This window comes from Esox lucius, chromosome 6, assembly GCF_011004845.1.
Source record: "Esox lucius isolate fEsoLuc1 chromosome 6, fEsoLuc1.pri, whole genome shotgun sequence".
Taxonomy (NCBI): domain Eukaryota; kingdom Metazoa; phylum Chordata; class Actinopteri; order Esociformes; family Esocidae; genus Esox; species Esox lucius.
The window spans coordinates 8,463,996-8,529,543 of record NC_047574.1 but is presented as its reverse complement, the minus strand read 5'-3'; the positions used below and the strand labels follow the sequence as shown (position 1 = coordinate 8,529,543).

At 42.6% G+C, this 65,548-nt stretch overlaps 4 protein-coding genes and 1 non-coding gene across 9 annotated transcripts; 2 read left to right on the top strand and 3 right to left on the bottom strand.

Moving 5' to 3' along the window:
- The first annotated feature begins 12,334 nt into the window (after positions 1 to 12,334).
- Positions 12,335 to 19,139, top strand: timp2a (TIMP metallopeptidase inhibitor 2a). Its single transcript, XM_010897644.5, has 5 exons — positions 12,335 to 12,798; positions 15,534 to 15,634; positions 15,716 to 15,824; positions 16,478 to 16,602; positions 16,691 to 19,139. Exons 1-5 carry the CDS (start codon positions 12,672 to 12,674, stop codon positions 16,886 to 16,888), a joined length of 660 nt encoding a protein of 219 aa, XP_010895946.1. The 5' UTR covers positions 12,335 to 12,671; the 3' UTR covers positions 16,889 to 19,139.
- Positions 19,140 to 23,260: 4,121 nt separating this feature from the next.
- sfxn2 (sideroflexin 2) lies at positions 23,261 to 30,354 on the bottom strand. 5 transcript variants are annotated; one of them, XM_020047689.3, is made up of 12 exons: positions 30,150 to 30,354; positions 28,692 to 28,986; positions 28,092 to 28,262; positions 27,615 to 27,713; positions 26,002 to 26,077; positions 25,563 to 25,648; positions 25,355 to 25,415; positions 25,164 to 25,230; positions 24,938 to 24,987; positions 24,702 to 24,751; positions 24,462 to 24,509; positions 24,145 to 24,244 (listed from the first exon to the last, which is right to left on the bottom strand). In XM_020047689.3, the coding sequence occupies exons 2-12, from the start codon at positions 28,844 to 28,846 to the stop codon at positions 24,145 to 24,147; spliced, it is 963 nt and encodes a 320-aa protein (XP_019903248.2). In that variant the 5' UTR covers positions 28,847 to 28,986; positions 30,150 to 30,354. The 5 variants fall into 5 exon arrangements, with proteins under 5 accessions (XP_028976405.1, XP_019903248.2, XP_028976402.1 ...); XM_029120569.2 differs by having other exon boundaries at positions 28,692 to 28,982; XM_029120570.2 differs by lacking the exon at positions 30,150 to 30,354 and adding an exon at positions 29,241 to 30,126.
- arl3b (ADP ribosylation factor like GTPase 3b) lies at positions 30,277 to 34,082 on the top strand. Its single transcript, XM_010897647.5, has 6 exons — positions 30,277 to 30,690; positions 31,184 to 31,327; positions 31,480 to 31,596; positions 32,808 to 32,858; positions 32,968 to 33,153; positions 33,257 to 34,082. Exons 1-6 carry the CDS (start codon positions 30,688 to 30,690, stop codon positions 33,302 to 33,304), a joined length of 549 nt encoding a protein of 182 aa, XP_010895949.1. The 5' UTR covers positions 30,277 to 30,687; the 3' UTR covers positions 33,305 to 34,082.
- Positions 34,083 to 40,212: 6,130 nt separating this feature from the next.
- Positions 40,213 to 52,442, bottom strand: trim8b (tripartite motif containing 8b). Its single transcript, XM_010897648.5, has 5 exons — positions 49,551 to 52,442; positions 46,564 to 46,659; positions 46,174 to 46,439; positions 42,599 to 42,714; positions 40,213 to 42,378 (listed from the first exon to the last, which is right to left on the bottom strand). Exons 1-5 carry the CDS (start codon positions 50,169 to 50,171, stop codon positions 41,693 to 41,695), a joined length of 1,785 nt encoding a protein of 594 aa, XP_010895950.2. The 5' UTR covers positions 50,172 to 52,442; the 3' UTR covers positions 40,213 to 41,692.
- A 5,807-nt stretch (positions 52,443 to 58,249) lies between these two features.
- On the bottom strand, positions 58,250 to 58,365 carry LOC114839448. Its single transcript, XR_003781901.1, has one exon. It is a non-coding gene; the product is annotated as a U5 spliceosomal RNA (small nuclear RNA).
- Between the last annotated feature and the right edge of the window lie 7,183 nt (positions 58,366 to 65,548).

The window sequence follows — 65,548 nt, the reverse complement described above, 5'->3', positions numbered from 1 at the left end:
GCATATATTTAAATACATTTCGGCTTTATTTAAATATTTTTCATTTATATTTTTTGGAAATATGGGAATGGGTTCCCATCTTCATTCTTGATCTGGGGCCACTTCAAAGCTTTCTCCATGTAGCACTGCCTATATTCAGATAATCCCCAGAATGCATCAGAAGTAACTTCCTAGCTTCTATAAATTTAGTATACAGATGTATTCGCTTGGTGATTAGCAGGTCAAACGGATAACGGAAAGTACTGTATAATATTGTGTAAATATTTCAGTGCCATAACAACAATGGTCACCTTAACCTTTTTCTTTCCAATTGCAGTTTTCAAGACTTGTCGTTAACGGAGCATTAATGAACTGTGTAAACCCTTCAAACTTGAAATAACCTTTAATCAATATACTTCATTAATGTGATCCAGTGTTGCAGTTTGGCAAACATTTATTTTTTCAACACATACAAAACTATTATCAACATTGAAACCAGGCCTGTGCAACACAGCTCAGCCTAGCTTAGTTTTGCTTTGCTCAGGAGTGTAAAAATAGTACATTTAAGCTGTTCTTAAGTAGAGGCAACAAACACAGAGAAGAGAGACCTGTGAACAGGATGTAAGGAGAGAGGAGGATTTAACAGCTGTTTGCATGAATTATAACTTTATGAACTGAGTTTTGCTTTTGAGAGAGGGGAACGAAAAACAGAGACATTTAAAAATAATGGGTTATTATAACGCAGACAAAAATTACGTCAAGATGTTTATATATATATGTGTTTACATACACACCAATCAGCCATAACATTATGACCACCTGCCTAATATTGTGTAGGTCCCACTTTTGCCGCCAAAACAGCACTGACCCGTCGAGGCATGGACTCCACTAGACCTCTGAAGGTGTGCTGTAGTATCTGGCACCAAGACGTTAGCAGCAGATCCTTTAAGTCCTGTAAGTTGCGAGATGGGGCCTCCGTGGATTGGACTTGTTTGTCCAGAACATCCCACAGAAGTCGTTGTTGTGTCCCTCAAGCCATTCCTGAACCATTTTTGATTTGTGGCAGGGCGCATTATCCTGCTGAAAGAGGCCAATGCCATCAGGGAATACCGTGGTACATTAAAGTAACATCCACATGAATGGCAGGACCCAAGGTTTCCCAGTTGAACACTGCCCAAAGCATCACATTGCCTCTGCCGTCTTGCCTTCTTCCGATAGTGCATCCTGGTGCCATGTGTTCTCCAGGTAAGTTAGGCACACCCACCCGGCCATCCACGTGATGTAAAAGAAAACGTGATTCATCAGACCAGGCCATCTTCTTTCATTGCTCCATTGTCCAGTTTTGATGCTCACGTGCCCATTGTAAGCACTTTCGGCAGTCGACAGGGGTCAGCATGGGCACCCTGACTGGTCTGCGGCTACGCAGCCCCATACGCAACAAACTGCGATGCACTGTGTGTTCTGACACCTTTCTATGAGTACCTCAGATCCTTACGCTTGCTCATTTTTCCTGCTTCTAACACATCAACTTTGAGGACAGAATGTTGTCTAATATATCCCACCCACTGACAGGTGCCATGATAACGAGATTATCTGTGTTATTCACTTCACCTGTCAGTGGTCATAATGTTATGGCTGATCGGTGTGTGTGTATAAATATATATAAAATTAAATATGTGCTCAGCCGTTGAAAGGAATCCTTATAAATAGTAAATCCGTTTTTCAGCTTAAGTTTATCAGTAAAATTATTCCAACCAATGTGAATGGGAAATTGACCTAAATGACTGGAGGAAACAAAAAGAGGAAAGTAAAAGAAGAAAGAAAGACGGAGAAGTAGAGAGGAAGAGCATGACACTGGACTGAGAGGGGGAAAAATGCCATTTATAAGCGAATGAAAGCTGAAGAAAATCATGAGACAAGAGGCTGAAAACATATCCACTCACCTCACACCCACAAACTATCTTTCACTCTGGACATGTCGCCACACCACATGTGCCTGCACTCACTTACCGAGACACACATTTGTTTTTCTATCCTTGTGTGGAGCAGTGAACAGATTATCCATATTCCCTATCCCCTAAACCTATCCCTAATCTCAACCCTTACCCTAACCATAATCTAACCCTAATCTCAACCCTTACCCTAACCATAACCTAACCCTAATCTCAACCCTTACCCTAACCATAATCTAACCCTAATCTCAACCCTTACCCTAACCATAATCTAACCCTAATCTCAACCCCTTACCCTATCCATAATCTAACCCTAATCTCAACCCTTACCCTAACCATAATCTAACCCTAATGGCAAACCCAAAACCTAACCATTAATGCCTTAACAAAGAAAAAAGTAACCCTGTTTGGACTTCTGAGTTAGGACCTCTGTTCTCCACATGTATTGTTTGACACATACACACACACACAGAGGCACTGAACACATCAGGATTTTCGGTTTACGTGGTTGATTTGATAATTCACCTCATGGATACATTAATAATAACACCAGTAACATAATAACATTATACCACCTGCTATACTAGTTTAATCTGGTCAGGAGCAGATAAGTTAAACGTTTTTGTGTTATAATCAATAATCAGAGGTGAGAGGTAACCTACCTTTAGTTGCTGCAGGTCTGACTGTTGGACAAAGAAATGCCTGGAAACTGGAAGCACACAGCTCACTGACCGTCGCCATTATTAGAACAAGTGTGTTTTGTGAGTGTGAGTTGAACCAGGGATTAAAGTAGTGTCCTAAACGCGTCTCCTCTTCCCAGTCTCTCACTCTAGTGTCTCTGTTTGTCTCTCGAGACAGCCACCCTCCACCCACATGTTTATGAATCCCACCTCTGATGCACCATCACTGGGTACAACTCACAAAACCCTCCCAGAATGAGCCAACCTCCAGTGTGCTCACCCTTGCTCTGTCACACAGACTGACTCCTTTGAGTGCGCTCTTCTTTTCGCTTTCACATCCCCTGCTCTTCCTCTCTTTTTCCACTTCACTCTCATTCAATCACTTGACCTCCCTCCTCTATTTTTCACTTTGCTGCCTACTCACTTTCTATCTCCAACCCCCCGCTGCCATGTCTGTAGCAGTTGCTGAGATATTCTTAGAACTGATGACATTTTACACACATTAACGTGTGCGCATGCATACGCAAACATGCTCTCACACCTGCCCCCCAACACACGCACACGCTCGCACATACACACAGACTCCAAAAACAGACTTCAAACACACCCGCACTTAGTCACAACAGTCAAACATGCTGGTCATCAAAGTCATGCAGTCACACAGTAGCTACGGCACAGACAGACAGAAGCTTTAAATACAATTGTACATCACCAAGGGCATGAGGACAGAACACACACAATTTCTCATTCGTCCTGTTGTTACAACCAACATCATTCCTTCTGCTTTCATACTATTTTCTCATCAATCTATTGCTAGCCTGGTACCATTCCTGACAGCATCACCTTTAAGTCAAGGACCTGTTAGAGTCCCGGTTCAGTTGCCGAAAGGAGAGCAGTCTCCTCCACCCACAGTTGAGAGTAAACCTAAGTGAGTTAGAGTTAAGTGGCTTAGTGGACACTATCACAGCGTCCAAAGTAATAACGTGTCAACAAAACGACAAGAGCCTTCAAAAGTGTTTTGAAGCGGTAGGCAAAAGTACTAGTAGTGGGTCCAATGCCGCGTATGGTTTTGAGAACGGACTGTTGCTAAGAAAATGGACAGAATGCTCTTGGACAAGGATTTGTAAATTGCTCAGATACATTAACAAGACCGAAACAGCCTGTCAGTCTGTTGGAGTTCATTGACCTCAAGGCAATAGAGGTCAGCATCTTTAATACCATTGCAGAACCTCAACGACCTCAGGGCAGTGTGTTTGGAGCCTATTCAGAACTCCAACAACCTTGGAGGGTTTGTACTACATCATATCCTGTGTTTGGACTGCACTCATAGTTAACTTTGAAAGGCCTAACCCCCAACCCTAACCCCTAAACCCTTAACCCTAACCGTATGATTTGAGTATTATTTTGGAGATATTAGCTGTGTGTATTTGAAGACATTAGCTGTAGTTTGAGCTGTAGTTGGAAATGAGTTGCAGCTGTGTGTATTTGGAGACCTCAAGAAAGGACGTCGCTCTACATATTAAGTTGAAGCATTGAGTGCGCATTCGTAGAGCACGCATATGTAATTAACAGAAGGATCCTTTAACAGTTCTGATCAACCATGAACAGGATTATCAGCACAATGTTGGATGAGCGGAGAGAGAAGGACAGCAACACAGACGGCTGTGGAGTAAAGGGAGGAGAACTGGAGGAAGTGAGTGCGCATTCGTAGAGCTGGCACACTATCAAGGCGCCCTACCCAAACTTACAGTAGGTGGCCCAGCCAGGTGTAACTAGTGTGCCTAGACAGGGGAGTTACCCTACGTGCAGGAACGTAGACTCCGGAGCAGGGCTAAACTACTCCTCACTCCCTGTAGAAACAAGAAGTCAATCCTTGACTTTTTTTAGTCTTTTGCTCAGTTTTTCTCTCCCGTTTATTGTCCCCTCTTACTTATTCTCTCCTGCTTTCCACTTTTCTCTATATTCCCTATTCTAATCTCATTCTCTAATGTCATTTCCTCTCTGTTTTCTCCACTCTATCATTTCCTAAACTATTCTAATTAGTTCTGAACTCTTTAGTTCAGTTCCTCTGTGACCTCCCCTCCGCCAACCTTGACTGCCCCTGACCTCAACGAAAGAGCACTCTCCTTGGTCTCTTCAGGCCTAAGGCTCTTGGTCTCATCTCCAGAGGCATGTCCTGAAATTGAGTCGTTTGAAATAGGGAGAGGAAAGGCCAGGAGAACACATTAACCTAACTAAAATCTTCTGACAGGCTAATGTCACAGGTGTGACTAATTGCTCTTGTCACCCAGGAGCTTTTGTGTTCACGTCTACTCCGCACAGGAAGTGTAGCCACAGGAAATGTAGCCGGAGTCAGGATCTTTTTACCCAGAGAAACATGTCATGACTGTTTGATGACATCATAAGGCCGAGTTTGTGCCTGATTAAACAATTAAATAATATGGAGGCCTGTCTCTTGATTTCAGTGAGCATTGTTGTGAAAGTAGAAGACTAATGTATAGAAGTGACTAAACTTGCTGACTAGAATTAGCCAGCTGGAATGAGATGGCAATTTTTACAAATTACTCAGTTTTCTATTCTACACCTGACTTAAATAGTTTTTTATCTGTTAACTGACATTTTCAATTACAAAGTGACACTTCAAATAACTACAGCTGAAGTATAGGGTACACACAACTGATCTCTAGCTGAGATTATGGTTCAGGAATTAAAAAGTTTACTAATTCTTCCCATACACATTTCGGCATCCATGTTGGTTCTAGTGCTTTAAAACGCTGAACAGATAAAATCTCTCCTGAACCATAGATTTTTCAGATTTTCTAATGAAAATACATATTGAAAATACAAATAAGTGACATTTTGGTTCCTTAGCTCCTTGGTGCACATGCTTGAGCATATGCTTTGCGATTCAGTAACCAACAGAAGGAATCTACAGAAACAACACGAGGCCTTCGCAGAGACCAAACTATGCACATCATTCAAGAAATGCAACTTAATAGGAAATTACATTTACATTTCAACTTCAATATTACACTCATCTACCACTTATTGGTCTGAATCACAGCCTCTGTGGTGTTCTTTGTGGAATGTATGGTTACAATTGGCTATGACTACCCCTTTTCATGCTTTCCTTTTCAGTCCCTTTTTTCACATTCTAGAAAGGGGAATTGGGGGGGGGGTCATTGTGAGGGTCTACTGTGTGTGTGTGTGTGTGTGTGTGTGGAGGGAACTTAGAGTATTACAGTTCTGATGACATAAACCAGGTAATGTATTGGGGTCATTGCAGCAGACTTGGGCTGTGTGTGATGGAGCTGGTATCAGTGCAACGATGAATCAAATATTAAAGCTAACAGCCAGACAAAACTATAGAAACATTAAACTAATCCTGACATTAACTTCTTGTTTGACACATGAATTGCATTTTCTAGGTATATAGGTAATCAGGAGTTCTTAAGTCATTGAGCTCCTGGTAATATTGTATTCAAGTTCGACTTGGGAAACCCAGATCACCCTGTCCTCACATAAGAAACTTCTGAGTGAGCATGTTCTAGATAAGGGGAGAGGTGAGGTTGAGTGAGCGCGCACTGGGCAGTACGCAAGCCTAAAGGAGTGGATCGTTGAAAGAACCATTTCAACGATCCACTCGCCAGCTGACTAATCTGACTGTCCAGAAGTCATTTTACGTGGTTGCATACATATTACTCCTTCAATACTTTAACTTATCTTATTTTCTACCGTTATGTCCAGGCATTGTATGTACAATTACAAAAAGGAAATGTGTATTTATCCTATCATTGACACATTTTCCAAGCATTTTCAGACTTAGAGAGTCTGTTATTAAAATATAGGCAAAAGATAACTTTTGTATGATTGAATTTATGATTGCATTTACATTTGTTGAAATAAGAAGCATCATCAGAAGCACATTTTTTAAATGTTATTTATGCCAGGTTACCCTGGTACAGAAATGCTGAAACATTGGCATCACCTCATTGTGGCATATGAATACCCTCCATTGGTATCCGACAATAATTTTCTTATGTTTTTATGATTAGCTATGTGTGGTGGCTTACGGAAAAGCCTTAGCAGCAGACTCAATTACAAGTGTTTCTGGACCACCGATCCCCCCCCCCCCCCCATGAATCCCTTCATCTTTCTCTTTTTGATTATTCACAAGGGATTGCCATTATGTGTCATTGTTATACTTTGCAGTGTAACCCCACAGCTGTCAGATCTGTTTTAACTAAGTATTTTCTTCTGCACACCCTCCTCTGCCACACAGGGGCGCTAATGCACAACATCCATTTTAAAACATCCCATTTTCATACCTCTCATGCAGTTCTGTCACTCCTAAAATGTCAAAACAAGCAGTTGGATTCCACCACTGGCTGAGCATACCAACATGATGTTTTATGTGTGGTTATTTGTGTGTTTGGAAGCTATTTACGTGAGCAGGATTAGCATAGAAACACATCCATCTTATGGATCCTATAGGATGGTTCCAAATCATGGTAAAGCATCATCAATTATTTTTTGAGTAGGGTTTGGGTGTGTTTTCCATGCATCTTGGGACCACAGCATATGGTTCACCACAAACACGGCAGATATTAGCATATTTTAATAATTTTCTCGCAAATGAGACAATTTGGTGAGCATTTGTAACTCAGCCCAATAAGCAAGGCATTTATGTGGGGTGATGTGTTGCGATTTACACTGAAGTTTCAACCCTTAAAAAACTAATTTATTAAGGTTGGGGTGAAACCTACATTTGGGAATAATGTTAGAATTGGAGTAAGTTTTAGGTTTAGGCGTTATGCGTCATTATGGGTTAAGATGCTTGTATTTTTATGTATGTGTGCTATGCTGTCAGTTTCACAACAGTCTTCATGCTCTTTTATTGCCACACATCTCTAGGCACAGCTGTCTGTGCAATATCGGTCTGTAACATTTGTCCTTCCTCACCCACTGCCAAGTCCAGGAAGATGAATTGATCAATAGTATTGCAGCACGATGAGGAAACATTTCTGAACAGAAGATGTCCTTGACTCACTCATGCAAGGGCACGCACAGACACGCATATGATAATTGTCATGGTTAATTGTCTGATGCTGACGGTTTGTGTTCACACACATGGACTCTGATCAGCCGTCTTGTTTTGGGTTCATTTCAAAGCGACAGGAGTACAGAGGAGATGATGGAGCCATGAGTTCTGGGCACACACTAAACATTTTCAGCATAGTTTCCCAGTTGAGTCGATTACCACAATCATTCAACTGCATGTGTCCACCCCTCTTCATCTCTCCCTTTACACAGAAACAAACACTCAACTGATACACATGCATAAACACACCATACACACACAAACATCCACTTCACCAACAGCAACATTCAGATAGTCAAGACACCATAGTGCATTGCTATACTTCAGCACTCGTGAACATTCAAGGACACAAGATGCACAGAGATCTGCGTTTATATGTTTGAAATAGGGGTGGATATGGAAGTAGACAGCTGTCATAAAGATTATATTTGAATATGTAACGATTCATTTGGTGTTAGTTGCTCAAGCCCTGGATACAGTTTTAAAAACGTACTAAACAAGTGAGTGAGTGAGTGTGAGCGAGCCAAAGACTGAGAGAGATGGTAAGAAAACCCTTGCCCTTCTTTACAGGTCAAAACTCTGGGGCTTTGACCCCACTGTAACCTGTCCTTGACCTCTAACCTTATGCAGAGTAAGGTTGGCATCAGGCATTTTACACAGTGGTCACCATACTGATAATTCTGTGACTGAAAGTTGACCTTGAACTCAGCATACATTTGACGTACATTCATGACAATGGTTGCTCATATGGGGCCGCTTCTGCAAGTGACACACAAGACAGAGATGGCATTAGAGTTAAGAAATAAAAATGTGTGTCAGTGTACATCACTGTAACTATAGAAACCACAAATAAGGGTCAGTAGGTCAACCCAACCCAGATACACCTAGATTTTCCAACTGGAACTTCCACCAATGGAGGTTGAAAAGCAGCCATAAAGACTGGATTAGAATTCCAAATGTTCATATTTGTAATAAAAAATGTTGTAATTAATTAATTGAACTTGTATTATTATCCTTTCAGCCAATCACAAAGTACAATATAATAAGCAATGTTAGCTGGCTGGAGTGCAGCTACAAGAAATATTATTTGATATTAAACCTTTATAAATACATTGTTGTGCAATAAGACTGTATCACTGTTAAGGTTAGGTTTGAACTATCTGTTATACTTTTTTCACTTGCCAATTAGTGGGATGCTGAATAAAGGGTTGCTAGCTAGCAAGAATAGTTTTCAAAAAACAAACAGGTTGAAATATTTTTATTAGCTGTTAGTCAATTGCAGTGTAACTTCTTGGGATGACTAAAAGTAAAAGGACAGGTTGGTTTCTTAATCAGGAGTACCAGAAAGAAACACACATTTATCAAGTTTTAAAAAATCCAGCAAGCATCATGCTGTCCGTGCTTCACGGACAACTGTTTTCCCCATTGGGGAAGACCACAGTCCTTGTGATGATTCTGTGTAACATACAGTTTTACTCTACAAATGCATAAAGGACTGTTACTTGCAGTGTGGCTCTCTAGATTCAAACTTCAGTATCTTGTTGTTTCTCTCCAGCTCAGCATTCATTTTTACCACAATCATTTAACTGCATGTGTCCACCCCTCTTCACCTCTCCCTTTACACAGAAACAAACACTCATGTGATACACATGCATAAACACACCATACACACACAAACATCCACTTCACCAACAGCAACCTTCAGATAGTCAAGACACCATAGTGCATTGCTATACTTCAGCACTCGTGAACATTCAAGGACACAAGATGCACAGAGATCTGCGTTTATATGTTTGAAATAGGGGTGGATATGGAAGTAGACAGCTGTCATAAAGATTATATTTGAATATGTAACGATTCATTTGGTGTTAGTTGCTCAAGCCCTGGATACAGTTTTAAAAACGTACTAAACAAGTGAGTGAGTGAGTGAGTGTGAGCGAGCCAAAGACTGAGAGAGATGGTAAGAAAACCCTTGCCCTTCTTTACAGGGCAAAACTCTGGGGCTTTGACCCCACTGTAACCTGTCCTTGACCTCTAACCTTATGCAAAGTAAGATTGGCATCAGGCATTTTACAGTGGTCACCATACTGATAATTCTGTGACTGAAAGTTGACCTTGAACTCAGCATACATTTGACGTACATTCATGACAATGGTTGCTCGGATGGGGCCACCTCTGGAAGTGACACACAAGACAGAGATGGCATTAGAGTTAAGAAATAAAAATGTGTGTCAATGTACATCACTGTAACTATAGAAACCACAAATAAGGGTCAGTAGGTCAACCCAACCCAGATACACCTAGATTTTCCAACTGGAACTTCCACCAATGGAGGTTGAAAAGCAGCCATAAAGACTGGATTAGAATTCCAAATGTTCATATTTGTATTAAAAAATGTTGTAATTAATTAATTGAACTTGTATTATTATCCTTTCAGCCAATCACAAAGTACAATATAATAAGCAATGTTAGCTGGCTGGAGTGCAGCTACAAGAAATATTATTTGATATTAAACCTTTATAAATACATTGTTGTGCAATAAGACTGTATCACTGTTAAGGTTAGGTTTTTACTATCTGTTATACTTTTTTCACTTGCCAATTAGTGGGATGCTGAATAAAGGGTTGCTAGCTAGCAAGAATAGTTTTTAAAAAACTAACAGGTTGAAATATTTTTATTAGCTGTTAGTCAATTGCAGTGTAACTTCTTGGGATGACTAAAAGTAAAAGGACAGGTTGGTTTCTTAATCAGGAGTACCAGAAAGAAACACACATTTATCAAGTTTAAAAAAATCCAGCAAGCATCATGCTGTCCGTGCTTCACGGACAACTGGTTTCACCATTGGGGAAGACCACAGTCCTTGCGATGATTCTGTGTAACATACAGTTTTACTCTACAAATGCATAAAGGACTATTACTTGCAGTGTGGCTCTCTAGATTCAAACTTCAGTATCTTGTTGTTTCTCTCCAGCTCAGCATTCATTTTTACCACAATCATTTAACTGCATGTGTCCACCCCTCTTCACCTCTCCCTTTACACAGAAACAAACACTCATGTGATACACATGCATAAACACACCATACACACACAAACATCCACTTCACCAACAGCAACCTTCAGATAGTCAAGACACCATAGTGCATTGCTATACTTCAGCACTCGTGAACATTCAAGGACACAAGATGCACAGAAATCTGCGTTTATATGTTTGAAATAGGGGTGGATATGGAAGTAGACAGCTGTCATAAAGATTATATTTGAATATGTAACGATTCATTTGGTGTTAGTTGCCCAAGCCCTGGATACAGTTTTAAAAACTTACTAAACAAGTGAGTGAGTGAGTGAGTGTAAGCTGGCAAAAGACTGAGAGAGATGGTAAGAAAACCCTTGCCCTTCTTTACAGGTCAAAACTCTGGGGCTTTGACCCCACTGTAACCTGTCCTTGACCTCTAACCTTATGCAGAGTAAGGTTGGCACCAGGCATTTTACACAGTGGTCACCATACTGATAATTCTGTGACTGAAAGTTGACCTTGAACTCAGCATACATTTGACGTACATTCATGACAATGGTTGCTCGGATGGGGCCACTTCTGCAAGTGACACACAAGACAGAGACGGCATTAGAGTTAAGAAATAAAAATGTGTGTCAATGTACATCACTGTAACTATAGAAACCACAAATAAGGGTCAGTAGGTCAACCCAACCCAGATACACCTAGATTTTCCAACTGGAACTTCCACCAATGGAGGTTGAAAAGCAGCCATAAAGACTGGATTAGAATTCCAAATGTTCATATTTGTATTAAAAAATGTTGTAATTAATTAATTGAACTTGTATTATTATCCTTTCAGCCAATCACAAAGTACAATATAATAAGCAATGTTAGCTGGCTGGAGTGCAGCTACAAGAAATATTATTTGATATTAAACCTTTATAAATACAATGTTGTGCAATAAGACTGTATCACTGTTAAGGTTAGGTCTGTTATACTTTTTTCACTTGCCAATTAGTGGGATGCTGAATAAAGGGTCGCTAGCTAGCATGAATAGTTAAAAAAAAACTGACAGGTTGCAATCTTTTTATTAGTTGATAGTCAATTGCAATGTAACTTCTTGGGATGACTAAAAGTAAAAGGACAAAAATCAGGAGTACCAGACTAAAACAAGTTTTTCAAGTTTAAAAAAATAAATAAATTATTCAATATGTGCATTAAAATTTACAAAAATATAGGTATTTAACTCCATAGGTGAACAAATTGAGTTAGATTGTAAGGTCATGTGTATTGAGTGTGTTGGTATGATTGCCTGACCCATTTGGGGTTTCCATGGTGACATTGGCGCACATGTTTTTTATTTGGACTGTAATGCCTAATCTATGTCGTCTGACTAATAACAGGGCTTTCCCCATTGATGCAATTATTGTTATAAATGTACGTAAAACATAGGCTGATTTCAAGGTCAACTGTCGGTCGTAAAATCCCATCTCCGGTGAAAAACAGTCACAATGTAACGTTGGAAAATGTTTTGCAACTGAACGTGGCCCGCGACTCGAGCGCCTACCACTAGACGAATCGTTGGAGAGGGAGGAGTCCAACTTGCATAAAAGCAGCCGGATCCCGGAGAAACGCACGAAAAAAAAAGAAAAGAGCAATAGACTCCTATGAACAGTCACACTGTTAGACAGTGCTACAACGTTTTCTTCACGACTTTCTAGAGGGGGATTTTTTTCTTTTTTTCCTTCTAGGGTCTGGTCAACTGCCTCAGGCACAGGACTTGCAGTTTCCTTCGTTAATTATAGCTGTATTGTTATTGTCATTGGTTTAGGTTAACGCAGCATCCGAAGCAACACACTTATTGTTTTTGCGCTAACACATAGACTACGCACACACCGACGCGTACATCCCGCTTAGTGGATTTTATTTCTGAGGATAAAATACTACGTCACAGCGAGAGAAAATGCTGTCAATTAAAGGAGTCCTCTACACGCTGACGGTGCTGATTCTATGGCGGGCGGACCAGCTCGTGGACGCCTGCAGCTGTGCCCCCGTGCACCCGCAACAGGCGTTCTGTAACGCGGACATAGGTGAGTATAGACAGACTGGCTACGCCCTCACGTGCACCATTGCCACCTTCTGGTTGTTGTTGTTATTGTTGTTGTTGTCGTCGTCGTCTCTTCATCTTATTTCAAGTGATCCTTTATGGCAGGCAGTGTTGTTAGCTGGTCACTTCTGCATTCTCTCAGGCCTCAGACGATTACTAGTGACGTGTGGTTTGTGTTCAGTAATGGGGTACCATTAGGTACACACTCATAATGTATTTATATATTTGACACTTTCGCTATTTCCTATTGTATTGTGAGAATGAACCGATCAACATCTACAGTAACTCCTCAAACGTAAACAGGAAACGTGTAACTGCACTGGCTCGTGGCTCATGATGATTAGTAACTCTATACCAAAGACATGGGGTGTATTCATTCAATTTGATTCTACTAACGTTTTGCAACTGAAACAATAGTTTCTAGTGTACAAATTCAGAAGTCTTTTCCATGTTTGCTACATTTTTTTGTTTGTTTCTTTTTACCATAAAATATTAAACCGAATCACTGGCATGAACCCCTAATGAGTGCCAATCCGTCCACCTGACGATGCTGCAGTCATGATAGGACTGTGTAGGACAGTAACGTAGAGGTCACATAGATTACACACACTCGCACACCCCTATGAGTTTATGCATCGGCTGTGGGGCTAGTACTGTCGCCTTGCTTGTGGACGTGGCACAGCAGAGAGACAGGAAGAGAAAATGAAGGACAGAGACAGGGAGAGGGGGAGAGAGCACAGGGTAAACTAAGATGGAGAGAGCACAGGGTAAACTAAGATGGAGTGAGCGCAATAGAATACATTCTGCTCTACAATCCTTGAAAGAACCAAACCACAGTGTTACACCAGCCCTGTGTATCTCATTTTCTCTCTCTCTTCTCTGTTTCTCTTTCCATCCTCCCATCTTTCTCCTTCCTCTGAGGGGTGTAGCTGAGGTATGACAGGAATGTTTCTGGGGTTTTCCCGCGCCACACTGCCCTAATGCAGCGCGACAGCAACACCCACCACTTCAAAGAGACATGGGTGCACACAAGACTGCACAGACAGAACGTACACACACACACACACACATTCACATCCATCTGCCAGTCAGACGCAGACTAAAGCGAAGCGTAAGGTACTAAGAGGTAGAGATAAAAACTATGTGCACACCATCAGAGCGATGAACAACTAACCTGTCTGACCACCTACACAGACTCTGCTCAGCTGGGCACCAGGGCCGTCGACAGGAATCCTGGGTCCTCTGAAAAGGCATATCCCTGGGCCCCCTCACTATATTAGATGACACTGACATTATTACTATCAGGGGCCCTGCCACACCATGGTCCCTGTGAATCATACCCACCGTTCCCTATATTAGCCATGGCCTTGCACAGCCCGGCACGCTCAGTCAATGGAAATCCTCGGGTGTATACAACGATGCATTTGACCATCGGAACCTGAAACTCTGTTGAGATGGCGAGATGCTCAGAACTGTTCCGTGTACTTGTCACATTAATATCCTGGGAGCGGACTATGGCGTTCTCCATATGCCCCTGTGTCACACACGACTCGGACATCAGAATGTTCTGTGTTGCCATGGAGACTGAGCATTATCAGAACTGTCGTAGCTGTTGGAATTGTGATACTGTAACAATCCAATGGAAATGCTAACTTGTTAACTTAGCAAGATCTAGCCCTTCACAGTGACTTAAGCGAATGTTCTGAAATTCATTTGTAGGTTCCTTTTCTCCCAAAGGAACACTTGCATCAGGTGCCAATTGAGGGGGTGTCTTCACGGACAAACACAATTCCTAATTCCTGCAAATTCAGGAAAAGCCATTAAGCGAGCAGTCATCGCTGCTTGCCTGAGCTGAGCGTTCTGTCAGCCTTGTTGTACTATTCCCAGAGTTATTTGCGCTCATTAGCCTCTGGGACTGAATGAGGTCAGGAAACGAGAGGAAAAACTCCATGGAATGCGGGACAGAGAGACAGCCAGGTGGAGCTGCTTTGTGTGTGTGATTAGTGTTTCCATCAGCCTTCGTCAGCTCACGATATGATTTTGGGAAGTGGTTACATGTGCAGAAAAGCATGCATATGTTGGGGGGATTAACGTTGTTAAGGAGCAGTGAACCTTATTTGCGTCTGTTCCAAGCCATAAAGAGGACCCAAGGGTGCAGAACAATGGCAGTCATCACTATGCAGTGTTTTCTCTCCTGTGATTTTTACGTTACTGTGTATTGCTCATATTTTCCATTGCCTTCCCATAACTAAAGCATGATGTCGTTTTGGAGGCCTATAACACACACCCCAGAAACTACGGCTAGCTCTAGCTCATACTTTCACATACTGTACCCCCTATCTTATCTTCAGTGTCACAACATCTTGTTTTCCCACACTTGCTCCATCTCTCCTCTGCCTGAATCACTCCCTTGGTTCTGTAGTTAAGAGCACACACAATCTTGTTGTGAAAGGCTGGAACGGTGCTAGCAGCAAGTTGACATCCTGAAACAGTCAAAACAAAGCCTGTTTGGACCTACTTTGCGGTGGGTTGTGTATTACTGTGAAGTACGAACCCAAGTCTGCAGTATAAAGGTTGGTCAGACTGCCTGGACTGCATCTGCAGGTGGTTAAGCTAGCTGTGCTGGGTTTGTGGTGGAACAAAGAATTTAAACAGAAGCACTGTTTTTTTTTTTTTGTTGTGTGAGAATGTTCCCTGAACCTTTCTTTCTCCCTGCAGTGATCCGAGCCAAGGTGGTGGGGGAGAAGGAAGTGGATACTGGGAATGATATCTATGGGAACCCTATCAAGAGGATCCAATATGATGTCAAACAGATCAAGGTGACAATAAATTCAGGACCTTTGTCCTCTGACATCTAACCCCTCATGACCCCTAACACTTGACCTATGATTATTTCCTAGATGTTTAAGGGTCCTGACCAGGACATCCAGACTATCTTCACTGCGCCAGTCTCCGCTGTGTGTGGCGTTACCTTGGATACCAGCGGCAAGAAGGAGTACCTGATCTCAGGTGAGGCTACAGCCTGACACGACCACGCAGACTGTGTGACATGGTCATCGCCCGTCTGCTGTGAGCTAGAAGTAGCCTGACCCCCAAAACTGTTTGTGTGGGCTTCTCGACACTTACTGCGCTTGGCGAGACCACTTGAGGATCTCTGGGCCCAGGCTGCGCTAGGAGGTGCTGAGTGAGCACAACTGGAGCAGACAGGATTGACACCGACGAGACACAGAGGGGCATTAGATCATGCACGCTCTGGTTTCCACACACATACCCACATACACACACACACACACACACACACACAGCCTAATTACAGGGAAGACCAGACCAGGAACTGCTGAGGCTAATGTTTCCTTCTTCAGGATCCTTTAGGACTCCGGACAGACCTCAGCATGGTGAACCAGTTTGTGTTAGGCTAGCCTTTTATTGACTCACCCCTTCTCCCAACTCTTCTGCTCTTCTTCCTTACTGGCCCAAACCAAAGAGGTCCGATTACTCTTTCAGTGACACACTAAATCACAGTTTTGTTTTGTTTTGGAGGCACAGTTCAGTTTTTGCTGTTTTAAAGAAAGTCCTGTTCATTCTCCCCCCCTTACTACCCTCTCTCTTTCCCTCTCATCCTCCCCCTCGTCTCCTCCCCCTCTCTGTGGTGCCCCCTGCAGGCAAGGCAGAGGCGGATGGAAAGATGCACGTGACACTGTGTGATTACATCACTCCCTGGGAGTCCATGAGCTCCACTCAAAAGAAGAGCCTGACTCAGCGCTATCAGATGGGCTGTGAATGCAAGGTAGCTGGAGAGGGAGGTGGGGCGGGGAGCGGTAGACTGGGAGGAGCCCAGCCCTGTGACATCACTTAACATACGTGTGTGTTTATAGATTGTGCGCTGTCCCTCCCTGCCCTGTGCCATCTCTGCTCCAGAGGAGTGTCTGTGGACAGACCTGATGATGGAGAAGCAAGTGTATGGCAGCCAAGCCAATGAATACGCCTGCGTCAAGAGGGGCGATGGCTCCTGTTCCTGGTACCGTGGCGTGGCTCCGCCCAAGAAGGAGTTCTTGGACATTGAGGACCCCTAGTCATTTCCTGCCACCGCCAACTTCCAGCTGTCCACAGCACAGCCTGAAAAAAATAGATCATTTTGAAACATTTCATTAAATACTAGGGGAAAACATTAATTCTGTATGATAGGGCAAGATGAATATGATACACATAAAATAAATACAACTGATGGGTCTGAGAGCGATTAGTAATAGTTACACAAAAAAAGAAAATGTTGGCCACTACTCCTTCTTGTGTTGGAAGATCTAAAGGGACTGAATGGCTGTGTTTGAAAGGATCAAAACTGAAATGTATTGTGGGTGCTAGCTGATCTACAAATAATATTGACTCATTATTTATGATAAGTTGATTTGTAGGTCGGTCAGTCCGCAGTAGCCTGCAGTTGTTTTGATCCTCTCGAACACAGCCAATATGTTAATAGCATAGGCTCCACTTATCCCCCATAAAATGGCTTTTGTCAAATTGCTTACACCTACCAGTTCCTTCCGGTCTACAAACATATGTGTTAGAGGCTAGTGAAAGGTGCAAGACAGGTGCTCAGGACGTTTGGGATTTAGGGTCACGAGACCCATAGACTGGTCGACTGATGATAATGTCACATTCCCCTGAGGCTGGCGTCAGGAGGACTGATCCTTTAAACTACGGACGTGTCCCAAATGGCACCCAATTCCTTATATAGTGCACTACTATAACAAGAGCCCAGGCCAGAATTAGTGCACTCTGTAATGAACAGGGTGCCATTTGGGACAGGCTCCTTAGAGATAAAGGTGGTGCACTTGATTTAGCTCCCTGGTGTGTGTGCTGGGAAGGAGAATTCCCCTTTGGACCTGTGGAGTGGTTGCAAAAGGGGGAAACGGTCAGGACGGAGGAGCTATATCAAGTGTACAGCTAGCCCTGAACGACCCCTTATCCAACCATGGTTGGACATTATGTGTTTCATCATTCTATGTTCGATTCCAAAGTCATATTCCAGGTTGCCTTTTTATTTTTTATTTGTATTTAGTCAACCGCTATTTGATGATGCTTCTCAAAACCATGCTGTTAGGACCAATCAGATTTATGGCGAGGCGGGACTTCCCAGATTGTTCTAATAGACATTTGATGAGAAGAAGAGTTTAGTTTGTATAAATGGTTGTATTCATTTTGTCTGAATAACCAAAGCGTCCTAGTCAGACACAAGCATGGGAATAACGTTTGAGAACAACCCTCTAGAATGTCACACTAGACCAGTCTATGATGTGTATGATGAAGATAGTGTTGTGGCTTCACATTAACCTGTCACCCCTTTGTCTCCACTCATTCCCCTTAGACAACTTTACATGTCCTATACATTTATAATTATGGCTATTTACATCATAAGAAGTAGATTTGCACTTTTCATCCAAATTCCGTTCAACAAAAAACCATGTGTTTTCTCTGTACTGTTTTTATCATCATACCCCAGGCAGGCAGTGTATGTTTCTGTTCTAAATGGCACCCCGTTCCATGTAGGGCACTGTATGGGCCCTGGTCAAAATGAGTGCGCTACATAGGGAATAGTGTGCCTTATGGGAGCCTACTGGGCCACGTTCCAGGTCGTCTTAGCAGCAGTCTGGCGAGTGGTGCAGGTGATCTGATTTTACAATGTCTGGAGAAGAATTTAACTTATCAGGAAACCACATCAATATGATAGAGCATTTTCTGATGATGAACACAGAGTCCTCCAATGCTACATAATATTAATTGGGAGTTAAATTGTCATAGCGTATCAGAAGCATAATTTAAAAGTTTACATTTGTATGACTTTTTGTTCCACAATTTGTTTCACTATCAAGTCTGTTTATCTTTTTAAAAGAGTGATTTAGTAAATGTTATCTCGCACTGGTGGCAGTAGCACGTTAAAGAATGACAGTCTGTCCCTTAGCCCAGGAAAGATGTCATAAACGTAGTAAGTATTCTGTCTTTTATAGGAATAACACCCGCTTATTATCGTCAACTCTATTGAATGCTTTATGTATGTATGTACATCTGCCAGGTGGATAGGATGGGGTTGATGGGGGGGTGTGTGTGTGTGTGTGTGTGTGTGTGTGTGTGTGTGTGTGTGTGTGTGTGTGTGTGAGAGAGAAAATAGAGTGGTAGAGAGTAAGATGAGGAGGCAGATTGACAAGACAACCAAACTATGCATGTGTTTAATGCTTTGTGTAAAGTCACTTGTGGACATTCTGTAGATGGGGGAAAAAAAAATATTCAACAGTATTATCAAATAAAACCAAACCTTTGAAAGAATAACTCTGTGTACGTGTGTGTGTGTGTGGGGTGAGGGTCTGTACCCTTCATTTGAATTAAAGGGGTTCACATGGCGTACAACTAAAGGGTGCTGACTAAACAGAGAATGGAATACATTGCCTGATGGAAGTACAGGGAGAGCAATTTGGACTTGGAGCAGGCTGGTGTGGTTACATTTAAAATAATAAAGGGTACCACATTTTTCAATCTTTACTGCCTTGGGGACATAATTGTTAGTTTGCAGCGGTTAACGACGTGACCTCATGAATTGTCCTGCATATTGGAAAAGCGATTTCTAAATGAGTCAGAAGGTGAGAATGGTGGTCCAGGGGACTAAGCCAGTGCTTCACAAGCCTCTCTTGGAGCCCTGAACTAGCTCATCTGCATTAACTTGCACCGGTTCTGGAGAACACTGAGTTGCTGGGGGGGGGGGGGGGGGGTGCCCGGGGGGGGGTGCCCAGGGGGTGTTTGAGAAACGTATTGCTGCAACACAGGTTTAAATCTGACTCACTGCTCTTACGAAACTTATTTTACGTTTCAACACTTTCCTGTGCAGTGGAGCACACAGAAATATATATTTAAATGCATCTGAATGGTTGAAGGTGCAGACACAAAATAAGTAGGTCTTCTGCTTTTTCTGCGAAATGAAATCACATTATGGTGTGTCAATACATTCTAGAAATGTTGTGTCCAGTGATTTTTCATCATCCACAATCGCTACGGATATTTGAAAATGTACATTTGAAAATATAATTCTGTTTTCACAACAACGTTGTCTGTAGAGAGTAATTTTCATTTTAAACCTTCTCACATTTTGATGTGCCTTAGTTATGTTTTTTTGCACCTACACACTTAACTCTACAATTGTATTCTCAACTGAATAAGTCTTTACTCTAGTTACAGCTGTATGTCTGTTGGGCAATTTGATAATTACTCAAAATTATTATCAACTTCCTCGGGGAGTGTCATTGGACAGTAATAAGTCATGTCACTTTTTTTATTAGATCTAACTCTGGCTGGTAATTGAAGGTGTGAAACTGGTAAATTACTTTAAAGACAGAGAATAGTCAGCATTTAAGGTGATAAAACGTTATTCATAAAAAAAACCTGCATTAACAAAATATTCGATCGGTAATTTGTTAACAAACGCTAATAGCAGTACTTTTAGGTTTCCGTTGATGGTTGGCCATTTACCAACTTCAGTTTTTCAACAACTTCAAAGCACTAATACATTCAGCTGGTGTCGCTGATTACACAAGTGGTATATTTCACCTATAGTATGGACCCACACTTTGTGGGCAAAACATTTCAATGCAACCCCCCTGTAGGCGCTGGATAAATGTTCGGCAGTGTTAAAATTAATCACCTGCGTTTCTACACATTTCTCCATGGGGTGTAGAGAAATTGGCCAGGTTTCAGCCTGGTATAACCATTGACTCATAAACATGCTATTTTTGTACAGAAAACCAATCTCCGTTGCATTACAACTGCCAAAAGAATTCTGCGTCTGCTTTAGCATGAGTGGGTATAAGGCTCATATAACTGCATATAGCAAATGGCATTCTAAGTGTATAAGGTTTGAAGATGTTGTGCCTTTTCTGCTTAAGGAAGTGACATTGCCAATGTGACAATATATTAAAAAAAACATGTTGTGCCTTTTCTGCTTAAGGAACTGACATTGCCAATGTGACAATATATTTAAAAAAATATGATTGTTCATTGTGCATATTGTTTTATCTTCATCCGCAATGCAACCGGGTACTCCAAAGGCACTTGTACAGTGACATTTCTTTTTTTGGGGGGACTCTAAAGTGCCCTCCAGAATTATTGGCATCCAAGTTAAATCTAAAATAATGTAATTGTTGCTTGTCAGCTTGATCTTAAACTTAAATCACATGAAGCTGAACTTAAATTGAGTGAAAATTGTTTATAGAAAACAAATGGTCAACAAGAAAATAATTTCATCTAAGAACATATGGGCCACTATTATTCAATTTAACCTGACTTAAAAGGTTGGAGATATGACATTGAGTGGTAGACCAAGCTAGTGAACATAATTACCTAGTCTACCAATAATTCTGGAGGGAACTGTACGTTCCAGCCCTTCAGATTTGAAATGATACAATGGTGATGGGATTAAAGTGCAGACTGACAGCTTGATTAACAGTCAAGCAACCATTTTAAATTACAAACGATTTTGACGATTGGTCCCAAAGCATTTGGACGATTGGCTTCCTAGGTGTTTCTTATTAGACAGGTGTGTTTGCTCCATGAGAGACACGTCTATGTCCAGTATTGACACTAGGCTTTGCATTTCTCTCTTGCTAGTCAAAATAGGATAAGGGCCGAAGCAATGTCAACACGCGTCAAGCAGGAATTATGATGCAAATCAATCAGAATAAATCGATCAGCGACATGGTCAAAATATTAAGCGTGCCATAATCAACTGTTTGGTACATTAAAAGCCTGAAAGAAGGCACCGGTGAGCTCAGCAATGACAAACAACCTACTAGACCAAGGAAGACCCCTAAAGCAGATGACTACTTTCACTGGTGAAGACAGATCAAGAACACTCTTCAGGTTGTAGACGTGCCAAAGACAACCACATGCAGAACTTCTTCAGGGCCCAAAAGTGTAAACTTCTTGACTGGTCAAGTCAATCACACGATCACGAATTAAAATGAGCACAGCTTTCACATGCTGAAGACAAGATTGAGGGCAAAAAGGCCCACAAACAAACAGGAACTGTTCATGTAGATGCCTCACGCACCTGAGGAAAATACTTTGATAACTGGATTTTAGCAGTTAAATGCAACAAAACATGTTCGATTCAATTGCGTGGCATCCATAAACAATCTGACCGAACTACTTCAAATTTCCCACAGCACACAATGTTGATAGGTAACATGTTATGTTTGTGCAGAAAACTTCATTTTATCACAACCACTAAAAGCACTTCTAATATGAATGCGTACAAGGCTTGGTGCTTGAACCCTATATAGTATTCTGGTCAAAACTAGTGCGCTGAATAGGGTGCGGTGCGCTGAATAGGGTGCGGTGCGCTGAATAGGGTGCGGTGCGCTGAATAGGGTGCGGTGCTGCTTGGGAGGCAACCTGTTTCAATCACTGCTGCTGTAGCTGTCTGTATATAAGGAGACATTGCCCCCTGGTGGTACTTGTGTCTGTACAAAATACAATACATTTTGTCTACGGTATTCAGCTAATTCGTTTTTTTGTGTTAATGTTCATTTGTTTGATTACTTTTGGTCATCTAAAATGGTGGGACTCTGTATGAAAAGGGCTGTTCATGATTTATGATGCAAATACCCCTAAACTTCGAGGATGACACAACCCTCCCGGGTCTCATCTCCAACTAGCCCATGCCCCCATAAACATCGATGGAGCTGAAGCGGAGAGGATCTCCGAATTCAAGTTTCTCGGTGTGTACATCAAAGATGACCTCACTTGGTCTAAACAAGCAAACTCAGCAGTGAAAACAGCCCAAAAGCGACTATACTTCCTGATTAGCATGAAAATTGGCATGTCGGAGAAAACTCTCACCAACCTCTACAGGTGCACCATTGACAGCATCCTCTCAGGCTGCATTACTGCCTGGTACGGTCCCTCCAGGGGGTGGCGAAATCTGCGGAGCGCGTCATCGGCTGCCATCTCCCCCCTCCATGCAAGGCGTCTACCATACACGATGCCTTAGGAAAGCATGGAACGCCATCACCCACCCAGGCACTGCTGCCGTCTGGTAGACGCTACCGGAGCATCGGGACACGCACTTCCAGACTCACAACCAGCAACACTGATCTATGATGATATTGATCACACATGAACACTCCAAATGCTGCGATGTCTTTTTCCATACATTCAATGTACATTAGAATATCCTTCTGTATGTACCGTTCATAGGCATGTTACACTCATATTATATTCATAATATTGAATACTTCTACCCATATTGTTCAAATTTCCCATTCTACATGCTTTGAAACTGCTGCTAGTTTACATTATTATGTATATTTTTGCTATATTTTGCTTTTTTATATTTCTTAAATTTTTACTGCGTAGATGTCCTGTGCCATGTCACAAGAATATAATTGTTTAGAATGACACGGTGTTATTCAGCGCATTTGATAAATAGAACTAAATTAAGGCTGAGAGTCTACACTTCAACCTGCAAGTAATGGTTTAATTTCAAATTAAATGTGTACAGAGCCAAAGATTTGCTGTTCAGAGCATTCTAGCTACACCTTCTATAAGCATTCAGGAAACCACACTGCACAGAACATGGGTGTATAATTGCTGTGGTAAAGAGGTGCTGGGTGTTGGCCCGGGTTTATGCATGCATCGGTGAGGGAGGAGGGGTGATTTTGGTGGGGTTCTGGTGCAGCGGGTAGAACATCTCGTTGACACGATGTTGACGGCAAGAAAACTGCTGAAGCTCACCTGGGCAGTTAGTCTACAACTCGTCAAAAAAAAAAAAAAAAAAAAGCATGTGGCAAATAAAACTATTTCATTGGGGCTCCAAGAGTGACTTAAGGACCCTTGTCATGTGTAACGTTGGGCAACAGTGGGGCGCTACACAGGTGTTTGGTAATAGCGTGTTATTTGGGATCCACACACAATGCATAAAGAGGCCAATCCAATAGAGGTTGAAATGTGTAATTTGAGGCTTTCAGACAGTACAAACGGTAGCGTCACCGGAATCATACACTGTTTGCAAAGGAACCCTGTGAGACAGCGGTGAACCCCCCCCCCCCGCCACCACCACCACCATGCATACAGTTCATCAGTTTCCAAAAACATCTCCCCTGCAATCCCAATGATTCGTAGGACATCCAGGTGAAGACACACAACGATCAAGTTATTAACCTACAAGCCCTTCTACTATATGAAACATTGTCCTGACGTGGATCTTGATTGGTCAATTTAGTAAAAAGAAAACAAAAAGAATCTCCCTGATTGGCGGGCGATTAAGAAGGCAGGTGTGTGCGCATGTTCAGAGGCCCTTGTTAAAGTATACGTATGGTACTCTGTCCCCGTAGCGAGACACTATGGACTCCCTTAGCTCTGGCTCCAGCTTAGACACGGCCATGGAGCTGCAAGTGAGAAGAAAAGACAGTGACATTCCGGAAAAGACAGTGACATTCCGGAAAAGACAGTGACATTCCGGCACCAGGGAGAGTCCAACACGCCACTGTAGGTGGGATCATGAGCACAGTACTGCACCACCAATTTCCTGATCATAAACATGACATGCCTAAAACGCCTTCTGCACCTTCTGCACTAAATGCTGCTTTTCTGCAAGCTACTTACCATTGCTGAGGGAACAGGGAACAGGCAGCAGGGACCATGAAGACCAAGCTGAAAAACACACATGGGGGGTTGGATTACAGTGCAATTATTATTCATTGTTCCCAGAGCCAGTCTATGGACCCTGGTCAAACATAACTAATATTTATGGAGTAGTGAGCTATTTGGGACACCCAGACATGTTGAAGAATCCCCCCGAACAAAAGGAATATTTGTACAGCATTCTCTCACAGTTCTACTTACAACACTCCCACCATCATGACTTGCAAAGGTCCATGGAGGAAGGTGATCCTCTGTAAACAGAAGGCCAGGGTGTGTTAATTCCCTAAACAGAAACTCACTGCAACTCAGTCGCATGTTCAGTCAAAAAAATGGAATGGGTGGATATTTAGTCATGAGTACTGCGACTACGCATGTTTACACAGTAACACTCTAGCTAGTGCCTGTCTGGAAGCATTGGTTTTTGATAAGAGCCCCACCTGCATAAACTTGTACTTCTCCAGCCTCTGCATGATGATGGGGAGAATGACTAGGAGAAGAGAGGGGGGAGACAGTTGGAGACAAGAGGAGTGATTCAAAGCCTGGAATAATATTATCACACACCAACACAACCAACCAAAGCTCCCCTTTCCATTGTCTGCAGGTTAGGACTCAAATTCTCCAACCCCTCCCTCCCTCCCTCCCTCCTAAACCTCTGACACGTACTCATGCCCGGTGCTGCCATGGTAACCCGGGAAACGACCACCTGGGTGATGCCCTTCACCGCCGCTTTCTGCAGAAAGGTCGAGAGAATCAGGACAGGGGAGTAAGAGCCATGTCACTGCTCTGCTACCGTCTAATAGTCAGAAACAGGGTGTTCGGGAAGACATTTCCCAAACAGTCCCAGCGCCGCTTACCTTGGAATGACCCAGTTTGTTTCCATTCTCATCTGTTACAGCTATGCCATTCAAGAGCTCCCTGAGAGGAAGAGGGGCCAGAGAGTGAACAAGTCCATGTTGTGTGTGTGTGTGTGTGTGTGTGTGGGGGGGGGGGGGGGGGAGGGGTGTTGATACACTTGTAGCGACTCGCTAACCCGCCTATGACCTAACCGAATGATGAACTCACTGTTGCCTCATCATTGGGATGTTGACGCAGTTAGCTGACGCTACGGCTGCAAACGGAACCCAGCGCGCCACCAGGGGAGGGGCTTTCTGACAGAACGCACAGAGACAAGACAAGAAGTGAGAAGAGTAATCCTACAACCACTCAAGAGTCACGTTTAGGCACAAAGATTAAGTTATGAAGATTAATGTTAGGTTAAGGTTTGGGGATAGGCAACATGAATTTCTGGTTTTGTAGTCCACACAAGGATCAGAAGAGGGTGTGTGTGCCAGTTAAACAATAATCGTGAGTAAGAAAAATCCTTGCCAGGTTAGTAAAACAAGCAAAAGTGGTTTAGGAGTTTTGGGATAAGGAAAGGGAAAAAGGATTTTGAATGGAAATAACCTTTTGGTTCCCTTCAATGTCAGTAAAATGTAAAGTGTGTGTGCATTTCAAACTGTACCTTCGTGTAGAGGTTGAGTCCCACAGCAGTAGCTAGAGCTGTGCTAGTTGCTGTTAAATAGGCTACTCCTATCTGACTGAAAAGGGAGAGAGGTGATATCAGTTGAAGACATTTAAATAGTTCTTGATATTCCTCATGCAAATTACATTGACTGTAACTGTGGCAGTTTATGTATGCGTGTGGTCAACAGCCCAGTATTCTCCACGTGTACATTACATTACGCAGTGGTGCGTGTGGTCAACAGCCCAGTATTCTCCATGTGTACATTGCATTATGCAGTGGTGCGTATGGTCAACATCCCAGTATTCTCCACGTGTACATTACATTATGCAGTGGTGCGTGTGGTCAACAGCCCAGTATTCTCCATGTGTACATAACATTACGCAGTGGTGCATATGGTCAACAGCCCAGTATTCTCCACGTGTACATTACATTATGCAGTGGTGTGTATGGTCAACAGCCCAGTATTCTCCATGTGTACATTACATTATGCAGTGGTGCGTATGGTCAACAGCCCAGTATTCTCCATGTGTACATTACATTATGCAGTGGTGCGTATGGTCAACAGCCCAGTATTCTCCACGTGTACATTGCATTATGCAGTGGTGTGTGTGGTCAACAGCCCAGTATTCTCCACGTGTACATTGCATTATGCAGTGGTGCGTGTGGTCAACAGCCCAGTATTATCCACGTGTACATTACATTACGCAGTGGTGCGTGTGGTCAACAGCCCAGTATTCTCCACGTGTACATTACATTACGCAGTGGTGCGTGTGGTCAACAGCCCAGTATTCTCCATGTGTACATTGCATTATGCAGTGGTGCGTATGGTCAACATCCCAGTATTCTCCATGTGTACATTACATTATGCAGTGGTGCGTGTGGTCAACAGCCCAGTATTCTCCATGTGTACATAACATTACGCAGTGGTGCGTATGGTCAACAGCCCAGTATTCTCCACGTGTACATTACATTATCCAGTGGTGTGTATGGTCTACAGCCCAGTATTCTCCATGTGTACATAACATTACGCAGTGGTGCGTATGGTCAACAGCCCAGTATTCTCCATGTGTACATTACATTATGCAGTGGTGTGTATGGTCAACAGCCCAGTATTCTCCATGTGTACATTACATTATGCAGTGGTGCGTATGGTCAACAGCCCCAGTATTCTTCACGTGTACATTACATTATGCAGTGGTGCGTATGGTCAACAGCCCAGTATTCTCCATGTGTACATTACATTATGCAGTGGTGCGTGTGGTCAACAGCCCAGTATTCTCCATGTGTACATAACATTACGCAGTGGTGCGTATGGTCAACAGCCCAGTATTCTCCACGTGTACATTGCATTATGCAGTGGTGTGTATGGTCAACAGCCCAGTATTCTCCATGTGTACATTACATTATGCAGTGGTGCGTATGGTCAACAGCCCAGTATTCTCCACGTGTACATTGCATTATGCAGTGGTGTGTGTGTGGTCAACAGCCCAGTATTATCCACGTGTACATTACATTATGCAGTGGTGTGTGTGGTCAACAGCCCAGTATTCTCCATGTGTACATTACATTATGCAGTGGTGTGTGTGTGTGTGTTTCCTGCATGGTCTTACGTGGTGGTGATGGGGGAAGCAGCGTTTCTATTGGTGTAGTTGACCAGAGCGTTAAATGATTGATTCACCCACTGCCAGAACACTACAGCAGGGACGGTCCTAGAGAGGAGAGGAGGAGGGAAAGAAAGAGGGGGAAAGAAGTGTGTAAAGAGGTACAGTTCCAAACACTACTGTGGTTGCCTCATTCTGGGGTATTAGAAGTCATTACTCCAGACTCATCTACAGATGGCCAACCTATAGAACATCATTTTGATTATGTTACTCTTTCAGACATCAATCCTCCTACTACGAAGCACATATATTAGCAAGCTCATCACATTTCTCTAGCAAGACCTACTTATCGTAATTAATGATGTCAGCAAAACGCCTGTAATAAGTGTTCAGTATGGTAGGTGTTCAGTATGGTCGGCATCACTAATGTTCTGATTTTCATGTAAGCTTTAGTGTGTGTTTGAGAGTGTGCGTGTGTGCACGCACCTGTAAAACTGTAGCATACAACCCGTTATGGCCATCCCTCCAGGCACCTGAAAGGACATTCGACCAATCAGGTTCATACGCTCGCCGGTGTCAGGATGGAAGGCAGAGTCATACAGCTTCTTGGCATAGTGCAGCTGTTCCTCTGTGGTGCCGGGGGGAACAGAACCCACTCTAAAACAGGAGAACCAATAGAACCCAATATCTCATCATGAAGAACAACTGTAGATATAGCACTGGGCATTACTACTTTTTCATTACTACTAATAATAATAACCACATTAAAAGTAGGAATAATAGCCATCATAACATTAACAATAATAATAATGACCAGCTGGATTATATTTGCCCTATTCGAAATATGGAATGTTTCTCTTGCAAATCCTCAACACTGGGGGGAGGTTATGGTCCGAGGCAGGGTCTGCCATGTCACCAGCATTACTGAAGAAAACAGGTCTGTGTACTTGGCTACGATGCACGACTACATACGGTATATTTCAAATTATCAGCACTGGGATTGGAACTAGCGACCCTTTGGTTCCTGGTCTAGCGCCCTAACCTGGATCTGTGCATGTTCACTTCACAGTGGCATATGAGTGATACCTGCAGGTCTCCACCAGTGTTTTAGCCTCATCCAGTCGAGAATCTGGCAGTAAAGCTGTCCTCCAGTCTGTGATGTTGGCAAAGTGCTTCAGTCGGCCTATAAACGTGGACTGATCCCATCTTGGTGAGTCTATGTCAAACCCGCTCAGAGCCATTGCAACCCCCCCGCCTAACAATCCAAGTCTGAAATCTGAAACGCTATCTCCGAAACAACCTCAGGCGTCCCTAAACAGGTAAAGTTGACAGTCACTGTTCGGCTCCTTGGTCCTTAACCAACTGGGTCCCTCTGGTCTGTCTTTGGGAGAATAAAAACAGAGAAAGACATTTTTGAGTTTGCTATCAGTTGTTAGAATAAACTAGCCAGACAAAATCCAAATAAAATGTCAATCTAATGTTAAAACGAACTGAAGGTCATAAAGTAAAGATAGCCCTTGAGTAAATGAGTGCTACATATTGAAAGCAGGGACAAATTGTCCAGATGGGTGTACAATTTACATGCCATCATGCTTAGGGTCATGCAGTATACACACACAAAAAAAGTTGCATAACCTCTGGTGTTTTCAGAATCGAGCAAAGCAGCTAAGAAGACGAGGTTATGAGGAGGAGCGGAGGCAGCCAGGCTAGATATTCCAGGTGCAGCCAGGCCCAAAGCAGCTAGGCTAGCAGCAGGCTGGAGCCAGAACTGGTCAGAGCTGTTTGTTTGAACAGTAGGGTCATGCACTCTCTCTGCTGCAGCTGCACATTGATTAGTAACGAATCAAGACCAGAGCTCCAAAGCCAAAGAATTCCAATACAACACTATATAATTAAATCACTGACTAAACCGGAATGGATTTATACATTTGGTTTTTTAATTCATTAATTAATGAACAAACCTTTGGTATGAAAATAATTAAAGAGTAAGGAGAGGCACGAGGGCCCAGAGAGGAATATGCAAATAAATAAAAAGGGGTCAGAGTGTAAGAAGTCTATAAGCGTTTGATTTGATTATGTCTCAAGTATAGTAAGTATGATCAAGCAGAGAGATTTATTGGCACAGGGCAGATTCATTTAACTGAATGTCATATATCGACGGCTACTTCTCAATATTCTACATTAGTTCCTCTCCAGTCTAGCCTCAATCTGAAGCACTGATCTAAAACAGAGTGAAACTTTTTTGGTAGAACAGGAGCAAAAAAAAAACTATTAACTCTCTACATTTGAATGTCAATACCAGCTGTCACTGCTTTTGTTAATTTGGCCATCATATCCACAGGGACATTCTTATAATGACAGTAAACTATCATTCAACAGACTGATGCAACTTGCCTGTTAAATTACTCGCATTTTGCAAAGCATGCATGCTAGCAGCTGTCTCCAACAAGCACATCCAGACATTAGAGAAGAGCAAAGACCAACAGTTGGCAAAAAAATAAACTAAGTCGATCAATAAAACAAAGTATCTGAAACATACATTACCTTTCAGCGCTGTGCTGCAAAATAATACAATGTAACTTGCTAAATATTTCAAGTCAGGACCCCAGAAATGATAGAGTTAGTGTAGTAGGGGAGGGTTCACGTGGCACAGCTTCCTCCAATCCTAATCTTGGGCAGCACTAGCCGATCGTCGTTCTCTCGAATGAATGAATACAATCTTAAATAATCTCTACATCTGATTCTTTAAAATACATGCAGCTAAGCAGACACAAAAATACATTGCAAATCAGAACGTGTCAAAAATGCTAACAAGCTAGCTTTCCAGGAATATAAAGAAAGGAGATGGCTAATAATAAATGTTCGGCATTAATATATATGTATGTTTTACTAGTAAACCGTGTATTTCAGTTGTAGGACTTAAATCGGCAACATATGTTGTTCACATAGTTTTTGTTATTAGCTAAAATAGTAACCGGTAGTTGTTTACGTCTTCACCTGTGCTCTACGTAAGCGTTTGAGTACAACGTCATCACCCCCTAGTAACCTCGACAGCGTCTTGGGAGATAGCTAAAGCAACAAGATGGTGAGTTAAATGTATTGTGATAAATAGCTATTATATGTAGATTGAGCCGAACAAATGCGTAATAAATAATAGGATTGAATGTGACTGTTAAAAATGCGCTCCCTATACCCCAGTAAGACGTTAATACATTTAATGAAAAATTAAGATATTGTAATATAACGACTGCAGCAGTCTCCCTCCGACATTGGTTCATGAGATTAGCAGCATAGCATGGCTATTCTTTGCTAGCTAAACGCCATTACCATTTTGTTTGCCTGCTAAGTCGTTTCTAAAGGCTTTCCTCATTTGAAACCACTGTGTACACCAAGTAAGAGGCTCATTATTTCGAGAATGATTCTATATTTTCCGTATCCTCTCTGCGCATCCTCTCGAGTCTCGGTCATTTTCCGGCCTGTTGTCAGGGGATGCATTCGTAGCCGGCATGTGTTGGTCCTCCATTGCTCATGACACGATTCAGGATCAACGATATGGATCGGGTTTTGGTATGTTACAGGGTTTGCTGTCAATTCTTCGGAAGTTGAAAAGCACACCTGATCAGGAGGTTCGAATCTTGTTGCTGGGTTTGGATAACGGAGGAAAAACCACATTGCTGAAACAACTGGCCTCTGAGGACATCAGTCATATTACTCCCACACAGGTACTGCGGTACAGACACTTCATCTCACTGTCCCCCACAAATCCACACATCTGCAGCAGGGTTTGCCATTTCTATTTTACCACTCTTTTGGATGTGTTGTTTTTCTAGACTAATACCCATCCCAACTTCATTTTCTCTGTCCCCCTCTCTAGGGCTTCAACATAAAAAGTGTTCAGTCTCAGGGTTTTAAGCTTAATGTTTGGGACATTGGTGGACAGAGGAAGATCAGACCCTACTGGAGAAACTACTTTGAGAACACTGATGTGCTGGTGAGTTTCTCAACCATAGTTTATAGCTTACTTCACAAGTATGACTTTACACCAACTGCAATTGGCAAACCCTTATATCTGAATGGTCTCCAATCGAAGTTGTTACACTGTTCTTTCTCAAGCGCTGGCTGTCAACGTAATATTTCCAGCCATTAACTTTTTTCACTACCGAATGAACAATAGTCATCTTTTGGTAACCTATTGATAGTATACTCACCCGGAGGTCACAAAGCGAGTGATGACTATACAAGTAATAGACAGGGAAGCACTGCTAGTTTGACTATCTGTTCTGTCTCACAGTCCCCTCTGTCGTTATGGCCTCTGTCGCTATGGCCTCTGTCGCTATGGCCTCTGTCGCTATGGCCTCTGTCGCTATGGCCTCTGTCGCTATGGCCTCTGTCGCTATGGCCTCTGTCGCTATGGCCTCTGTCGCTATGGCCTCTGTCGCTATGGCCTCTGTCGTTGGTTGTGCTAACGTTAGGTGCTAAACATAGAACGGGATAGAGCATGACGTTCCAATTGTCTCCGCTAGCAGCATGTTCAAAGTAAGGCGCATTCTGGCGCATTTTATTAAATCTTATTTTGTGTGCCATGTAAACCCTACTGGAGATGACTGGGCTAGGATTTCAAACAGGTTGAATTCTCTGAGAAGACATGCTAAGTTGTCTAAACCCTGACAAGAAGGGTTAGTGTTTGTCCCTATACTAACACTAACGTTAAACCATTTTACATTTTAAACTTAAGTTACTTCAGAGTTGGGACATAAGTTCGTCCCTGTATTATATAACATTAAGTTAAGTATTTAGGACAGATCTGCCTCCAAGAGTAGGTAATACTGCCATCTCCTTTTCATGTTTTCTCATGTGTTTTATAGTGTGGGCTGCTTTGTTGGCCAAGAGCACATTCAGCAAGCGGTTTATCTACGATGTCCTAGACCAGTTGAAGGTGGATGTCTTTATTTAGCAAAAGCTCTGTTATTAAAATATATTTAGTTACTTTATTATTTATTCTGAACAATGTGTAGGTCGCCATCTTGTTTCTTGCGAACGGTAGTTCATTGATCAGGAGAGTTGGGTGTACACCACAAAGACTCGATTGGAAGCCATTCGTATAGACGTTCGCTAATGGTTTGTAGCTAAAGTTACACACATACACATCAACCCTCTAGTGTGCTTCTAACAGTCTTCAATTGGAACACTGCTGTGTTTCAGATTTATGTGATTGACAGTGCAGACAGAAAAAGATTTGAGGAGACGGGACAGGTGAGTCTTTGTTTTCACAAGTGATACTTTTGTGCTGTGATATGGGCATATTCTCCAGTACATAGGTTTATATTGGGACTGTGTGTGTGTGTGTGTGTGTGTGTTCTAGGAGCTGGCTGAGCTGTTGGATGAGGAGAAGCTAAGTGGGGTTCCAGTTCTGATTTTTGCCAACAAGCAGGACCTGCTGACAGCCGCCCCAGCCTCTGAGATTGCTGAGGGACTCAACCTGCACACCATCCGGGACCGCATCTGGCAGATCCAGTCATGCTCTGCCCTCACTGGCGAGGGGGTACAGGTGAGCGGTCGCGTTTCAGGCGCAGCCGTCCACCAAGGCATGTCATCCATTCATGTTTTAAATTCAGGAAGAGAAGTTTCATGCTCTTTCTGTTCGCTTTCAGGACGGAATGAACTGGGTCTGCAAGAGTGTCAACGCTAAGAAGAAGTAAGGCAGTTGTCTGCTGTCACACACACCCTGAGCCTGAGAGGACAATGTGTACCGGTGTGTGTGTGTACACACTGAACCAACATGGACTTGAAGATAGTTCTATCCGCCTGGCTGTCCTCAAAATGTTGTTTACTAAATTACATCTTTTTTTTAGATCTAGAACTTGTATTGTTGCTCTTCAAAAGTGGGGCCACAAAGGGAAATGATGCTCTGAGACGGGACCCCAATCTAAGCCCCAACCTAACCATTCCCCCAAAAGATTCCAGGCCACTCTACTGTCCTACTGCACAACACCACCCAGTATACTTACTTTTTACAGGTAGTCCAGGAAACCAATTCTCTCTCTCATTCCCGTTCTCATCTCTCCTTGTAGCTCTCATCCAGACAGTTTTTTTTTTTATTCCACGAAAAGCTATTTTCCCACTGCATATATGCTTGAAGTGAGGTATATTTTTGTAATTATTTATGGCAAAGTAGAGGGTAATGATGAACTGTAGGATGCTTACAAACAACGTACATGGTGTGTGGTTTCTGTGATGGCAGGGATTATTGTATACTGTGCATTTCTCCCCTGTGTGTGTGTGTGTGTGTGTGTGTGTGTGTGTGTGTGTGTGTGTGTGTGTGTGTGTGTGTTAATATGTAAAATCACTATAGTTCTAATTTTAAATGGCACCTTGTTCCCTATATAATGAACTAGTCTTGTCCACAGCCCCTCTGAGAAGTGAAGTGTACCATTCTGGACAGAAATTAAAATGAATAAAGACCCAACTTTGAATGGATCAGTTGTATATAACCTGCCCAACTATATATTATGCACATCTAGTGGAGTATATTATTAAAACTTTACTATATTATCTATCATATCTGCGTATCTAATATACAGTATGTGTTGATGGATTTAACAGGGATAAATGACCGAATGTATTTGTTTTGTGTTGAATTGTTTTGGGGGTTTTAGAGAGCATTTAAATGAAAGTCTTTTTCCATTGCTATTCTTAAATGGTATCTGTCCAAGGAATGAAGGTATGTAAATAAAATTTTAGAGGAAAAATCCTTTGTTTTATGGCCTGGCTGTAGTGGTTGTATGAATAGGCCTCAGCCAACAAACAGTTCAGTGCGATTCTCTGTTAAAGATGCCACTTGACACCCCCCCACACACACACACCGCAGACAACAGCACCTGACCAAAAACACGTCCAGCAGTCTTTTGTCAGTCATTGCCAATGTCAGTCATTGCCCGGAAGGTCGGGTTCGGCTGCGTCGGACACCGACAGATTCAGCTGGTCGAGCCCACGGAGGGGAGAGGTGTGCGTGGGTGGTGGCTGGCTCAGTCTACTCCTAACCTATCTGCCTCAGTCTACTCCTACAGGTCTATGTTTAACAACTAGTCAGACTAGCTCTCCGGCGGTTGGTTCGGGCCTGCTGCACACAGCTGTGGGCGTGTTGCGCCTGTTACAGGGGAAGGAGTACTGGCCAATAAACAGCCCTCTCCAGCTGTGTGACACATGCATGTGTCAGAGAGAGGCATTCTGAGGGCCTGTGGCTGTGGGACTACAGAAATGCCTCTCTGCTCTTGACAAAGACTCATTGTGAAACATTTCTTTCCTCTCCCTTACTTGTCTCTGCTCTCTCCATTCCTGCTTGGGCCACTGGGACTGGCTGATATTTGCTGCTGCCAAATGCATTTTGCTTGGGATCAAAGTGTTATTTAAATTAGATCTTTATTGCTTGCTTAGATCTTTAAATCAAAAAGTGTTGTGGTCTTTAAATCACCGGGTACAGAAAGTCTTTGTCTCACATGAAATTGTTTCATGAATTGTACACTTCTTTTAACAAGTCCTTTGGTCTCATTTCAAAGGTAGTGTTCAAGATAGGGGAAAAGGGCAGTGCTAAATCTATTTAAGGTATGTTTTCTTCTACACAAGATTTTGTGAGCGCTCTGAATGAGAACAAAGTTTTGTGGTTAGTTTATGAGCATAAAAGTGGTGTGCGCGACTTGAGAAGCCAGGCGTGATGCCGATCTTAAAGCGACAGGTTACTGCCTTTTCTCCTTATGACTAAGTTCTACAGCTGTGTGAGAGAAATCCCAAACCACCACTGGTTGGTGTCAAGTATTACCATAAATGAAAAATAAAACATTTCATATATCAGCAACAGATAGGGCAGAAATGCTAGTTGCTAGAGCTAGCACAAAGTAGAAATGGCGGAAATGGTGAGTGCATGGTAAGATAGGGTGACCAGATGTCCCCGTTTTCAATGGCGTTTCCCCTTCTGGAGCTGTCCCTGGAATTGTCCCTGTTTTTAACTGTGCGTTAAAAACAGACTGCCAAGTGAAAAAAGGTTTTACTTGGCAAGAAAGACTGGGCAGCAGAGCCTACCGGTTGACATCTCAATCGCGTTGTGTTTGTTTTGGCCAACAGAGGGGGCTGCTTGCTATAGCAGCTTCATTCACTTTTCTACTAACTACTTGCTTACGCTAGTTTAAGAGAGAACTTTTGTGGAAAACTCAGCATGAAGCTTGCAATTAATTAAATTAGATTATCTGCTATATAAGGTTTTAAGTAGGTTATGCTAGCTAACTTTAGCTATGTAGACTAAGTTAGCTAGCTACTGTCATGGTAGCTAGGTTGAAAACGTTCACACGTAAACATGCAGTGGACTGGCTATTTTGAAAATATAATTATATTAAATGAATGCACAATGACAAGATTATTTATAGATTACAACTTGAATGTCTTGGCATAATGAGTAGTGTGAAAATATTTAGAAATTTTCATTGATAAAATTAGCACGGGGTTGGGCAAACCAAGGCCCACCAGCCGAATATGGCACACGAAGCAATTCCATCCAGTCCGGGTTAGGTAATAAAATAGATTTGAGGTGAAGTAAAACAACTCACCAGCCCATTCTAGGAGAGAGGGGCCCCAAATACATTTTGCTCAAGGACCCTAAAAGGCTAGAGCCACCACTGGTGGCCCTCCATTTACAGTGGATATAAAAAGTCTACACACCCCTGTTAAAATCCCAGGTTCTTGTGATGTAAAAGATTGAGACAAAGATAAATCATGTCAGAACTTTTTCCACCTTTAATGTAAACAATTAAATTGGAAAACAAACTGAAATCTTTGAGGGGGGAAAATAAAAAGCTCACACTGTTGCATAAGTGTGCACACCCTTAAACTAATACTTTGTTGAAGCATCTTTTGATTGTATTACAGCAGTCTTTTTGGGTAGGAGTCTATTAGCATGGCACATCTTGACTGGGCAATATTTGCACACTCTTCTTTGCAAAAGCGCTCCAAATCAGTCAGATTGCGAGGACATCTCCTGTGCACAGCCCTCTTCAGATCATCTCACAGATGTTCAATTGGATTCAGGTCTGGGCTCTGGCTGGGCCATTGCAAAACGTTAATCTTCTGGTGAAGCTATGCTTTTGTGGATTTGGATGTGTGCTTTGAATCGTTGTCGTTCTGAAAGGTGAACTTCATCTTCAGCTTTCTAACGGACGCCTGAAGGTTTTGTGCCAAAATAACCTAGTATTTGGAACTGTTCATAATTCCCTCCACCCTGACTAAGGCCCCGGTTCCAGCTGAAGAAAAACAGACCCCAAGCATGATGCTGCCACCACCATACTTCACTGTGGGTATGGTGTTCTTTGGGTGATGTGCAGTGTTTATGCGCCAAACATACCTTTTGGAATTATGGCCAAAAAGTTCAACCTCCGTTTAAGCAGACCGTAACACATTTTCCCATGTGCTTTTGGGGGACTTGATGTTTGTTTTTGCAAACTTCAGCCGGTCTTGGATGTTTTTCTTTGTAAGAAAAGGCTTCTGTCTTGCTACCTTACCCCATAGCCCATTCATTTGAAGAATACGGGAGATTGTTGTCACATGTAGCACAGAGCCAGTACTTCCTGCAGTTCCTTTATGTTGCTGTATGCCTCTTGGAAGCCTCCCTGACCAGTTTTCTTCTCGTCTTTTCATCAATTTTGCAGGGACATCCAGTTCTTGTAAATTTTTCTGTTGTGCCATATTTTCTCCACTTGATGATGACTGTCTTTACTGTGTTCCATGGTATATCTTGGTAATGCTTTGGAAATTATTTTGTACCCTTCTCCTGACTGATATTTTTCAACAATGAGATCCCTCTGATGCTTTGGAAGCTCTCTGCGGACCATGGCTTTTGCTCTGAGATGCAACTAAGGAAACTTTATTTATGATTAATCAGAGTCACTTTAAATTTTGGCAGGTGTTTAATGAGTTTGAATGTGATTGGTTAAGTCTGAACACAGCCACATTCCCAGTTATAAGAGGGTGTGCACACTTATGCAACTAGGTTATTGTAAGTTTTTAGCTTTATGAGCATTAGAAAGTGGCGAGGAAGGAGAGGAGGAAGACTAGATAGAGGAAAGGTAAAGATATGATTACAGAGCCTGACTATATATTATTCCAAACTATGCTTTTGAGATAAATACAAAAATTAGGCAAGCAATGGGAATCTGTCTTATCTATTAGTGTACTGTTATTAAATATTGGAGAGGGAGAAGAGAGTGAGAAGGAAAAATTAAGGGAGCAAAAAGAGTGAAGCTTGGTGAGTGTTGAAGAGCGAGGTAGAAATTTAAAGAAAAGGAAGAAAGATGACAGGAAAAGAGAACAATTGGAGAAGAAAAGGTGCAAGCAATCCTGAAGAAAATGCATTCAGATTAGGTTTGTATAAGTATATTATGTAGTTACCCATCTCATCATCTTATTTCTTAATTATGTATGCAAGTATTTCACAAACTATTGTCTCTGTTTTTTCAATTTTGCTTATGTTCTCTTCTGCTCTTTTTCTACCCAGACTACCAGGACCTGAATGGCAGGTCTGATAGCCCTGTCTTGTCTGTAGTGTTTCTGTATTATAGTTGTTTTCTCTGTTTATCACAGTGTGCCTGTTAAACTAGATACAGTAAACTGGAATTGTCCCCCTTTTTATTTCATGGGTAATAACATTGGATATTTAAGTGATATATTGACCTCAAATGGAAATGTCCCCAGATTTCATTTTATCAATCTGGTCACCTTATAGTAAGAACGTTAGTTCAAATCAGACATGCTATGATGTTTGTTGGCTAGAACTCCTGTGCTTACTCAATTTATTTCAATGCTGCACATTGACTGATTGACAATTCAGCCTCACTGTGCAAATCATTTGACAATCAACTAGCATTGGTCCAGGGAATTAAGCAAGCTACTCTTAGCAAACCACAGTAGGCCTTGACCAGGGCTAGGTATTGACGTGATGACGGAGATTAGCGAACCTGCACATGCTTGGGATCTTCTCGGACACACACCCCACTATGCTCTTTCACTGCCCCTAGACACACACACACACACACACACACACACACACACACACACACGCTCGCTCATCCCTACTAGCTGAAGAGGATTTAGGTCTGAAGTGCTGGGTAGCAGAAAGCTTTAAAGCTACAGCTTAATCAGTGACACACGTCAAACCTAGCCATGCAAATAGGCAAATGCATTTTTTTTACATTTCTAAACATATCCAAAACTTATCCTAATGCCAAAGCATTTACTTCAACCCTAAACTCAACTGTAGTTTTACCCTAAAGCTAACACGTCATATTTGAGGATATATAACAAACTAGTGTATGCGCTCACACGTTTCTCTATGGTTGTGGGACTACAAAAATGATTACCAATTTTTCCAAAAACTTTAAGTAACCCTTTATACCTAAATTAACCTATGCGAAAACTAACACCAATTGTAAATTATACCCTGAACCCAAAGCCAGAGGCAGCCTTTTCACTGTAGAGACTGGCTAGAAATTGACAGGTTTTATTAATTCTTCACACACATTGATAGGCATCTCTCAGATATGCTTCAACTACACTAAGTTTCCACTGCCAGGAAAAAAACATGAAGCTATGTTGTTCTGTTGGTGGCTGCAGTGGTTATTTCTCAGTTTCTCTTTACTCAAGTAAACAGATGACTGTGCGTTAGAGCTGCCTGGGTGAGAGCGGACAGCAAACTTAAAACTCTGACCCAGTTTCATTCACCCAGCCTTCTACAGACCTACCTGGTCTCAGATTACTTATTAGATGGTGTGTTTGTTTAGCAGAACTCACCTCAAGGTTTTAACAAAATCTCCACCCCAGGGTAATCCAAAGGCAGAGCAAGTCCCACCCCTGAATCCTCCCCCCAGCAAAGCTGGGCAGAGTAGACCATTTAACACAGGCTGTTTCTGACAGCGTCATTTAAACACAGATGAACATTCGATTGGGCAACGGTTGTATTTTCTTATGGGAATCAGCCTTTCATCCACTATATAGTGAGATGGTTAAAATCATTGTCAAAAATATTTTGCTGACATATATGGACAGAGGCAGGAATCCATTTACAAAGTAGACAGCCCCTAAGCATTTGCCTGAGCCATTCTCTCATGGGAATACACATCAAAACTGGATGCATTTTTGTTCGCCATCTTGAGTGTCGGTCCAATTTATAGAAAAGCTGTCTCCTCTGCCCTTGATATAGTTCGAGGACTGAACAACTCTGCTAACTAGCAGGGTTGATGTCACCCACCATTTAATTCAAACTGTAGTTCCGTGTCCAACGCTGACAGTTGTGAAGTACCTAATTTTATAAACACAGCTAAATTTTTTGGGTCAGACTCAAACCTCAATGGTCAGACTGATCGTCAGGCGCATGACTACTTAGTGAACTCTGTATCTATTTACCCAACTTACATCATTACTCTGCCTTGTTTGGGCAGGTGCAGTCAGAGTGTCGGGCTTAGGGGCTGTCAACCTCAGAGTATGGAGGCTAGGGAAAGGCTGAACAGGAGAATGACAGAATACGGTATGTTGGATGACAACGAGAAGAAATTAGATCAGTAAACAGAAGTGATTAAATTCATTATTTGGAACCCACCTCCAAATTACATGTCATTTATTTTTCATTTCACAAAATATTTACAAAAAGAGATACTGTTTTCAATTTTTTCTATTGGTAGACTGTTCTTGTAACATCAATTTATTTTCAGCGTTTTTGACCAATCTTACATGGACCAGTCAAGTTCTCTTTAGAAAAAGTTTATGAAAAAACCCTCTTATTACTTCCACTCATCCGTTTTAAAACTGCTTGCAGATCATTTTTTATTTCTAGTCACGTTTTTATTCCAGAGTGCTTTATAAAACTCTTCCCTGCATGCTCACAGCTGCAAACAGGAAACAGGGGGCTTGTGTGCTTGTCGAGAAGTGACCTCATCACCCTGCAGAAAGTACATCTTAATGCAGTGTCATTATCATTATCACACTCCCAGATGCTTTGCGTTCATTGGTTTGGTCGGTCCAGTCCAGTCCATGTAGTGTCTCACAAAGCCTCCACCTTATCTACGATTCCAACTGTCTTTTAGACAAACATTGTTAACTCATACCGTATGTTGTATGGCAAATTAATTCACGTCTTGATCCATGTTAAGAACTACAAAATAAAGGAGACAGTCTCTCAGTCTTTCAGACGGAAGAATTCAATCCGATGGGAAGCCTGGAAGCAGGGGGGAAGGGAGTTGTATCCATTCTCCTGTGGTATTTGGATCCAAATGGATGGGAGTAGAGAAGATCCATAATGGCACAGGTTTACTAAACCTGACCTAGGGTGAGTTTCTTCCATTTTACTGCCTTGTGTTGAATGTTCAGATTAGGGAAAGGTCATCTGATCCCAGACCTGGGTCTACCGGGCAACTTACACCCAGAGAGAAATCCCAACCCAAAGTGCATGGAGTGGGTCCCACACACAAAAGAACCTGGAAGAGCGAGTGTGTGTATGTGTGTGCGCGCGTTCGTTCGTTCAAGCTGTACAATACATCCCTGAACTCAGCAAGGAGAGGAGGCCAAAGTGCTGCAACAAAACCAGAGCTCAGACAGTAATAAATCCTCCTTCTCTTTACACAGCTATCAGACATAGCCCATCCCCTATAGGCAGAGAAAAATAACAATAATCATAACATTAATAATAACAATAAGGCTATTGATGTCACTACGTCAGGGAAGATGTCACTAAAACATTTCAAATGAGCCGAAGTGCTTCAAAGTCAACAATTCGAGCAGAGACACATATCATCATGTAAGTACTAGGGCGGTCTGACGGAGAAAACGGAAAACGAACACATGTCAACCCTGCCCCCGAGAGAGGTGTGTGTGTGTGTACGTGCGCATGTTGTTTAGAACAGAAATGTACGTACAACCAGTAGAAGTGTACGTCTGTGTGTGTGTGTGCATCCTATCAAATATTTTCTGAGTGTGTCTGTCAATGTGTGTGTGTGTGTGTGTGTGTTAACTAGTAGTGTACAGTGGATAGCTGTTAGCCTGTGGAAGTGTGTGTGTTAACTGGTGACATAATGCTTGGTAGAGGGCTGTCCATACAGCCCATAGAAGTCTGTGTGTCTATGTGTCTGCTGTGCATCTATCCAGTCTCTGACGGCCAGCCCTTGCATGGCTGGAGCTCCAGAGGCCAGGCCGGGTGGAGGGGGGTAGTCCTGGGCGCTTACCCAGGGAAAGGAGCCTGAACGTGAGTAGGGAGGGTGGCCACGGTGCCCTGACACGGAGGGTACCCCAGAGCAGTAGCAGTTATCCATGGTACACACCAGAATCTTACGTCCACCATACTGGGGCAGCACTGCCTGCTGAGAAGAATGAGACGAGCTACCACCAGCAGGGGGGTAGTGGGAGGGACTGAACACAGACCCTGAATGGTGATTGGTCAGAGAGCCACTTCCGCTTCCTGTTCCACCACCTTCGTTCATGTGAGACGGGCCACAGGGACCGAGAGGTTGCTGATTGGAAGATTGGCCCTCCCCGGTGGCGGAGTTGGGGCCCAGATAGGGCTGCTTAGAAGAGGAGGAGGAAGAGGAGGAGTCCTTGAACCCAGAAGAAGCGGTTTTCCCGGTGCTCCCATTGCCTTCTGGGAACGCCGAGGAGTGTTTACGTTTCTCTGCCCCGGAGCTGGAGCCAAGGCCGCTGGGATACGCTGGGATGCACTGGAGGAATGAGGAGGGAGGGGTGAGGGGCGCTGCAGTGGGGGGCAAGGTAGAGGAAGAAGAAAAGAGGGCATCAGAATAACAAAGTCAACTATGGATAATATTGATCCTACAACACAATCAGACGAGGGTGTGATGGTTCTGTACAGACGAGGGTGTGATGGTTCTGTACAGACGAGGGTGTGATGGTTCTGTACAGACGAGGGTGTGATGGTTCTGTACAGACGAGGGTGTGATGGTTCTCTGGTGTACCTTCCAGTGTTTTCCGTAGGCTCTTCTCTCTCTTGGAGAGTTCAGACAGGAACAGCTTGGAGTTGAGACTGCCCACCTTGTAGGGAGGAAGAGCACTGCCCACGCATGCTTGAGACCTGGAAATACAATGACACATTACAAGCCTAGTAGGATATGACATCATAGGTCTAGAAAAACGTTCCAAAATCACCTAACATCAACTCTGTATTTAGTTTGATTTGACTGTGAATTGTTCCATTAGGTACTACATGTACACACGTTCCGCATATCAAAGTCCCAGAGTGGGTTCTCTTCTACTTGTAAAGTCGGCAATGCTTGAAACCGAGTACATCCCATTATGGAATGTAGATATGTAGTTATTTGATGTCCAAAGAAAAATGTTTGTCGATCAATGTGTATTATATACAGGTGCATCTCAAAAGAAATGTAATATCATGGGAAATGTCATTTTTTCCGTAATTCAAATCAAAAGGTGACACCCTCATATATTCTAGCTTCATTACACACAGTGAAAAATGTCTCATGGAAATCAAATAGCCAGTATCTCAAAATATTAGAATAAAGATTTTACAATACAGAAATGTCGACCTGAAGAGCTCTAATCAGCTAATTAACTCAAAACATCTACAAAGGTTTCCTAAGTATGTCAATTTATGCACTTTATACTTGGTTGGGGCTCCTTTTGGACAAATTACTGCATCAATGTGGTGTGGCATGGAGGCAACCAGCCTTTAGCACTGCTGAGGTGTTATAGAAGCCCAGATTGCTTTGATGGCAGCCTTTAGCTCGTCTGTGTTGTTGGGTCTGGTGTCTAAGTTTCCTCTTGACAACACCCCATAGATTCTGTATGGAGTTCAGGTCAGGCGAGTTGGCTAGCCAGTCAAGCACAGTAATACCATGGGCAGTTACCAATCGCTTTGGCAGTGTGGGCAGGTGCCAAGTCCTGCTGGAAAAGGAACTCAGCATCTCCATGAAGCTTGTCAGGAAATGTAAGCATGAAGTGCCTTAAAATCTCCTGGTAGACAGCTGCACTGACTCGATTAAACAAAGAGGACCAACACCAGCAGATGACATGGCACCCAAATCATCAATGACTGTGGAAACTTCACATTGGACTTCAAGCAACTTGGATACTGTGCCTCTCCAATGAAATGCAAAATGTACTTTCATCTGAAGAGAGGACTTCGGACCACTGACCAACAGTACTTTTTCTCCTTTGCCCCAGGTAAGACGCTACGTTGTCTCCGATTCAGAAGTGGCTAGACCCTAGAAATGCGACACTTGTAGCCCATTTCCTGGACACGTCTGTGCGTGGTGGCTCTGGATGCACTGACTCCAGCCTCAGTCCACTCCTTGTGAAACTCCCCCAAGTTCTTGAATCAGCTTTGCTTGACAATCCTCTCAAGGCTGTGATCGTCCCTGTTGCTTGTGCACCTTTTCCTACCACACTTTACCCTTCAAGTCAACTTTCCATGAATGTGCTTTGATACAGCACTCTGTGAACAGCCAGCCCTTTCAGCAATGACCTTCTGTGGCTTACCCTCCTCATGGAGGGAGTCAATGAGTGTCTTCTGGACAACTGTCAAGTCAGCAGTCTTCCTGTGGACTGTGGTCTATGTGTACTGAAGGCTCAGAGTTAATTAGCTCATTAGAGCTCTTCTCAGGTCGACATTTCTGTATTGTAAGACATTTTTATTCAAATATTTTGAGATACTGGGTTTTTGATTTGCCTGAGCTGTAAATTGTAATCATCAAGATTGAAACAAAAAACCGCTTGAAATGTTTCACCTTGTGTAATGAATCTAGAATATATGAAGGTGTAGCTTTCCCACAATTCCTTTTTCATTGTAGCTTCTGTGAGTAATGGTCATTTAGAAATGACAAAACATCCTATACATAGCGCCCCCTGTTTGACGGCACCAAGCGCTTTAGGACAATCATATAATGTTGAAAGTAAGCACTTGTTTTTAGAAGCCTATTGGCCAACTCCTGTGCATGCAATAACTGCCTGAAGACTGATGTCACTGTCAGGCCTGTAACGCCTCCACCTCCAGTTGCAGTTTGTTTTGAGGTCATACCGCCCCTTCGTCCTAACTTCAGCAACAGAAAGGCATGTTCAAGACTGCCTTGGCAAGAGTCAAGAACTTTCCACTTTTGGGCCCTGAAAAACCCCTTGTTGCTATGGCGAGTATGATTGGGGTTACCATCTTTTCGTATGACAAAAGAGTATCACTCGGCTGCTACAGTTCCAGTTACATCATAAGTGAAGACAAGTGAGCCAGTTCCATAACACCCCCTCCCCACCACATTTCACATATGAGGTGGGGGACCAGGTCTGTTTTTCCCCCATTAACATTTTCCTTTGGCCGTTAATCTGGAATGTGTTCATCTGTGTCTCATCTGTCACTTTAACTCTTTCCAGACCATCCTGTTTTTGAGGCTAATTAGTGGTTTACACCTGGCATCAAAGCCTTTGTAGTTCTGCTAGTGAAATCATCTGTGTATTGTAGTGGCTGAAATCCACCTCCTGGAGTGTGTTGCTGATTTGTCAGACAGTGGTTCGATTTATTTTCTTCACTATGGTGAGCATTCATCAGCCTCTTTTGAGGTCTTTCAAACACTACCAGGCGGTTTGCGACTGCTGAACTAACCAACTCTTTCCAGCTTTCAAGTCTACAGTGGTACCCATGCTTCAGTTGAATTTCTCTGGTCTTTCAGTCTCCTAGACCTACACTGCCACCACCTTGGTCCTCGAGTTTGAAGACAACAAAGGCAAAGACACCAAAAGACAACAACAGACACCAAAGGCAGAGCTTAAAATCAAGATGAGATCTTAACAGTGCTCTTATGCTTGAACCAATGATGTAACGGAACACACCTGGGCCAACCACAAAAACGTCTGCCCAGCCAAGTGTCCCAATACGTTTGGTGCCACACAATAGGTGAGACTAGAGGGACGGAGTATAAAGTGTGGTCATTCCTAAACCGATATGAACTGAAATACTCTCCAGGCGAGAATCTATACTTTCACATTCAGGGTAGGAAGTTAACACCCGCTACCCGCCAAATGTGGGAATTTCTTTGCATTGGTGAATAGATTTGCCAAAACTACCCACCACTGTGGCGGGTGGACATCAGCAAAAAAGGAGGTTAAGAAAATACTTCCCAGATTCTCACTGACGCTCTCTGTTTGGACATTCAACCTCGTAAATTGATGAGCGCATCGCTTGGTTGGGTGGCAAGAGCATTGGCTCAAAATCTATTGGTGCATTGAAAAACAAGTAGTGTTGCTTGACATACGGACGGAAATAATCATGTTTCTTTCTAGCTAGCTCCATAGCGGAAATGTGGCAGCTTATTGTTGGGATAAAAAGGTCAGCAGCAATAAAAGAAACATCAGCCAAAAAGAAAACTCTAACCCTGTAAAAGCAAAGAAACTTATTTTCTGAATATACATATGAAAATTTTTTGTCATGTTTGCTATTCCTTGAAACACATGCTCAACATGTATTTCACACGCGTGTATCTTACAATGTTTCTCATGTGTAAGTTGTGTAACAATTCAGGTCTCTCACCTTTCCATCAGGATCTTGACAGGCTTGGTGTTCTTCATGAAGCCCAGCTCCTCAGCCTTGCCAAAGGCCGTGTGTACAGAGCTAAGCAGCTTCTGGGCCTCGTGTCTCTGTTCTCCCAAAGCAAGAACCTGACCTGCGTTCTCCTGGCAAAACCTAGAATGCGCCCGCTCTAAAACCTCCAGGGTACGGGACAGGTCTTCTTCCAGGAAGTGCTGCATCCGCTGGTACTGCACACGCACCTCCTCTTTCAGCTCACACACTCTGTCCTGTAAGAGGGAACACACTACTAGAGACACCCACATGGATGTGTGTGTGTGTGTGTAGCCTGCAATCCCTGGTTGAGGGTGCATGGAAGAGACTGGGCGAAAGCATGTTTTAAATCAGACGTACCTCCACCACACACTTGTCAGAGTCCAGTTTACAGAGCTGCTCATCGATGTCCTGAACTCTCTCCTCTACCCTCTCCTGCTGCCTCAATAGATTTTGCTGAGAGAGGGAGAGAGATAAAAATATTGAAACAGAGCGATAGACAGACAGACATAAAAATCAACAGAGAGCGAGACAGCGACAGACAGACCGACAGACATATAGAGAGACAGACCGAGAGAAAGGTCCATTCCATATTTGGGTTAACTACATACATGTATGACAAGACACAAACACTGAGCCTCCGACAGGCTGAACCATTTACTCATAGCAACCGAAACCTACACCCTGGTTGCATGCGAGTAAGTTAAGGGGCATTCTGGGTTTATACCAGGTTGGGCAGATGGAGATCATTTTGTACTCTTTCCTGTGGCCCTCTCCACCTTCGTTTACTCTAACCTGATTCAGAATACCAAGCACATTAGCAGAGCACCATGGAGAGTTTTAGCATTGAAATACAAGATCATCAGTAATATTTCCGATGTAACAACGTTCACGCATAAAGAAAACGAAAAACATTTTAGGCTCCATACTATTTTTTATTTTTTTTTGCTTAGTCAACTTAGTCAAGCTTTTTTAAGTGGGTTGACCAAAACTGAAACTTTCCTAGTGGAGGAGTTAGTCTGAATGCGCTGTTGCTGTTATATTCCCTTTAAGCCCACTCATGGCACAGCTGTCACTAGAACACTGGTTATGGATGGGCCAGATCACACGCAGGCCCAGATTTGCCATATTACAATGCCAGACCAGTAGGGTGTACAGAGCAACATCTACCCAGGCCTTTTCATTATTAGCTAGCTTCACATTCCTAAACAGGCCTTCCTGTCGCTAACGCTTGCTTGAAAGTGCGTGTGCTTGTCACATGTGGCTACTAGTCCTCAACGAGACAATGCTGAACTGTCAACTCCCAAAGAGAGAGGAAACAGGACAGAAATAGAACCATTTCACTTCCTGGGGGCAAAGGTTGCACATAGCACAGTTCACTGACACAGCATCTGTAAGATGAGTGGTGGTCTGTGACCGGAATGAACAGAGAACTGATAGATTCAGGCTCAGAGCAGAGGCCTGGGGCATGGATGGGCAGGGATGGATTGGTATTATTTTGGGAGGGAGGGGTGGGGGTGGGTTCCTGTACCTTTAGGACTACTGGGGGATATGGCAGATCTCTATATCTGTCATTTCCACCCGACATCTTTTCCACCAGGACCCCCAGTGTGGAAGGGTGTATGGGGAGATGGGTGGAGATGGGTCAGTCCTGCCCTGGGGAAGGTGGGTGAAGCTGGTCGCTACGGGGTGGAGGTCGTGGGGAGCGTCTTTACCCCCTCCAACGGTCACGCCGTCACGGAACGTTAGCTCCGGGATCCCAGCAGAGTGTATATTCCTTGCCCATGCCAGGGTCCAACATCAGCGCCGGCCCACTGACTCTGTCGGGCAAGTTGATCTGTCACTGGCCCAGTCGATTTTCATCAGTCACCGGCCTTCTTGTGCACTTCTTAATGCATATTTGCATTCTAGTTTAATATGCCGAGTCCAGACATGTCTACCACTGAAGATTATATTAAATATTTCTTGCTATTTGCATTTGAGCATACTAACTGTTCATTGAAGCACCACCCCGATTCAATGAGTGACAGGTCATAACTTAAGCGCTAAAGGAGCACATTCAAGCTGGCCTGAGCAACAGGGGGGGGGGAGCACCCATAAATCCACTTTATTTTAGGAAAAGGTATTTAAAAAAGTAAACCTTCAATTTTGAACATTAAAAACACCAATATGCTGGCTACTGCTGAGAGTCTGAAAAAATAACGCTTCCAGGGACACCTGCATTCATCTTGACTAGCCAATACTGTACAGCGCGAGTACAGGTTGATCTCTCCTTTGGAACACAGTTACTTCTAATTGGAAGCATCTACTTTGGAGACATACAAATCTTTTCAAAATTACACTTTTGAAACAAAAAGTTCTATTCTAGATTCTAGATCATGAAGTGAATTATACAGTTAAAATATACAGCCCAACAGATTTTTAATACTGACCAAATGTAGACTATGAATAGATGCAAATAAATAGTATGCTCAGTAACAACCCGTCTGACCCAAATACATTTTAAGAACTCTAAATAAAAACTAAATTCCTGGCCGAGTACAAATTCCATTTGGGCTAATAGTCTTTTAGTCACTGGTCCAATCCAGTCAATGAGGGCGGAACATTTTTACATGGTACATGCTTCAAATGTGTTCCTAAAAACACCCACACACAAAGTACTGACAGACACACAGAGCATTAACAGACAACGGATTCAGAAGCCAGGAGTCACCAAAATGAGTCAGAAGAAAAGCCTGCATGACTCTGACTAGCTCTCCATCTGATATTCCCCACGGGGAAATATGGGCCCAGTTGGTTGTTTAGAACAAACCCCAGCCTTCCTTGCTAGAACCCAGGAAAGGAGCTGATTCTGAAGTAAAACTAAAAGGAAACCATCAACAACTCTCCTTCCTCTTTTCCTACCACAGAATAGAGTGAAGAACCTCTGCCTTTACCCCCTCCCCCCACTCCCTCCCTCCCCTCTCCATAACAACCCCCTCTCCATGGCGTTGGGACCCAGGCGAGGATGCACCTGTGCTGGGAAGATAAGGCCGGCTGAAACCCCTCATTGTTCCACACCTCCAATACATTGTTTGTCACTCTCAACAGATGAGAATGGGGGTTGGAATGGATCACAATTGAAAAATGCCTACACCCGAGAGCCGACTCAAAGACACAGTTATGTAGGCTTATGAGCGAGCGTGCAAACACACACACACACACACACACACACACACACACACACACACACACGAGAACTATAGCTAATGTGCATTCCAAGCATGACGATTCTAACAGGACTAGAATTGCGTGACACACACACACACACACACACACAGAGAGGGGACACTTGGATCCGGTCTCACCCGTATGTCGTTGCGGCGCAGCTCCACGTCGGTGACTCCGTGTCCGTGACTGGGGTGGCAGCGCGTGAAGCAGCAGTACTGACACACGGCGGTCTGCTCCGCCTCGCAGTGGTACAGTCTGTACTCGTCGTGCTGCGGGCAGGTCCAAGCCTTGACCGCCTCGGCCTCCACCAGCAGGTGTCCCAGGGCGGAGCAGGGCTGCTGCAGGTGCGTCTGGACGTGGCTCTGGCAACAGGGGGCGCTACACCGCAGGCACACCTTCACCGCCGGCAGCGGAGGGCCACGGCGGCACAGGATGCACTGGAGCACCGGCGACGCGGCCTTGTCCACCGACAGCGCGTTGAACTTGTCCACGATGTTGGACAGCTTGTGGTTCTTCTCCAGGGCGGGCTTCTGGCTGTAGGCGTGGTTGCACTCGGGGCAGCGAACCACGGACGAGTCCTTAGCCCAGGCCTCGGAGATGCAGCCCCGGCAGAAGTTGTGCTTGCAGGGCAGCTGGATGGGCTCCGAGAAGACATGCAGGCATATGGGGCAGATCAGCTCCTCTTCGAAACAGTTCCTCCATGTCTCAGACAGGTCCGAGGTCGACATGTTGGAGGCCATGACAGGAGCGGTGGACATGCGCGATGACAAGCTTCTCACAAAAACTAAATACCAATCTTAAGAACTGATTTACCGACCTATAGCCACAAACCAAGTCCCCTTGACTATAGGTGAAATGTACTGAGTGCTAAGGGAAGACCTGTGACTCTGTATACTTGCAAGCTAAAGTATATTTGTCTTTCAGGGATATTTGTCTAATGTGCAAGTGAGAAAAAAAATGCAGCAATTAAGGGTTATATCACCACCACTGTCAACCAACCTAGATCAACCCACTGGTGAATAGTCCCTGCTCTCTGCTATTGCTTTAAATCCAGGCAGCAGTGCACATCCCGTAGGGCAGAGCAGGTAGGCAGATTCCACAGCAGCCAGAAAAGTCCTTAGGGCAACGATGACACCTTGGTGATTACAACACACAGGCTGGGCTGACGTTATGCATATTACCGTAAAGGGGTAGAAACGCCTTCGGTTTATCTTACATCCTGTAACGTTTGCTGAATTGTTCACTTTGTGCGTAGTATCGGCCCAGCTAGGGCAGCCAAATTGTACCTACTTCCAGCTACAGTATGATAGCAATGAAGGCACAAAGATCTACAGTACCAAGCAACACAGTTAAGATAGAACATGGAATCGGTCTAAATTAGGTCCGTTTAGATGCATACATTACCACGGAGGAGAATTTATTCATATAAGCTACAGCTGATGAAAGACCTCACCTTTTCCTCTCTCGTACTGCGTAGGACGTCTTTCTTTACTTTAGCCTATCGTGCTAGCCTTGACTTCCTCGTTGATTTGTTCCTCAATCGATTGAGGTCCAGAAACGAACATGAGAACCCTGTAGGCACCCACTCCTTTAGGTCACTGTATAAAAGCGTCTGCTAAATTACTAAAGTCAAAATAAAAAAAAATGAAGACTGCGTATCTGTAAATCGATTACGCTTTCGCAAGGTTGGTAAAACGCTGGTGTCCCTATAATGGGTCGATTTTTCTATATTTTCTTTTGTCCTGTCCTTCAATAATATACCGATTATTTTAAGTGCATTTAAAATTAATACGATTACAGTATGTTTGTAGGAGCTGGCAGTAGGATGAAACAAATATTATTCGGCTTACCAAATCAGATACATGTGACAAGTGTCCTTAGCAATAAACCTTGAGGTGCGTTTCGACGGACTTTGATCCTCACAATAGCGACATAATAACAGCCTATTTGTTTGATGTGTAACGTCGTCAGCTATGAAGCTTCCACCACAGTCAACGCTCGCATATCTGTACACAACTTAGGCCTCGACGTTTCTAACCAAATAGTCATTCCTCTCGACTATTTAACTATATAATGGCTCAATACAGCGATCAAATAAAATATAATTTGTTGGAAGGCGATTTACTGCATAGTTTAAGATTTAACAGCCGACTCCAGTTCATACGCATAAAACAAAGGGTTGTTAGAATCCACTGGAATGTTGGCTGCTGTGGCGAGCCTTCGGATCAGACAGATAGACCGACCAAAACGTATCTAGACCCAGAGATATGTACTGGCTTCATTCTTATGGTTTATCCGAGAAGAAACATGACTTATCAGGTCACATTCAGCTATAAAAATTATCTTCACTGGCTTAAAAATCAAATCGTTTTAATTCCCCGAGACGTCACCACAACATTTTATATCGCTGCATAAGCGTCTAAATAAGGCTACGCTAGAATATTACCACTACCATGGTTTTACCAACAATTTACATCCACTACCATAACAAACATTCAAAAAAAAATACACAAATACACCCTTCTAATCGTATTTTAAAGAGGGCGTCGCTATTCTGGCCTTGTTAAAGGTAGCTGTCAACAGCCATTTTGCGCTCCTCATAAAAAAAGGAAATAAAGAGAATCCACCGAGGATAGAGGGCCTCGGTTATTCATAAAACTCGTTTAGTTTGCTGATCGCACAGAAACAAAAAGAATCAGTCGCGTTCAAACACGCCTCGCCAGTTCTTTCGGATCCAGCGGTGTATATGTGGCCATTTTTCGAGGCCTTCTGTCCCGTTGTTGTTTATATAGATGAGTCCACGGCAAGTAGCTTTGATCATACAAAAATCCAATCCGTTTCCGAATTCTAATTTGCGAACCTCGTTTTAAAATATATCTCTCCCTCTTTCTAGCTTTTCTAGGCGTCGGGGAGAGGAGGAATGCTGGCTAGCTAGACTACTCGTTCAATCGGGCTAAACATCGGCTCCCCCCTCCTTCCGGCTGGTCCCGTTTCTCCTCCACCGTCACGTGACCTGTCACACAACCGATGTGTGTCACGTTTTTAACGGAAGGAGTTGATAAGCAAGTGGAGGAGATGGGGAAAGGAGAACCCATGTGTGTCACGTTTTTAACGGACAGAGTTAAGCGTGGTTGGAAGTGGTAAAATGGGCATCGAAGAAAAGGGGAGCGAGGGAAGAAGACCGTTTTAAAGGGCTAATTGCATTTGGTGCACTGTGCACCTCCATGAAACCTGATATAAGACTATAGTGTGCGTGTGCGTGTGCGTGTGTGTGTGTACCCACCCACTGTAGGCTATATAGATTTTTGGTCTCCAACAGGCTAATAAAACCAGTATGACTATATGATACTCTTGTTTTACAATCCTGGTGGAGACCAAATATCCCAGCAAAGATTGTAAAACAAGGACAATCTGACTGCTTGCCCCTTAAGGAAAAAATGCTTTTTGGCTTAGGGGTTAGGTAAATGGTAAAAGTTACACTTGGGGTTTGAGGTTAAATAAGGTTTAGGTTTGGAGTTAAGGTTTGGGGAGTTAAAGGAGAATATTTTTTTCTAACTCAGTGTTAGATAATTCTGGATGGTGAAATATGTCTACAAAAGGCTTGTGCATTTACTGCACAATCCTTCTTTGGAGGTGATGTTAGAAAAGGTCAACTTTAAAACCCATGACTGACATTTATCACATAAAATGTGTACAGCAATGTACCCAAATAGATTGGGGTTCCCCAATTTTGTGGTTTCGCTGTGACAGAACATACTCAACATATATAAATGTGTCTCTGTGAAACAATTCAATAATAAATTCTTTAGTGTCCAGTGTTTACTCTGACCTATTCATTTCAACTGTTATTGTTATGTCAACTTACATTTTTTTATACCGTATCGCTCGACACATTCACTAAATTTGTAATGAGTTCTAAACCCACCAATTGTCAGCTAGACCCGATTCCAACAAAATTACTTAAGGAGCTATTTCCTGTGCTAGGTCTGCCAATGTTGAACATAATAAATTGCTCCCTTTCCTCCGGATGTGTACCAAACTTACTATAGTGGAAATTAAGCCTAGTCAAAAAAAAAATCTCATCTGGATCCCTACATATTAAACAATTAGAGGCCGATATCTAACCTCCCTTTCCTCTTAAAAATCTTAGAAAAATGTGTTTCCCAACAACTGAATGCCTTTCAGAAGACTGCACTTGTGAAGGTAACAAATGACCTTCTAAGGTTCCACATCCGTTCTGTTGCTTCTAGATCTTAGTGCTGCTTTTGACATTACTGATCACTCCCTTCTCTTAGAGAGACTGGAAACCCATATTGGGCTAGGTGGACATGTTCTAGCCTGGTTTAAATCTCATTTATCTGAAAGCTATCCGTTTGTGTGGATGGCATATCCTCTGACAAGTCAAAGGTATGTTTTGGTGTTCCTCAAGGCTCGGTTCTGGGCCCATTATTGTTCTCACTATATATGCTGCCTCTGGGTGATGTAATCCGGAATCATAATGTCAACTTTCACTGTTATGCTGATGACACACAGTTATATATTTCAATGAAGCATGGAGAAGCCCCAAAATTAGCAACTTTGGAAGCAGGCATTTCAGATATTAGGAAGTGGATGACAGAGAATGTCTTGCTTTTAAACTCAAGAAAAACAGAAATGCTCATTTTAGGACCCAAGAAACAAAGAGCGTTGTTAGCAGATCTCACTGTGAACCTCGATGGCTGCATGGTCGTATCCCAAAAAACTGGAAGCAACCTTGGCGTTACCCTTGACCCTGACCTCTCCTTTGATGAACATACAAAATATGTCTCAAGAGTTGCTTATTTTCATCTTCGAAACATTGCAAAAATCAGAAATCTTTTATCAAAAACTGATGCAGAAAAATGAATCCATGCTTTTGTAACTTCTAGACTAGATTACTGCAATGCTCTACTTTCCGGCTACCCTGACAAATCAATAATTAAACTTCAATTAGTGCTGAACACGGATGCTAGAATCCTAACTAGAACAAAAAAAATTGAACACATTACTCTTGTACTAGCCTCTTTACACTGGTTGCCTGTTAGGGTTGATTTTAAGGTTTTATTGTTAACCTATAAATCAATACATGGACTTGCTCCTACTTACCTCACTGAAATGATCCAGCCATACATACCTACACGTAACCTACGATCGCAAGATGCTGGCCTTTAAATTGTACTTAGAATTTCTAAACAAACAGCCGGAGGCAGGGCCTTTTCTCATAGAGCTCCACTACTGTGGAATGATTTGCCAATTAAAGTTAGAAATGCAAACTTTCAAGTGTCTATTAAAGACTCATCTTTATAGATGAGTCTTTTACAGCACTGTCTATGATTAGGTGTAGCCTGGCCCAGTGGCATGAAGGTGACCAGAAAGGCTTGATACTGTCCACCCATGCTGTCTTGCCAGGTGGGCTTTCATATCCACTGGTATGCCCTCCCTCCAATGCCTCTCGGGGGCGGAGTCACTGGCTTGTTGTTGTCATCGCTCTGTTGCGCACTTGTGCAATTGGGCTGTACTCTGGTGGCAATACTCGGCCCTCATTCAGGGTGGTTGCGGTTAGTGGGTGTCCCTTTGGTTGATGCTTGGATATGTGGGTGGATTGATTTCCTGCCTGTTGGGCCCTGTCCGGGGCCTCCCCCAGATAAGGCCACAGTGTCGCCGGACCCCCCTGCCTCAGTCCCAAGGTCTTACACTGCTATATTATTGTGCTGGGGGAGTAGGGTCAGTTCTCCTTCTCCACTAAGTTCTCCTTCTCCACTATAAATCCTTGTTGTAATGAGGAATGCATTTTCTGAATATTCCCTGTCTCCTGCCGTTTTAAACATAGGAGGACATGAGGTCCTGGCCCACACCTGAGGAGTACCTGGCTTGAAAGACCTGTTGCTGTCCCTGTCCAAAGTCCTCCTGATTGTGTTGCAGATCAAGACCATACCTGACGATTTCAGCTGCCACTGTGCTGACACCTCCTCCCTCCCCCATGTTGTCCCTGTCCTTGTCCATCTGGTCATGCTTCTGACCTGGACTAAGTTTAAATATACTCTAGACTCAGCCCACATGCAATTATTAATTATTACAATTGTAATCTTAATATGTTCACCCAGCACAGCCAGAAGAGGACTGGTCATCCCTCCGAACCTGGGTCCTCTCTAGGTTTCTTCCTACATTTTGGCATTCTTAGGGAGTTTTTCTAGCCACTGAAATTCAACCCTACTGTTATTTGCTCCTTGGGGTTTAAGGCCAGGTGTATTGTAAAAGCACTTTGTGACAACTGCTGATGTAAAAAGGGCTTCATAAATACATTTGATTGATTGATTGATTGAACAACAAATGTCTATTGAAACTCTGCACTTAAGGTCTAAAAAATGTGATTCCTGTAAAATTATTGCAAGGCACAATATGACAGTAGGCTATGTCTAAGCCTGGTTATGAATACAAGTCTATAAAGTATAGATTGGTGTAAGATATCTGCTCTTCTTTTGGGGCACATCTTGATAAAATGGTCTAGAAGCACTTGTGTGGAATTCTGAACAACAGGGCTTCTATGAATATTCTTCAAATTCCTACAAAGATCACTTTTGGATATAAGGGTAGTGCAAAATCAAAATGTATTATATGCCAATCTCTAGGTCCCAAAATCAACGTTTTGATGATTTTGAAATTACGACATTGGACAGTTCTGAAAAGGACGTTTTCCTACATAGAAATACCTGTGATTTGGTTAGATTGCAATCTATGTTTTAAAACTCACAGAGTTGGTTAAGAAGCTGAAGATTAAAATTGGTTTCATTTGTGGAAACCGGTCATGTCTCTCTTCTTGGGCACAGAATTTAAAATATGCAGTGAAAGTCACTTTTATGTCGGGACAGATTATGTTGACGTGCATGCTTCAGCTTCAGTGTTGAAACCACTGGTTATCGAATGTGGCCATTGGACCAGCGAGTCTTAGAGATGGTAGATCCCTTCCAATGAGTTCTCCAATCTCAGAAAATCCTACTAGTATAAGGCACAATGCTTTTACCGTAGGAAGCCGAGGGCATGCAAAACAGAATACTGAAAATAAGAATACCGATAATTTTAATCTTAATTATTGGAAAATACATTTGAATTACATCTGCCCAATATTTACTAATTAGGTGCAATATATTGGAAAGATCATTTTATCCCATTACCTGTGTTGGTTATTTTATACAGCGTTTAACAAAGTAATGTTTATCAAGTGTGCCAATTATTTTGATGGTGACTGTTACTGTCTCAGGCCCTCCAGTTCCAGAGTGAAGGCCCAGAAATAGAGCAGGATCTCAGTGGCATTAGGTACCTCAAGAGGTGGGGGAAGGAAGTCCAGCTCCAGCACTCGTGAACAGAGTAAAGGAAGCCAGAGTACACGGTGACGTTGCCTAGGAACAATGGCTGGGATGATCCAGAAGCGGTGCAGAAGAAAATGCCGCCTGTCGGACCTCCCGCGTTCCCGGAAGACCATAGCTATATTTCTAACATAAACAATATATACCATAACAAATGTTTCTTAAATCTCATTGTAAGTAAAAAAAAAGAGCATTTTCTGTTATTCTGTTCTTATCCTCCACAATGTCTAACAAATATCTTCCCTATTCCCCAACTGTTACCCGAACCATAATCTTAACCACAGCAATATAATTATTCTTCATACATATATGTAACATGAACCACAACCTAACCCCTGAACGCCAATAACTTTTAGGCAAAACTTTATCCTCAGCTATGCGTTATAATACAAAGTAGAACATTATTTAATTTTTTATAGAATGTTGGATAATATCTGTTGATTAGGTGACAGATCATATACAATATAAACTTACCGATTTTGTAAATGTAATACTTTACAGAACGCATTAGATTCGTATTAAATACTAGATTTCTTTCTTATTTAACTTTAGCACCCTCTACTACCTACAATTTAGACATCATTAACAAGAAACCAATGTTCAAATGACAAAAATTTCCCAGACTCTGGTTGCTAAGGATGATGGTTTTGAAGTAATTTAAATTTTTATACTTAAATATATATATTTAATTATAATAATATTTAAAAGAGGTCCCAATGCACTTCAATAAATGCAAATATGAATTTTTGAAATATTTGTATTCTTGAAGGGAATACTGGCAACTGAAATGCTGTAACCAGGCATTGTAGCGCCATCTATAGGACCATTAGGTCTTAAATACCGGCTCAAATAACCACAATCAAACAAAAACATGTATATAATGTAATTAAGGTTGCCATTCTCCGATAAGAAACTCCGAGGCGTGACATTTTACAGGTAGGTTAGGTGATTTGTAGACCAAAGCCCAGGACCACGCAATGGTGTAGCAGCCGGCAATGTCCTGGATTCAATAGTAAAATGTAGTGACACGGGATGGACAAGAGCGTAGTTCACAACATTCTTTGTTACGTATACTATGACAATTGTCTCTATCATCCAAAACATTGTATATATGGTGTGCAGATCCATACTTAAACTGTTCCCTGAGTAATTTAACAATTAAGCCACAAACCCTAAACCTAGTCTTATCGCACAAGACGGGAAAATACGTCTATAAACATTAAACATGTGAAATGACCAGCAGATGTCACTACTGTATATCATTTTTGAGGTTTAGGGTAATTACCCGTTTTTCAACTCAAATTTCAATTTCATTTTTATATTGTTAATAACACCATTTGTATCTGCTCCACAGACTTCCGCCGTTAAAGTCAAGAACAGTAACCTCTCACCGTATTTATAAAATCTGTTCCAGACACAGTTCAACCTTCATGTTAATTTTCACAGAAAAAGGAAGCCCCGCCGTTAGGCAGGGCATCAAAAAATTAGTTGATACTCATAATGTTCCTCTCCACGGAAATCTTTAGTAAAAGGCGAAAGATTTATGCGATCTGAAGAGAAACCAGAGCGTACTGCCGTTCTGAAGGTGAAATCTGGAGGGCATTCTCGGACATGACATTACCGATTGTGGAAACACTAATCTTGGCACAAGGTATAGCGTCCATTTCAAAGTGTCGGGTCAAATCCGTGTACTTCAGAATATTGAGATTGTGGAAATATACTCCGGTTTTCAAGATATATGAGTAAAATTAAAAGGTATTTCTGACAAAGTGCATGATGGGTAACTTGTCACAAATGCATTTTCTCTAACCTGTTGCCAGGTGGCACTGTTTTGCTGATTTCTCGGTGGCTGGGTAAGCCAGTCCTGTAAACCAGTCATGTCAACATTCTAGAGTGGACTATCATTGAAAACCAATGACACTCTTCTTTCTGATAAAAAAAAAAGACTTACAGTCTGTCATTGATAATATACAGATAAGTACTGGATTAGCTACCCAAAAAATTTAAAATATGTTTGTGTATGTATGTGATTGTTTGCATTTTGTGCAATGACGGAACCACTGACTTAAGCCATGAACCACTGACTTTAGCCATTGGGTGAAGAAAAGCATACACTATAAACATGATATAACATTAAATATCAACTTATTTAAATACATTTTGGAAATGAGATAAGCAGGTGTAACTTATTTTATATTTTTTGTATGTCTGTTGCTATAGCCCCTTTACAAAGCCTTAGCCTGGGTTCTGGTACTGCACTGTGGCGGTACTGTCCTATATTAGAACAATGCCTGCATGTTAGAACAAGTTATGAACACATTTCTCTGTTTTGCTCAAACACTATAAAGCCTCAAAACGCGGTTATATTTTTTCATATAATAGATAGTGCTTGTTATCATTCTTAAGTCAATTATAAAAATACATTAAAAAATAATAATAATCAGATAACACAAAAGCATAGCTTTGGACAGGTAATGTCAAGCAATCAAGCAATTATGTCTATGTACAAATATATGTGTTTGCTATATACAGCAATTTATGTTTAATTTATGTTAAGAGTTGATACATCAATTACAATCCATCTCATCTCTTCACTGGATGTAAATACCAGGTGCAATATGTCGTTTTGTCCACTAGAGTGTACTCATGTAGCATGTTTTATTTCTGTTAAAAATTATGAAGATAGTGTAACCAAATGTTTTTTTCACTATGAATCTAATCTCCGCCAAAATGGAAATGTGCTAAACTTTTATGATACAGATTGACTAGAATCTTTGGGGAAAGATGTTATTTGAAATGGAAGGCTACACAAATTATTTGTTATTTTGGCAGATTCTGTAGATTCTGAGACCCCTGACAATCGTCTTTGATCCTTTTGGTCCATGTTTTATGTAGGGTTACCAGTCCCAAAGACACTGGGATGAATTAATTAATAAAAACTGAATTCCAAGCCACACATGGTATAAAGTTAGTTAGATTGCAAGTTAGCTGCTAGGGCTAAGCCTGAGCTATCTCTCTGCCTGGCAGCATTAGCCAAGGAAACACTTTTGTTTGCTCTGTTATAGCTATTCCACAGGAGGGATAGGCTATAACAAATAAAACTCCAAACAACACAGTGTATAAGGTTACCTAGATTGCAAAGCTAGTTATAGCTGTTTAGTTGTAAACACACTGTTTCTGCTATTCTCCTTGTAGACACTAGAGGGCTGAACTTACAAATGTTTCCCTGCTAACGGACACGGTAGGTGTCCGTGTATGTCAACAGGGTGCCCTTTGTTTAGAATTTTCACTTCCTCAGAGACACAGATCACCATGGTAATAAGAGGCAGGGAAAGAAGGAGATAAGGAAAGTGAAGGAGGGGTAGTCAAAGGAAAATACAAGATAAGAATAGAGAACAGAGGGCAGTAGAGGGTTCATTAGAAAGAAGAGATGGATTGGGGGAAGAGAGAGGGGTGGAGAGAGGAGAAGGGAAGTGGGGAAAAAAAGGAGCAAGAAAAGAAACAGTGTAAGAGAGATGAGAGGTAGGGGTAGAGACAAGAGACGGGGGGAGAAAACAGACAGGTTCAAAAAAAGAGGGAGAAGCGAATGAAGAGGGGATCAAAATTAGAACCATGTTAATTTGACAGTTACAATTATACCTACTCAGAATTTCACTTGATGTAATCACATTGGTGGTGGAAGAAAACATATGAGGACAGGCTATAGAAAGTCTACACAGATTTGACATACAAATATACAACCCTGTTTCCAGAAAAGTTGGGATGCTGTGTAAAATGCAAATAAAAACAGAAGGCAATGACGGGCAAATCATTTATCCCTATATGTAATTGAAAATAGTACAGAGACAACATCATCATCATCACTTTCTTCCGCTTATCCGGGGCCGGGTCGCGGGGGCAGCAGTCTAAGCAGGGATGCCCAGACTTCCCTCTCCCCAGACACTTCCTCCAGCTCTTCCGGGGGGACACCGAGGCGTTCCCAGGCCAGCCGGGAGACATAGTCCCTCCAGCGTGTCCTAGGTCTTCCCCGGGGTCTCCTCCCGGTGGGACGGGACCGGAACACCTTCCCAGGAAGGCGTTCCGGAGGCATCCGAAACAGATGCCCAAGCCACCTCAGCTGACCCCTCTCGATGTGGAGGAGCAGCGGCTCTACTCCGAGCTCCTCCCGGGTGACCGAGCTTCTCACCCTATCTCTAAGGGATCGCCCAGCCACCCTGCGGAGAAAGCTCATTTCGGCCGCCTGTATCCGGGATCTTGTCCTTTCGGTCATGACCCAAAGCTCATGACCATAGGTGAGAGTAGGAACGTAGATTGACTGGTAAATCGAGAGCTTCAGTCGGAAAAGGGTGGCTTGCCCACTTCAGGTTGGTGGAGAGTGCCTGCCTCAAGTGGAGGAGTTTAAGTATCTAGGGGTCCTGTTCACGAGTGAGGGAAGGATGGAACGGGAGATTGACAGACGGATCGGTGCAGCTTCTGCAGTAATGCGGTCGATGTATCGGTCTGTCGTGGTGAAGAAAGAGCTGAGCCGCAAGGCGAAGCTCTCGATTTACCAGTCAATCTACGTTCCTACTCTCACCTATGGTCATGAGCAGAGACAACATATCAAATGTTATTGTTTTTGAGGAAATGCTCATTTTGAATTTGAAAAGTGGGCATATATTTTTCAAAAAACAATAACATTTCTCAGTTTCAATATTTTATATATTGTCTTTGTACTATTTTTGATTGAAGTTAGGTTTAAAAATGTGCACAATCATTGCATTCTGTTCTTCTTAAAATTTAACTTTTTTGGAAACAGGGTTGTATACAAATGAGTGTTGAGCACGTAAGATAAAAGATATAAACATGAGAAGAAATATATACATGGATGTATAGTTCTGTCCTACCAAGCAAAATGGTTATAACTGCTCAAACAGTCAAACTCGGGAAAATCATGAATCAGTATTTCAGGTAAACCCCTTGAGTTGAGTACTACACAGGCAGTATCTGCTTTGGCTTAGTAGGGCAGTAGGACATACCTAGAAAATTTATGACAGTGACAGTTCAAAGAGAAAGAAAGAAAAGAAAAAGGGAAAAATAGAAAGAAAGAAAACCTTTAAGGTGACAGGAATTTCCTAGCAGGGCCTCTGGTCAAGATAGATACAATGAATAGCTCCAAATATCAACATATTTTGGCGCAAGCCCTTAAATAATTCCTCAGAGGGAGTTGAACAAAGACAAACAGCAGAGATGACACATCTCCACTGGCCTTCACCAACAAAAATGTATCTTTTATTGTTTCTCTTGGCTTATCTGCAATATCAACATTTTGAAGTTGAAATTCTTTGGACATTTTCAGTGTATAGGTCATCTCCGTTTGTCAAGATGTAACACTGGAACATGGAGGCAGGACACAAGCGCAGGGAGAACGTTTAATAAATAAATGTAATAAATAAAAACAAAACAGACAGGAACAAAACCAAACGCTGGATAACTGAATTAGGACATAAACAAACTGAAACACGGAATAGGACAGCGTTACGTAGGGTAAACCAAAAACAAAGACCGGCAGGACACAACGTGGAAGCAGGAACCATTAACAGGGTCCGTGATGAAGTGTGGGAGAGAGGGCATTGGATTCACTGGTACGGCAAGCCTGCCGTGTCAGGACGTGACACAAGGTGTGTCCTGTTGGTAAAGTATTGCAAATCATAGATTCAGTATGTATAAAATCCATTTGCCAGTTTGGGCTTGAGGCAGAGTTGGTGACTCAAATCGCAGACTCGGACTCAAGTCAATGAATTGACTTGTGATGTGACTTGCGATCTGTTCAAAAAACTTGAGACTTGACTTAGTAGTCATTTGACTTGTGCCTTGGAAGGTAAATATAGAATAGCTAAAGCAAATGAAAAATCCTGCCTTCTTCTGGTCTGGTAGTTCAAGCGATTAAAGTTGATAGTCACCTAGGTAACGTTAGCGACAGGGCATCTGATCCATTCGTAGTAGCAATACAAAGATTTTTACATTCAGTGAGAAGACTAATGTTAGTTCACTGCCAAGAATTGGGCTTGTTTCTAATCTTTGCCAGCTAGTTAGTTACAGTAGCTAATAACTAGCTGACACATAACCATACAGACCACAAAGAGCTGTTAGCTCATGGCTAACCTATGTAAAATAGTCAGCCTATTTGGCTAATGGCAGATAGAATAGCAGACAGAATAGGCCGGCCCCTCAACATGATCATACTTCAATTAAACATACATTACACGTTTGCTATAATAAATTAAATGTTGCATTTCAGTATTAGTGTACTAGATTTTAAACTGCTGATTTAAAATAGCCCATAATTTAATAGTAATCCCCAATAAGTTCACCTTTATTTGAAAGGACTTGCTTTGGACTAATAGACTGACTATAGCCTACAGTGCTTAAAAGACTTGAGACTTGACTTAGACTTGCAATGCTGTGACTTGAGACTTGACTTAGACTTGCATGCAGTGACTTGAGATTTGACTCGGACTTGCATGCAGTGACTTGAGACTTGACTTAGACTTGCATGCAGTGACTTGAGATTTGACTCAGACTTGCAAGAAGTGACTTGAGACTTGACTTAGACTTGCATGCAGTGACTTGAGACCTGACTTAGACTTCTCTGAAGCAACTTAAAGACATGTTTGGCTTGAAGCAAAGGTAGTCCTATGTAGCTTACTCTGTAAATATGTAGATATTTGCACTACTGAATGGCATAAATGAAACAATGTGTTGAGCAAACTCAGCATTTGACATTGGATCTTAATTTGGGCCAATTTAAAATGTTAAATTCAGGTAAAACTTGATGATATAGTTGAGTAAACAAGAAAAAGCTTTTACTAGATAATAACTAAGTCAGACCAAAATTGGAAGACTCATTGGTACCTTGAGATGAGAATATTATCGTACTGAGGAGACAGGTCACATGGGTCAAAGAAAAAAGGTCAGGTCGGCCTCCAGAGTGTAAGATGCTTTCCTGACAGAGAAAAAAGCAGGCATGACAGATGCCAAAGCAAGCAGACAATGTCTTGGAGAAACCTCTAGTATGTTTAGTATTCCCTAAATTACTCAAAACCTTTTTTCTGAATCTCTGTCCATATCTACACCCACATGGCATTAGCTTATGGACACAAACAATTGTTTATGTTTATTTGGATATATTCTAATGTTATAACATGTTTTACAACCAAATTAAGATTTACAGCCCAGGTGCATCAGTGGTGGCTGTGAACTGAAATGATACATGGTCCAACAGGAAAGAGTAAGCTGAGGTAAAGATTACATTTACCTAATAAGGGACTCGTAAATGACAGTGAACAGTTATACGTCCAGGTCTTTTTTCGGTTTCGACTTTTGCCTAGCTGACCAAGATGGAGATAACGGAAATGAATGATGGAGTGCAAGGGGTTGGGTGACAAGAAAACAAATAAAAGTAACTTCTGCTTCTTTTACAGTTACTTCCTCAAAGGTTAAAATGAAGAATGGGATACCAAAACCGGGCTACCGATCCCGGAACACATTGTGTAATCTGTTGATTATGACATAACAATGGTCAATGGAAACCAAAATCAAGCTCACACCGAAAATCACATGCCTGTATGCACTCCTGACAACGACTGGGCATGCTACTGATGAGATGACCGATGGTGTCCTGGGGGATCTCCTCCCAGACCTGGATCAGGGCATCAGTGAGCTCCTTAACAGTCTGTGGTGCTACTTGGTGGCGTGGGATGCACCGATACATAATGTCCCAGTGGTTCTAAATTAGATTCAGGTCTGGGGAATGTGAGGGCCAGTCAATGCCCTCGTCAACCAGGAACTGCCTACACATTCTGGCCATGAGGCCAGGCATTGTTCTGCACCAGGAGGAAGCCAGGGCTCACTGCACCAGCGTAAGGTCTAACGATGGTCCTGAGGATTTCATCCCGGTGCCTAACAGTAGTCAGGGTACCGTTGGCTAGCACGTGGAGGTCTGCGCGACCCTCCAAGAATATGCCTCCCCAGACCATCACTGACCCACCGCAAAACCGGTCATGCTGGATGATGTTGCAGGCTGCATAGCTTTCACCACGGCATCACCAGACTCTTTCATGTCTGTCACATGTGCTCAGTGCGAACCTGTTCTCATCTGTGAAGAGAATGGGGCGCCAATGGCAGACCTGCCAATTCTGGTGTTCTCTGGCGAATGCCAATCAAGCTGCACAGGGATGGGCTGTGAGCACAGGTCCCACTTGAGGATGTCGGCCCCTCAAACCGCCCTCATGGAGTCTGTTTCTGACAGTTTGGTTTGAAACATGCACACCAGTAGCCCGCTGGAGGTCATTTTGTAGGGCTCTGGCAGTGCTCCTCCTGTTCCTCCTCGCATAAAGAAGCAGATACTGGTCCTGCCGGGTTAATGCCCATCTACAGCCCTGTCCAGCTTTTCGAGTGTAACGGCCCATCTCCTGGTATATACTTCAGAGACTGTACTACTTGAAACTGTGCTGCGAGATACAACAAACCTTCTTGCGACGGCATGTATGGATTTGCCATACTGGAGGAGCTGGACTACCTGTGCAACCTGAATGGGCTGCTGGCAAAACATAAAATTAGAGTTCAGTCAGGAAGGATAAGGAGAGAGCAATTGTCTGTGGCTACCACCTGCAAAACCATTTCCTTTTGGAGGGTTGTCTTGCTGTTGTCTTTCCAGAGCACATGTTGTCACTTTCATTTGCACCAAAACAGGTGACATTGATTCACACTGA

Coding starts and splice junctions, on each gene's coding strand:
- trim8b (XM_010897648.5), bottom strand. CDS start 50,171: ATGTCCACCGCTCCTGTCATGGCCTCCAACATGTCGACCTCGGACCTG. Junction 46,660..49,550: donor TGCGCCGCAACGACATACGG/GTGAGACCGGAT, acceptor TCCCTCTCTCAG/CAAAATCTATTGAGGCAGCA. Junction 42,715..46,173: donor GTCAAGATCCTGATGGAAAG/GTGAGAGACCTG, acceptor TTGTATTTCCAG/GTCTCAAGCATGCGTGGGCA.
- timp2a (XM_010897644.5), top strand. CDS start 12,672: ATGCTGTCAATTAAAGGAGTCCTCTACACGCTGACGGTGCTGATTCTA. Junction 15,635..15,715: donor ATGATGTCAAACAGATCAAG/GTGACAATAAAT, acceptor ATTATTTCCTAG/ATGTTTAAGGGTCCTGACCA. Junction 15,825..16,477: donor GAAGGAGTACCTGATCTCAG/GTGAGGCTACAG, acceptor TGCCCCCTGCAG/GCAAGGCAGAGGCGGATGGA.
- sfxn2 (XM_020047689.3), bottom strand. CDS start 28,846: ATGGCTCTGAGCGGGTTTGACATAGACTCACCAAGATGGGATCAGTCC. Junction 27,714..28,091: donor TGTATGCTACAGTTTTACAG/GTGCGTGCACAC, acceptor TCTCCTCTCTAG/GACCGTCCCTGCTGTAGTGT. Junction 25,231..25,354: donor ACAAACTGGGTCATTCCAAG/GTAAGCGGCGCT, acceptor ACCTTTCTGCAG/AAAGCGGCGGTGAAGGGCAT.
- arl3b (XM_010897647.5), top strand. Junction 31,328..31,479: donor GTCATATTACTCCCACACAG/GTACTGCGGTAC, acceptor CCCCCTCTCTAG/GGCTTCAACATAAAAAGTGT. Junction 32,859..32,967: donor GATTTGAGGAGACGGGACAG/GTGAGTCTTTGT, acceptor TGTGTGTTCTAG/GAGCTGGCTGAGCTGTTGGA.